Source organism: Spinacia oleracea, chromosome 6 (genome assembly GCF_020520425.1).
Source record: "Spinacia oleracea cultivar Varoflay chromosome 6, BTI_SOV_V1, whole genome shotgun sequence".
Classification (NCBI taxonomy): Eukaryota; Viridiplantae; Streptophyta; class Magnoliopsida; order Caryophyllales; family Amaranthaceae; genus Spinacia; species Spinacia oleracea.
In genome coordinates, this window is record NC_079492.1 from 72,909,082 (window position 1) to 72,981,170 (window position 72,089).

The following is a 72,089-nucleotide window of genomic DNA, read 5'->3' on the forward strand; positions in this document are numbered from 1 at the left end:
TTTAAATAGCATTAAGGGACCTAGCATGATAATCCAATTTCCCAAAAATATTATATTTGTTAGGCGTGATAGAACAATCAGATTTAATTAGTTTAACAGTTCATAAAAAGGGCGAGGAAAGCAATTAAATCATCGAAAAGGGACACATTACGACGCACCCTTGAGAGGTGCGTCACGGTTCTCAGAAAACTAACCACTTTGACTTTGCTGTTTCTCCTTTTTATTTAACGAATCTCAAATTATGGGACAGGATACGTTCTGTTCGATTTATGGATCGATTGCGACAGAACGCGTGAACAATTTCGCAGCGTGAGGCTCAGGCTAGGGGTTGGAGTCAATACTCAGAATATGAATTGTGTGTTCTTTTCACGTCGAATTTGGGGCTGTATTTATAGGGAAGAGTTCGTGGAAAGATAGAATTGCAGAGTTCTAATCCACAAAGAATTAGGAAAAAACACGTACCCAGGTAATTCCAGCGCCCAGGCTTGGGCGCCGAAGATTTCGGCGCCCAGAGCCAGGCGTTGAAAATAGGGTCTGGGCTGTTTTCTTAGTCAGATTCGGATTCCTGAAATCCGTAGTGTTTGAGACTTAATCGAGTCTTTTAGTGCGTATCAATTTCATGACGGAATGCGTCTGGGCCCGTTACGTACTCTAGGCTCGTTAGGATTTTAATTAATACGTGACTCTTACTTTCGAATCATATTAGGAATAGGATTCTCTCGCAGTTTCTATCTCATTTAGGATTTAGGTTGGAGTGCAACACCTAATTCTGACAGGTTTCTATCTTTTATGACTTGCCACTTTTAACAACTACCCATTACGGCAGTTACTATTTTTAGCAGGTTTCCATAAATAGCAGGTTTCGGGTGAAATGAAAAGGGGATTGAGTTTCGTTATTTATAGGAGATGCGTTGTCAAGTGGATATTTATTCTTTCATCATCAAACCTTTCCCTTTCGGGAATGGGGACAAAAGTAGGTGTCTACAGGGGGAGACTTACCGGAAAACTCGTTCTCCTACTAATGATATATACAAGACGTTGTTTCATTTAATTTATGCGCTGGAATTCCGTTGTTTCATTTATTATTTATTGTGGTGTTTGGTGGGCTCCCAACACCCTTCCTTTATGGAATATTCTTTTGGCCCATTCGAAGCTTATTCTAATTAAATTGTGAGTCAAGAGTCGAGTCAAGAGTCGAGTCTTGTACTCATGATTTGCTTGTTATTTATTAAATAGCTTTTGCATGTTGATTAGTACTTTAGCGAGTGATTCGTGTTTATAGTTTTATTTCACTCTAGCCTTGTCAGTACTCAGCTTTTGCTGACTACTCGCTTTGTGTCTCTTGGTCATGGCCTTTGCCTTAATGACCCTATGATGATTCATCATTTGCACTTGCATTGTTGAGGAGTAGATTAATTTAGCAGGTTGGTAGATCAAAGTACGATCGAAATCATGTAGCTTGGGATGGTTGAGAGAGTTGCATTCTTTTGTGTTTTGAAACTAATTTTAAAATTATACTTTATTCATTTTTTGGGTTGTTGGATTTTTAATACTTTGGTTTTGGGCCGTTATGGTTCCAACTTGTAGGAGGCCTCAATAATTATTATTTATGTTGGTTTGAAAGTTAGTTGACATTAATTTCCGTTGCGTAATTCTGGTACTAGCCTTAACCGTTATCACGGTGATACTTTAGTAATTCCTTTATTTTAAGTTGGATAATGGTTTTATAAAGGCAATGAATTATTAGGGTGTTACATCAAATAGCAACGGGATATCCATAGTTTTCCTTCCTCGACCGAGGGTGAGAAAAGGAGAACGCTTGAAAGCCCACAACTGTAAACAAACGGCGATGAGTAAAGATGGAATGAGATGGAATGAACAATCCACGTGTTAGCATTCCTAAAAATATTAAGGCATAATACCTTAACCAACTAAATAGCACCTATTATTCTAATGATCAAAGTACATTCTACTTAAATGGAGTCAAATAACTTTGTTCCCTAAGTACGAACGTGCTGCTAAGTTCAACATAGTATAACACTTCTACATGCAAAATTCGCCCAAACAACTCCGGAATTAAAATTCATACATTTTGTACCACTCATAGACTATGTATAACGCAAGAAACAAAGCCACAAGTACCTACATTGCGTCCCGAGTACCAATTTGAAGGTACACTTGAAGGCTAATGTGAGGGGGTCGAAAAAGCACGAGGCTATTGCGTGACCTCGTCCCTCGTGGGTGTGACGCTTCTTTTTGTCAAATCAAGTGTAATTGGATTTCCTGTGAGTTTACACCCAATTAACTAGTAATATAGGAGTCGCCATTCAGTTTTTAACGACAATGAGAAAAACTGACAAAACCCGGTTATCATGACATAAAGGGAGTGCAATTATGTTTGACCACGACGGCCGTAGGTTCCCTTGTGATCCCTGGTGGTGGGGATCGCTCAACGTACACCCGCAGGGTAGAGATTGAGGGTTCGGGGGACTGTAACTACCGAGAGGAGTACTCGCTCTTCGATAACTCCAGAGGCAGGATATCCTTACTAGCTCAGCATAAATCATTGAAGGGACATACGTTAACTATTAAACTAATCTGAGTTGATTTTATCAATATGCAACATATAGTACTAGATCGAACGCGATTATCTGATTTAGATTGTTTTAAGGGACCTAGCATGATAATACAATTTCCCAAAAATATCATATTTATTAAGCGTGATCGAACAATCAGATTTTAGTTAGTTTAACAGTTCATAAAAGGGCGAGGAAAGCAATTAAACCATGGAAAAGGGACACATTACGACGCACCCTTGAGAGGTGCGTCACGGTTCTCAGAAAACTAACCACTTTGACTTTGCTATTTCTCCTTTTATTTAACGAATCTCAAATTATGGGACGGGATACGTTCTGTTCGATTTATGGATCGATTGCGACAGAATGCGTGATCAGTTTTGCAGCGTGAGGCTTAGGCTTAGGGGTTTAGAGTCAATACTAAGAATATAATTGTGTGTTGTGTGTTCTTTTCACGTCGAACTTAAGGCCCTATTTATAGAAAAGGGTTCGTGGAAAGATAGAATTGCAGAACTCTAATCCACGAGGAATTAGGAAAAAACACGTACCAGGTATTTTCAGCGCCCAGGCCTGGGCGCCGAAGATTTCGGCGCCCAGAGCCAGGCGTTGAAAATAGGGTCTGGGCTGTTTTTCTTAGTCAGATTCGGATTCCTAGAATCCTGAGTATTTGAGATTTAATTCAGTCCTTTAGTGCGTATTAACCTTGTGAAGGGATGCGTCTGGGCCCGTTACGAACTCTAGGCTCGTTAGGATTTTAATTAATACGTGACTCTTACTTTCGAATCATATTAGGAATAGGATTCTCTCGCAGTTTCTATCTCATTTAGGATTTATGTTGGAGTGCAACACCTAATTCTGACAGGTTTCTATCTTTTATGACTTGCCACTTTTAACAACTACCCATTACGGCAGTTACTATTTTTAGCAGGTTTCTATAAATAGCAGGTTTCGGGTGAAATGAAAAGGGGTAATGAGATTCGTTATTTTATAGGAGATGCGTTGTCAAGTAGAGATTTACGTTTTCATCATCGAACCTTCCCTTTCGGGAATGGGGACAAAATTAGGTGTCTACAGCTAATTCAATCAAGACAAAAATCAAATGCAAATTGATGTACTTGCGAAAAATGACATGCACAAACACATGTTATAAATATCATATTCAAGCAACTAATTGCAAGAAAGTGGGCCAAAATTAAAGAGCCCCAAATCATTTGAGCATAAACTTCATACAAAATTTAACTAAAAATTAAGCCAAGAACTTAAGAAAATTTGGAGTTACTTGCATAAATTTGATTTGGAGTTGCTTGTGAGTAACTTTGGCTAAGAAAGATACAAAAGCAAATCTGAGCAGAAAATAAGCAAAGCATACCGGACGAAAACATCTGTGGAAATAACAAACATCTTGCACCCCAAAAATTTTCTAACAAATTCTTTTCGGGCCACATAGACTTCGCCCAACTGCAAATCAACCGTTATACTTTACGATTTCCCTCTCAAGGGAAAAGTAGCGGTTTTTTAAAATTATTATTTTTTCAAATATAATACTCCCTCCGTCCCTTAATACTCGACCCGGTTTGACTTTTTTCACTATTCACATAATTCACTTTGACCCTATTTTATTTATAGTATATGAAAACAAATATTAGTATATAATATATTGTTGGCTTTATCTTAATTTATATTTTCAAAATATTAATATTTTATAAGTTTTTATAATATGTAGTTAAAGAAATTATTGGTTAAAGTTGTGCATTGGCAACTGTGTCCGGTCAAAATAGGTTGAGTATTAAGGGACGGAAGGAGTAATAAGGATCGTTGGCCCATCGATAGGCCACGACCTTTCAAAGAATAAATCGTGATCCAATTAACCGATCACTATCTCAATTATTTCATAAGAATTTCTAATTTATAAAAAATAGCAAATTCCGAATTATTTTTCAAAAACAAAAAATATCAAAACAAATCAAATTTTCGTTTTATAAAAAAACGAGAGGAAATAATTACGATCCGCTGAATCGTCCGCGACCCAATCATTTTCATCAGATTTTTTTATTTCTAAAAAATAAGAATTCTCAAGAACATTTTCAAAATTAAAAGTCACCGCTTCTAAAAAAACGAAAGAAAGTTTATCAAAAATTGTCGTTTTCTAAAAACGAGAGAGTTCTCCGCCTTCATTTTCAAAAGGCGAGAGGTCAAAGCGCCCATTTCCAAATAACGAGAGACCGAATTTTTCCCACTTTCTTTTCAAAAAGTGGGGGTAAAAAGCGCCCGTTTTTTAAAAAAACAAGGGACCCAAGTTTTCCAAAGTTTTCCGCCTTCTTTTTCCAAAAGGCGAGAGGTCAAAGCGCCCGTTTCTAAAAAAATGAGGGACCCAAGTTTTGCGCTTTCTTTTCAAAAGTGGGGGTCAAAAGTGACTGTTTCTAAAAAACGAGGAACCCAAGTTTTCTGCCTTCTTTGTAAGGAGGTACAAGTTCATTCAGCAAAGTATCCAATGACTCGTGAGGAGAAATGTTGATATTTCTAGTGATAACCCTTAAGTCAAATGTCATCACTCGGGAGGAGAAATGTTGACATTCCTAGTGATGACCCTCGCATATGAATCAATTTCCAAAATATTAGGTTCACTAGACGCACTCCGTCTACCAATAATTTGATCCACGTCTTGATCAGACTCAATCAAAGTGGGGGGTAACTGTAGACGCCTACATTTGGTCTCCGGCTAAAAGCGATAAGTTCGATGATGAAACCAAACGATCACTTGGCAAACGCATTCCTAAACAACGGGTGTTCTAAGACTGACTGAATCTTTTAACAAAAACCCTAAGTTTCTATTTATAGTAACTGCTATTTATAGTAGCTTCCTTCTAAGTGCCTGCTAAAAATAGTAAGTCGTCCAAGATAGATTTGCGTCAACGGAATTTTAAATGCATTCTAATTAAAATTCTAGGACCTATAGGAATTTTAGTTGCATTCCCATTAAAATCCTAACAAAAGATTGAAAATCATTAAGGAATTCTAATCGCATCCCGATTAAATTCCTAGAATCCTAAAAATATAGAAAAAGGACTAAACAGAGTTTTAATAGAATAAAATTAGAAAAAGGACTATATGAGTTTAATATGGCAAAAAAACCGAATTTAAATCAGCTGATAGCTGAGAAAACGCATGAAAATTGATTTTGTGCGCAAGAAATGTCTTGCGCCCAGGGCCCATCGCAGCTAATCACTCGCGCCAAAGCTCATGCGCAAAAATATTCTCAAGCGACGATCCTAATTTATTCAAATTCAAATGTTGAACAAATCTGGCGCTAGCACCTGAACATGAGACATTTCTCAAGCCCAGGTGCCACGCGCGAAATGTTCTTTGCGCCTAAATGCTTTTCAGCGCATCTCAAATTCTAACAATTCTCATCTCAAACGATGCCTATTTCCTATAAATAGAGCATCAAAACGGCCGAGTAAGGGGCACCAAATCATATTCTCATACTACCCATAATCTCTAAGCCTAAGACAAAGGTCTCTATACGTCCTTATAATCGCCCTATACGTCCGGTAGTTCCGCCGTCTTAACTCTTGTTAAACGGAACATTGTCCATATAAGCGCCCAAATTAAGCCTGGATCCTGCCCAAGGGTCTAGTTAAATCGAGGAACGTTTGTCGAATAAAAGGAAAGCGAGTAAAGCCAAGTGATTAGTTCCCGAGAACCGCAATATAGCCAAAACTATATTATAATGTGCCAGATCTGTTTATCTCTTTAATCACCATTATAAATCTGTCAAACCTAATTTGATTATTTATCACGCCTTATAAGATAATCTTTGGACAATACATATTATTGTTAGCCGTAAATCTATCAAAATCACCCTTTGACGATCATTAGTTAACATTTGTGCATTAAAAGCAACTCAGATTAGTAATGTAGTCTAAACGCATGTCCCGTTCGTTACATTGAACTAGTATGGACCGCTTCATGGGCTAATATTGGGCACTCCCCGTATTAGCTGGCAAATCATCGATGACGAAGAAGGGCAGATCAATAAATTTGCCCCAGTCGAGAATAGTCGAGGCATAGGTATCACACTTTTTTGGAACAACACGGGACGACCAACCTACAAAACCATCAGAAACCCCATGGTAAAGAAAGGGTCGCAACCTAATGAATTATCTGACTAGCTTGAATGTCCTGCACCACGAAATTCAAGTGGCCCGCTGTTCTCAAATCCACCCATGTAAACTCTTCACAAGAATACGGGATCAAAGAAGCCAACCAAAGATGGTCAGAATCAGTAGTTCCATCCTTGACATTCACCAAAACCAAGATGAAGAATCCAAGAAAACTTTTTCAGATTCAGATATGGGGATCATACAGCCCATATCTGGCAGAAGTCCATTCTAGCCGAATCACCCTTCTCACTAGGGGGTAATTTGGATAAGTACGCTGCATGTGCTCTTTATCAAATTAGGGGGAAACTTTTTGTACACATTTTAAAACCTACCCTTAGTAAGGGTACATGATAGGTTAATGGCAATAGGAGCCCAACAACAAAGTCAATCCCAACAAAGTCACAAACCCAGAAAGAGGAAACAGAGCCGCCCAGTAAAGGTCAAGCCTAAGAGGAGCACGAGTCTAGGAAGCCCAAAACCCAACGCTAGTTGCGAAAGAGTTGGAAGCATGGAACAGGTCAAAGGCTGACGTGACCACAATCAGCCAATCCCTCTCTCCCGTTAAAGCAATTATGGGGAATAACTCTCACTCTCCTACAACCGACCTTCAACCACGTACCTCTTATCAAGGGGTATATGTAAAGCAGAGACCAGCAATTCGAGGGACATCATCAACACACAAACAAAGCATTTCATATTTTTCGTATCTTTCCATATAGCCTTGGCGCTTAATTTTGCGCTGAGCTTAGTAAGTAGTTTGTAGTTTTCTTTCATGTATTAAAGAACTTCAAGCGGTTAACGTCAATATAGTTTCCAAACATTTAATCATGGAGGTACATTTCTTCATGATTAAATGTTTGTCCAGTTTTTATTACATATCAATCAATGATATTTGTTTACCTTATGTGTTGTTATCTTAAGAATTTCATTTCGCATTAACTTTGTTAGAAAAGGGTTATAATTAGGTGATTTCTTACGGAATTACTCGCTCATGAGCTAGACCTTGCATAAAAAGGTCCTTATATATATGTTAAGCAGTAATCAATTTACATGAGTCGTAATGCCAATTCAATTAGGGAGAAAATCCTTTCATCCTCATTCGTAATCTTCAATAGTAGCCCATGGATATTTGAGAAACCCACCCTTAACCTCTGATGGATTCTCTGGTTTAGACCATGGATACTTCATAGTTGGGTCCCGTGGGAATTTCCTGAAGTTTAGAAATGGCGCCCACACCAAAATCCTGCACCACATTTATCCCACCATTACATGACATTCGGATTTAATTGTCCCATTCTGACTTCGTTTCATAACGATTACGGAAAATTATGGTTACTATTTGTATAAATTTTAAAATAAAAGAGGGAGAGTGTGTAAAAATAAGAGAAAATAAGTAAATAATTGTAAATATTGTTGAATAAGAGAGGGTAAAATAGCAAATTTTCATATCAAAAACACATAATAATGTACAACGTAATTAACATTATACAAAAGCTTTTGTGTAAGATTATTTTAAAATTTAAATAATACTCGTACTAAATTAAATTGCATTTTTTATACACGGCTTAGTTTATGCCTTAGTTACGTTTCTTTTTTGATACATTGATAAACTTAGAGATAAATATATACTCACCCTGGGAAAAATATGAACACAAACATGAATTGAAAATACATCTCAAGCAGATTTCTTCTGTACCATCTAATTCTTAGCCAGTTCATGATTATCGGCTGCCAAAAATATAAAAACAAACATGTCAAACATAAACTACTACGACGTATATGATAATATTGAAGTACATTTTTTTGTTTTTTTGAAAGGATATTGAAGTACATTATTGATCCTAGTCAGGAAATACTAGTAACGTTTTACGTATTCTATATTTCTATCATATGATGTCGAATAAAATTAATACTTATAATAATAAATCATTTTTCTGGCATAAACCTAAAAAATACGAGGTTCTAAAGATAATGTGACTGTTATTTTTGGACCAATAATATAAAAAAGAGGACGAATTTTCTTACTGGCATGATAAGGAAGTAACAAAAACCCACAACTCCAGCTTTAAGCAAAACCCAAATCAAATCTTCCTGATTATTTACTCCTGTAACTGCCAATGCTGGTTCTGCAACCTGTTAGATAATTTCCACATCAAAATGTATTAACAGCTTCTTCCTCGCTCACAATTAAAATCCATTAAATACTTCCTTTGTTTTTTCTAGTTGTACCGTGTACAGTTAGCGTGTTTGGATTAGTCAATACGGTACAACTAAAATTAACAGAGGTCGTATAAATATAGTTACTCTATGGGGTTAAAGATGAAGATCATACAGTGGTTGCCAAAAGTCCAAATTGAAACACCCAATTAGATTTAATATCATTGCTTAACTTCAAAGAAATATTGCTTCCATTATTCTTCTGTTGACAAATAAAGAAACACAGATTAAAATTGCCATAAAAAATGTAGGTATTATCAGGAAAGGATGAATTAGCTAGGAGCCTAGGATGGCCCTGTCAAATAGGTTAAGGCATACATACCGAAGGTTGTTTCTTGTGCGCACAAGTGATAACGGAGAAACCAGGTTTGCATTTAGGAGGGGAGAGGAAAGGCAGAGCTTTGACGGGGTGGAAGCTTATTGTACAACTCATTGTTGAGTTTATTGGATCACTTCCTTACCCCTTCTATTCAATCCCTTATCTCTTCATGGTACTCATGGTCTGTATCTGATGACAAAGTTTAGGACCCCACAAAATTTAGATTTTTGCTAACTTTTTTTTTATAATAAAATCAGTACTTTTTTTCAGTATACTTATAAAAACAACAAATTTCAACTGAATTATCAACTAAAGTGCAGACTACTAATTATATTTATAGCTGCACTTGGTTAACATACCTATAACTCAAAACAAAGCCACAGCAGCACCAATAATTTAAGCAACTGTGAGGTTGCTGCGAAAATCACTATACATTCGAAATGTTTGCTGTGAACCCAAATGCTATATTTTCTGTGAACCAAACTCACTTTTTATTCAAAATGTTTGTTGTGAATCCAAACGGTTCATTTTTTGTGAACCCAAACGGAGCCATGAGACACATGCTAGACACATGCTAGACACATGATTTAAAATAAACAATCATGTATTTGCAATTGTTTTGGCTGTGGAATTGGGGAATTGAATGATCTGGAAATGCCTTGTCCTGTCGAGCAGAGCAAACGTAAGCTAATCTTGTGAGTTTAAAGGAGGAAATCCCTTTCGATACTAAAAATTCTAAGATAGTCATAATATAAATGACCATGGTAGTGGAATTAATATGGACCACATAAATTAATTTTATCTTATCTTTTTCTATTTTCTTTTATCTTTAACATTTTTATCGAAAAATCAATTAAATGATTTTTGGGAAATATGAAAAATCAATTTTTTTATTTTTGTGAAAACCAATAAATAATTTCCAAAAAATAATTAGGAAAATAATTAACTTTTGAGTTTTGTTAATTTAAGGGTTTAGCTCAATTCTCTTTCCTCCCCCTCTCCTCTGCTCGTGCCTGAAAACTTACTGGCGAAACCAAATCGAAGCGCGTTGTCTCCATCTCCTGCCCCTGACATCCACTCCCCTTCTCAACTCTCTCAGTACATCATTCCATGATTTCCATCATCTTTAACTTCTGCTCATACTCCAGAAGAAAAAAAATTAACTACAACAAAATTGAATGACAATGGTTGTCAATGAGAGTTGCAACGTTTCCGAGCGCATGTTAATTTGATGATAAGGAGAAATGGTTGTCGAAGATTGAGAAATGTCGACACAATTCAATATTTGGTTTCTCAATTTTTTAGATCTAAGTGCTGCAAATTTATGTTTTAGTTCGTAATGTTATTTGGTTGAATTCACAGTTACATATTGACATTTTGGGGGCATGTAAGCTATTGGGGGTCCGAGGAAAAAGATGCTTAAAATTGCGTTTTGAGTTAGAAGGCAGAATACGATGAACAAAAGTTGAATTCAGAATTAATTTCTAGACGTGGCACTTACCAAACTTGAGTGACAAACCCTGATTATAGTATTGTGTACGAATATTTGTAGCCACTACCAATGCACAATGATGATTGAAAAACCAGTATGGTAGTTTAATATGCCATTACCAAATGCTTTTATGGACATTACCGAACACATAACATGAAGTTCAATAGTCTAGTAGCTGAGTGAAATTACCAACTAGGTATATTGACGTGACCAAATATATAAATACAGAAGTTAGGACACTTATCAACCGTCTAATATACCAAAGAAGTACATCATATATATTCAACGGATTCCGAATTAAAGAGATAACACACAAACAAAATTATATATTATTAGGGTAACGTAGAAAACCACAAAAATCACAAAATATAGAGGCAGAATATATAGCTCAACTTGGCAGCAAATAAATAATTAAAACAGGAATACATAAAACAAGAAACAAAACTACCAACACAAAAACAAGACATGAAACAGAGCTTGCACACTAGTAGAAAAAACCCTTATTGCAGCGGGCTTTTAGACCCCTGTTGCAGCGTACATCGTATGCTGCAACTGGGGGGCCTGCAACAAGTCTGAAAATGTCATTTTAGCCTAAATATGACCTACAACGACCTAATGAGCCTTAAAGGTGCATAAATAGATTGGAACGAGTCTTATAAAGTTATAATTATGCATATTAAACATGTATTAAGTTAAAAATGAGTGCTTATGTTCTTTATTTTAAAGTTATGAGCGAAAATGCCTCATTTTAGCCTAAATATGACCTATAACTATCAAACAAGCATTAAATGTGCATAAACAGATTAGAATAAGTCTTAGAAACTTAAAACTAAGCATATTTATCATATAATAAGTTTAAAATGAGTCATTAGGTTCTTAAGTTCAAATTTGTAGCGAAAATGTCATTTTAGCCTAAATATGACCTATAACGACACAATGAGCCTTAAATGTGCATAAATGGATTGGAATGAGTACTAGAAAGTTAAAAATAAGCATATAAAACATTTAGTAAGTTTAAAATGAGTCCTTAGGTTCTTTGGTTCATAGTTGGGAGCGAAAATGTCATTTTAGCCTAAATATGACCTACAACGACCTAATGAGCCTTAAAGGTGCATAAATAGATTGGAACGAGTCTTATAAAGTTATAATTATGCATATTAAACATGTATTAAGTTTAAAATGAGTGCTTAGGTTCTTTATTTTAAAGTTAGGAGCGAAAATGCCTCATTTTAGCCTAAATATGACCTATAACTATCAAACAAGCATTAAATGTGCATAAACAGATTAGAATAAGTCTTAGAAACTTAAAACTAAGCATATTAATCATATAATAAGTTTAAAATGAGTCATTAGGTTCTTAAGTTCAAAGTTGGGAGCGAAAATGGCACTTTAGCCTAAATATGACCTATAACTACACAATGAGCCTTAAATATGCATAAATGGATTGGAATGAGTTCTAGAAAGTCAAAACTAAGAATATAAAACATTTAGTAAGTTTAAAATGAGTCCTTAGGTTCTTTAGTTCAAAGTTTGGAGCGAAAATGTTATTTTAGCCTAAATATGTCCTATAACGACCAAACAAGCCTTAAATGTGTATAAGTAGTTAGAATAAGTCTTAGAAACTTAAAACTAAGCATATTAATCATGCAATAAGTTTAAAATGAGTCCTTAGGTTCTTTAGTTCAAAGTTAGGAGCGCAAATGCCTCATTTTAGCCTAAATATGACCTATAACGATAAAACAAACATTAAATGTGCATAAATAGATTAGAATAAGTCTTAGAAACTTAAAACTAAGCATATTAATCATGTAATAAGTTTAAAATGAGTCCTTAGGTTCTTTAGTTCAAAGTTAGGAGCGAAAATGCCTCATTTTAGCCTAAATATGACCTATAACTATCAAACAAGCATTAAATGTGCATAAACAAATTAGAATAAGTCTTAGAAACTTAAAACTAAGCATATTAATCATATAATAAGTTTAAAATGAGTCATTAGGTTCTTAAGTTCAAAGTTGGGAGCGAAAATGTCATTTTAGCCTAAATATGACCTACAACGACCTAATGAGCCTTAAAGGTGCATAAATAGATTGGAACGAGTCTTATAAAGTTAAAATTATGCATATTAAACATGTATTAAGTTTAAAATGAGTGCTTAGGTTCTTTATTTTAAAGTTAGGAGCGAAAATGCCTCATTTTAGCCTAAATATGACCTATAACTATCAAACAAGCATTAAATGTGCATAAACAGATTAGAATAAGTCTTAGAAACTTAAAACTAAACATATTAATCATATAATAAGTTTAAAATGAGTCATTAGGTTCTTAAGTTCAAAGTTGGGAGCGAAAATGGCACTTTAGCCTAAATATGACCTATAACGACACAATGAGCCTTAAATATGCATAAATGGATTGGAACGAGTCTTATAAAGTTAAAATTATGCATATTAAACATGTATTAAGTTTAAAATGAGTGCTTAGGTTCTTTATTTTAAAGTTAGGAGCGAAAATGCCTCATTTTAGCCTAAATATGACCTATAACTATCAAACAAGCATTAAATGTGCATAAACAGATTAGAATAAGTCTTAGAAACTTAAAACTAAGCATATTAATCATATAATAAGTTTAAAATGAGTCATTAGGTTCTTAAGTTCAAAGTTGGGAGCGAAAATGGCACTTTAGCCTAAATATGACCTATAACGACACAATGAGCCTTAAATATGCATAAATGGATTGGAACGAGTCTTATAAAGTTAAAATTATGCATATTAAACATGTATTAAGTTTAAAATGAGTGCTTAGGTTCTTTATTTTAAAGTTAGGAGCGAAAATGCCTCATTTTAGCCTAAATATGACCTATAACTATCAAACAAGCATTAAATGTTCATAAACAGATTAGAATAAGTCTTAGAAACTTAAAACTAAACATATTAATCATATAATAAGTTTAAAATGAGTCATTAGGTTCTTAAGTTCAAAGTTGGGAGCGAAAATGGCACTTTAGCCTAAATATGACCTATAACGACACAATGAGCCTTAAATATGCATAAATGGATTGGAATGAGTTCTAGAAAGTCAAAACTAAGCATATAAAACATTTAGTAAGTTTAAAATGAGTCTTTAGGTTCTTTAGTTCATAGTTTGGAGCGAAAATGTTATTTTAGCCTAAATATGTCCTATAACGACCAAACAAGCCTTAAATGTGTAAAAGTAGTTAGAATAAGTCTTAAAAACTTAAAACTAAGCATATTAAACATGTAATAAGTTTAAAATAAGTCCTTAGGTTCTTTATTTTAAAGTTGGGAGCGAAAATGCCTTATTTTATCCTAAATATGACCTACAACGATAAAACAAGTATTAAATGTGCATAAATAGATTAGAATAAGTCTTAGAAACTTAAAACTAAGCATATTAATCATGTAAAAGGTTTCAAATGAGTCATTAGATTCTTTAGTTCAATCTTAGGAGCGAAAATGTCTCATTTTAGCCTAAATATGACCTATAACGACCAAACAAGTCTCAAATGTGCATAATAGATCGGATTGAGTCTTGAAAAGTTAAAAATAATCATATGAATCATGTAATAATCATTTGGGGAAAACCGGGTTAGATGTCTTACAGCATGTAAAATCATTATTGAATTCATGTCACCTCTCATGTTGCAAATGTATAAAACATCAATACCAAAATACAAATATCCCTAGCATTATACTATAGTCTCTGCCAATTATTATGATCGAGCTACTAGATTAACTCAATGAAAGAACTGTAAACCGTACAGAACTACAGATAGTATACAACTGAACATAAAGCACCATAGTAGTATGATTATATTTAAACCCCTTCCTTTATGTTCAGTTATACATTGAAGCAAACCACAAATTAGAAGCAAAGCTATACATTGACAAGCCTTCATTAAAAAAAATAAGGCATTTTCTGTATAGAAATTGAAGAAAAAAATGTACTTTGCGTTGAACTTGACCCATATAATTCTTGTTATTCATAGAACTATAAGGAACACGTATATCTATCATTCTATCAGTACATCAATTTTTCAGGTTGGATAGTACTTCAATTGTGAGTTGACTAAAATCAGATTCAAGAGTCCCAAATCACGATATAGAGACTAGTTGATTATTCAAATACTAAATTGTGGTTGTCACTTGTCATCCCCTAGACTACATTCAACCCATGTTCTTCTAAGATCACTTGAGCTATGAGAACTAAGTTGACAATGCAACAAACTAAATACAAAAATCTCACAACTTTGCATTCAAATTCTTCCAAAAACAACAATCAACGAGCATACTAAACCTGAATACAAAATTAATAAGAATAAATTAAAAATAGCTGAAACAATAAACTAAAACCCTTCAATTAATCAACCCAAATCATCATTCTCAATGTAAATCAAAAACCCAATTGGCAAACTATCAATTTTTCACTAAAAACAAATTTCAGAATTCCCAAATTGATGAAATTTGACCTAAAAATCCAACATTTTACTCCAAAAAGAAAGAAACGAGATAAACAAACTCACACTGTGGATGCCGGAGGCGTTAAGGGCGGCAAAGAAGGCGGTAGCGGCGGCTCAAACGAAGAGAGAGGCGACCCCGAGTTCCCTGGCGGGCATAAAATTGGAATCTCCGACGAAGCCTTTCTTGCAAGATCTAATCCCCCACCCTAATTGGACGGCGCTAGCTAGTAGTCACCTAACAACCAGAACGGGCGGCGCAAGCAAGGGGGAAAAGAACATTGAATCGATTAGTTAGGGTTTTGGGATTTTAAATCAAGAACTTATTAAAACAATTGAGGGAAAAATTGAAATCAATTTACCAATTAGTTACAAATGATGTTGTGTTGGTAGGCCACCATTATTGGCGGCGACAAGCAGAGGAAAGCCGAGCACGGAGGCAGGACAACACCATCAACCACAACAACGCAATAACCATCGCAACCACCCAGCAGCGTCGGCATGAAGGAGGTGGTGGCCGGCGATGCAGAGGAACGAAGAGAAAGAGTGTTCGAAATTTGAGATGACGCAGGGAAAGGCACGCGAAGAAGAAAGGACCGGCTTAGGGTTTGTCTTTAGGAGACGACGTAGGGAAAGGCACGCGAAGAAGAAAGGACAGCGAGAAAAAATTTTGAGATGCGGCTTAAATTGTTTTGAAATTTTTTTATCCGGTTATTGCAGGGGGCTTTTAAATTGTACGCTGCAACAAAAAGGGTTGTTGCTGCGGGCTTTTATTTTGTACGCTGCAACAAACACATTTGCTGCGAACAACTAAAATGTACGCTGCGATAACCCTTTAAAGGGTTTGACCCGCGTTGACCGACTGGTTGTTGAAGCATATTTATACATGTACGCTGCAACAAGGGGGCTGCAACAGGGGTTTTTTCTACTAGTGGCATCATCATCCATGGAAGCACCACCAGCTTCACCACCATCATTGCATGGACGAGACGTTCAAACAAGATTGTACATATTGTTAAAATCGGCTGAAACTGCTTCATATGTCCTAATGCTCTCATGCACCGTCGTTTCCGCGTTGATTCCAACTATTGTTGTTATATTAGCAATCTGATAGCACAGATGAGCACCCCTAAACAGACGAGCATCGGTCCTCGTAGCTAGCCATGCATAAATCCTAGTCGAGGCTCCCATATTAGACAGGTAGTGTGTTCTACCATGTTGTGTCAGCTCATACTGTCTAGCCAACCGTGCAGCAGACTCAAAATATTCTTGGCGCCCCCCGCAATCAACGAAAGCATATCCTAAGAAACCAGACGATCACCTTGGTTACCCTGAACCCAAGGCCGATGAGTTCATCTTTAACCCAAGAAATCTCGTTGGCTTCCCTCCGATGTACTCTATCGACCAGTTTTTCATGACAATTGTGTAAGGATGAACGTATTAAACATTGGAAGCCATTTCTGATGAGTATAAGAGAGGAAAGGACGGAAAATATGGATGGTTGTTTGAATAAAGAAAGAAATGGAAGTGATGGATACTGGAAATAAAAAACTGACCTCTATTGATAAAAGTGTTATCCTGCATTGGATCTTGCTTTCTGGAAGTTACCTGGGTAATTTACCACTGTTTGCATGCATGCATGGTGTTAGGTTATGAATAATACGAACAATATAATTCATGCGAAAAAACTATGAAGCCAGGAATCCAAATTAATTGTCGATCACATAGTCAATTAGCATAATTTAGGTTACATAAAATGTGATGCGTGCCTTCCCTATCTGCTCCCGAACCGAACAAGAACAAGTCTTTAGAGCTCCAAATGACGCCCCTCCGTAGAAAGTCCACAACACGTTCGGATCCACCATAGGTTTAACCAACTAGGATTTTACTTAAGGTTTTATGCACTCGGGTTAGGCTATAAATTATGTTCTCCCTTGAACATAATCTAAGTAAAGAATATTATTTTGGTGTATTAAATTATGAGGGCTAGCCTCATATTTGTGCGGTAGGAAATAAGGAATTTGAGTCTCACTAGGAAAAGAATTACCAACCCTACTAGGATTGAAATTCTTAACCAATTAGAATCGTAGCAATAATTAAACTCTTAATTAATCCAATTCTAGTAGGACTAGGAAAACTAATACTTAATGCCAAAGTTACTTGGCAACTAAGTAATCGGACTTTGCTTGGAGCCCAAGATGAAGCAACCAACGCAGCCACAAGGGCCCAGCTGGCGCACGTACCTGCGTAGGCCCAAATGCAGCCGCTGCTGGCCCAAGGCCCAGCGCGCTATAGTTTGGCCTTGGCGGGCTGCTTGACACTACTAGAATTAGCATCTTTAACAACAAATTAATAACGACGAACTAAAATATATGTCGTTAAAACTATTATTTTCTCCTTATTAACAAGAAGCATACTGTAGGTCGTTAATGAATAAGCCTAAAACTATAAACATATTGTTTTTTAATTCCAACGTCGTCGTTAATGCGTTCAGCAAAAAATAAAATTTAATAAAAATATAACTTGTCATCATTATTCCTACAAACTGGGAAGCGGGATTTGATAGCGGGTGATTTTCACAAAAAACTCAAAAAAACTCGGAAGATACCAAAACTCAAAAAACCTCAGAAAGATACCAAAACTCAGAACCCTATTCGCAAGCGTCAATACCAAAACTCAGAAAAGTCGGACTATTTCTCCTTCTCTATTTCAATTCCTCCTAAAAATTGAATTGGGAAAACTGAATCTTCAATCCTTAACCATATCGATTGAAGATTTTACGATTATTGGATTCGAAGGTTGAAGAATTTTCTTGAATTCGATTGGTATGGTTTCCTTTTCTCTATTGTTTCTTGAGTATGTCTCCCTTTCCTTTTCGAAAATTCTGATTTCATTAATAATAAAGTTAATCTTTGTTTTAAATTTCAATTTTGGGTGATTTTTTTTGGCCATGAAATCCCCTTTTTCTAAATTTACGATTTCTTGATTTTTGGTTTTGTTATAGTTGATGACAATTCAATTCAAATAACGTGATTTTTTTTTGAATCGCATACTGTAATTTTCATTATCAGTTTGTTTGAGGATGATGATAATGTAAATTCAACTCTCCAGGTTACGCGTTTGGAATTTTGCTGCTCTTGTGTGCCTTCTGCCCGCGTGCCTTCTGGTTTTCTTCAGGTCAAAATTCTTGGCCTTTTACTATCCCAAAAGTAATTTTATTTCTTCTTTTATCTGCCTCTTACTACGTAGATGTTACCGGGAGGAGGCGGTCATGTACTGCCTCTGACGGTTAGAAGTTGGTCACTAAAATAAACAGCTTGCCGCTAACTGTCTGACTAGGAATATTTGTGCAGATAATTCATGAGGTGTTAGAGCTTTTTTGTTGATTGTTGTGCAATAAAACATTCATAACATTCTTGAATGATGAGAATGGGATACATGGTTTTGACAGTGATTATGAGATCTAGATAATGATTTTTTTTAATTCTTGGCCTTTTACTATCCCTCTGACTATATTTTTTATTTTTTCTGTATTAAGGTTTCTTGATCTTGTTCCTGATCTTGGCAGGTTGCTGTCTTTTCTGTGTTAAAAAGAATTCGTCGTTGTTCTGTTAGAAAGCTTACCTGACCAAATTGGATCTCTAATTCTTGGAATAGAGAAGGCATTACTTGTAAGTGTGTTATTCAATTCATTCTAAGCTGGTCTTTTTGTAAGTGCCTTATTCAATTCATTTTAAGGATACTGTTGGATCATTCATGTGTTTCTCTACTTCTTTCTAAATGGATATGTCTTTGCAATGTGTTCATCTATGTAGATTCTAGTAATAATGAATTAATTGCATTTTTGTCTCCTTAATTCTAAGCTGTGTACCAGTGTCTTACAGTATTTCATATCACCATATTTCACAAAGTAAATGAAACTTCACCTGTAATGTCAGATAAATATGCTCAACATTGTAGTCCAAAACCATACATCAGTTGGTTTGCAAGGTTCTGTTCACACGGCATTCGCTTTGTAGAATTTCACAAACAGCTGCAAACCATACATCTGAATTCTGAAGAAAGCATTTGCAAACAGCTGCAAAAAAATAGGTCTGACTTAAGCACCTTTACCTAAGAAACTAAGATGGGGAAATGAAAACAAAGCAATAGTATTAGTTTAGTGTGAAATTCCACTACTTCATCCATTAAGAATATGTAGGGTAAAAAAAATCCATACTATAGGCTTATATATACCGACTAAGAAAACCAAAGGGTGTAAGCAAGGGTGACTTAAGTTGAACTATTAACCGTAACTCCCAATAAAGACGACTCTTGAATCTTGATGCTAAATATATTTGTTAGATACATAGTACAAATGCCAAACTAAGTTAATTTTTCATGTACCATAATTTCTATATAAAGTGTTGAATAAAAGTACCGTTCGCGGCTCTATTTTAAATAGTGAAAAGCTAGTGAACCTGGAGCTTATATTTAAAACAAAATTAAATATTGCTTTACCATATTATAGATAATTACAAGCAGATACTTGTATATTGCTTTACCATGAGTTAATCAGACACTAATTGAGAACACTATACACAACTAGCTTATGCCGAAAATCTATTATTCATTTCCTAATGCCCACTATCATTTTCCCAAACCTTTCCATTATGTTGTTATTTCCTAAACTTATTAAGTCAAAAAATAGCAGATTGCCCAATAATTAGAAAGCTAGAACCAATATGTATGTCCTATAAGACGGAATCTGAATTAGAAAGCTTTATTTAGGCTAAGTGCATTATTGACTAACTAAAACTTAAGAACCTACATGTTCGATATTCCACTAAAAGCCCACTAACACAACTAAACAAATAAATTGACTTCCTAATAACTTGCCACTAACTAATGTAATTGACAACAAATATCTATCCCTGAACTTTAGAAACTTTGAATAATAAAAAGAATAATAAAAAGAAAAATATATGTCTAGATTAATGGTGCTTGAATTAACACTGGATAACTAGGCAGGATCTACGCCTATTTCTCGAGATATGATTGTTGAGGTTTATGTGATTAGACCTTTGTGTATAAAAGAGCATAGAGCTCTTTTCTTTTATCTCCTTAAGAACTTATTATCTCCTTGAAAATCAATGTTTAATTCATTGTCGTGTCCTAATTCTAGTTTCTCTCAGTATTTATGTTCAGTGTTCTTTGATCGGTTTTAAGTTAATAGTTTCTAAGTTGTTTCTTCTGTGTGAATAATGGGTAGTAGAGACTTGTGTGTTTTATAGTTTGTATTCTGGTGTCACTAATATTTTTTATGCCATTTGATATAGGTGTTTTATATAGATACTTATGGTTTATCCCCACTTAAGGTTTACTTAATTAGTATTTGGGTTCTTTTTTCTTCTTTGCAGCTGAGTTAGGTCCTTTATCTGTTTTCCTTCTTTTTTGTTTTCACTTTGGGAAAATGACTCCTAGTAAGGATTGGATGGCGATCGAAGATTACGTTAATGACCCATCATTTGAAGTGGGAGTTAATAGTCTTTTAGACTATGCGCGCATTTCAAAAGTTGGGAACCGATAATATTCGTTGTCCTTGATGCGAATGTGTGAATAGTAAGTTTGGGGACCGAGAAAAAGTGAGGCAACATCTTCTAGTTTATGGAGTAGTCAAAAGGTACACCTTTTGGTTTCATCACGGGGAAAGGTTGGAGCAAGAGCCTCAACTTGTGTGTGATGGGGATGATGATGGGGATGATAATATCGCGGAAGAAAATGGAAACGAGTTAGATGAAATGCTTGGTATTATTCGGGATTTATATCCCGAGTGCAATAATGTTGGTTCTTCCTCGAATGAAGTAATCTTGAGGAACCAAATGCAGATGCCAAAAGGTTTTATAACTTGTTGAAGGATTCTCAAGAACCGGTTTATGAAGGTTGCAAGAGTTCTAGAATGTCTGCCCTCTTAAAACTTCTTCATATTAAGACTTTGGGTCGTTAGACCAACGAATCATTTACCATAATCTTAGATTTCTTAAAGGAAGATCTTCTTCCCAAGGGACCAAATTTTCCAAAGTCTTATAATAAGTCTAAGAAGGTAATGAAAGACCTTGGTTTGTCATATCAAAAAATTGATGCATGTGTCAATGATTGCATGCTTTATTGGAAGGAGAATGAGAAGTTGAATGCCTGTGACATATGTGGTGCATCAAGATGGAAGAGTAAGAAACACAATGGGGAAGAGAAGTGTAAATCGAATGTAAGAGAATACCTCAGAAGACACTGCGGTACTTTCCATTAAAACCTAGGTTGCAAAGACTATTTATGTGCTCCAAGACTGCTTCTTTGATGACATGGCATCATGGGAAAAAGAAGAAAGATGGTACAATGAGACATCCAGTTGACGGAACGGCTTGGGAATCATTTGACACAGAGCATCCTAATTTTGCATCAGACCCTCGAAATGTCAGGCTCGGGCTTGCTAGTGATGGTTTTCAACCCTTTGCAAATTCAAAAACATCATATAGTATATGTCTTGTTATCCTTATTCCGTATAATGTGCCTCCCGAACTTTGTATGAAGCAGTCTAATATGATTTTGTCAATGCTTATTCCTGGTCCTAAAGGTCCTGGTGATGCAATTGATGTATATTTGCAGCCTCTAATTGAGGAATTAAAAGATCAGTGGGAAGTTGGTGTGGAGACCTTTGATGCAGCAACGCAACGTCATTTTCAGCTACGTGCAGCTTTAATGTGGACCATTAATGATTTTCCAGCCTATGCGATGTTATCTGGTTGGAGCACTAAGGGGTATCTAGCATGCCCTTGTTGTCTTAGGGATACTCGGTCAATGAGGCTACCCCACGGAGGTAAGGAATTCTATATGCGTCATCGCTGCTATTTGCCAATGAATCATAGATGGAGAAAGGATAAGAAATCATTTGATGGAACAGTCGAGCGTGAAGGACCTCCACAACCTATTTCAATAGATGATATTCTTAATAAACTGAAGGATCTCGAGAACATTATATTGTCTAAGGATCCAAGTGTGAAGACAAAAATATCTCATGAAGTTAGGGGGGACAATTGGAATAAGAAAAGTATTTTCTTTGAACTTCCATACTGGAAGACAAATCTCTTACGACACAATTTAGACGTGATGCACATTGAGAAGAACATATGTGATAGTGTTCTTGGGACAATAATGAATATTCAAGGGAAGACAAAAGACACTTTAAAATCACGTCATGACTTGAAAGATTTGGGGTTGCGGCCTACATTGCACCCTATCAATGTAGGGGACAAATGGAAGATGCCTACAGCTCCATATACTTTTTCCTCCTCCGAAAAACAAACATTCTGTAACTTTTTGAAAGAGCTAAAAGTCCCTGATGGTTTTTCATCAAATATATCTTATTGTGTAAACTCGAAGGAAGCTAAGATTTCGGGTTTGAAGAGCCACGATTGTCATGTAATACTTGAGCATATTCTTCCTTTAGTAATACGTGGTCTTCTCACTCCACTTGTACGTGAAGCATTAATTGAGTTGTCATTGTTCTTTACTTTATTATGTGCGAAAGTACTTAATGTGGATGATTTGAAGCAACTAGAGTCCCAAATTCCTATAACTCTCTGCAAATTGGAGAAGGTTTTTCCTCCTTCCTTCTTTGATGTGATGATGCATTTACCTATCCACCTAGCTAACGAAGCTATAATGGGAGGGGCAGTTCAGTTCAGATGGATGTATCCAATAGGACAATACATGTATAAGCTGAAGTCTTACATAAGGAATAGGGCTCATCCGGAGGCTTCGATTGCGGAAGGCTATGTAGTAGAAGAGTGCATGAATCGTTGCTCTAGGTATATGCAGAGTATAGAGACCCGATTTAATTGACTTGATCGAAATTATGAAAATAGCCAAGGTCATGATAATACCCTGCCTATTTTTAGTCATTCTAGTCGAAGCCTAGGGGCTGCAAGTGTTAGAGATCTTGAGAAGGGGGAATTGGATGACGCTCACATTTATATTTTGAAGAATTGTGATGAGGTTCAGCCTTTTCTTAGGTAAGAGAACGAGTTTTATTAAGTTAATTTCACTTTTCTTAATAACATCCTTTCCATTTTTTTATAAAGTTTGTCACTTCAAATGAATTTTTATTAATATATTCACAGAGAGTATTCTGAAATACAAGCATTGACGAATCCTGGAATCTCTGAAGAGGAATGGTGCAAAAACTTTAAAAGTTGGTTCAAGACGGAAGTAAGTACTGAACTGTTCAAGAACTGAACTGTTCTGATCTGATCAGAACTGTTCAGAATAGAACATAACATTTCTGATTAGTTCTGATCTGGTCAGAATAGAACTGATAAGTTCTGAACGAACAGAACTGAACTAATCAAGAACTAAACTGTTCTGATCTGATCAGAACTGTTCAGAACAGACAAAACAGTTCTGATTAGTTCTGATCTGATTAGAACAGAACTGATCAGTTCTGAACGAACAAAACTAAACTGTCTTTATAAATTAATAAATTAATTCTTAAATATTTCTTTTTGGTAGGTTGCGCGGTTATATGAGAATAATAAAAGCATGGAAATGGAAAATTTGCTTGCATTATCACGTGGGCCAACACGATATGTTACTTCTGTTACTGGTTATGTTGTTAATGGATATAGGTTTCACATAGAAAGTCGTGAAATGTCTTTGAGAACACAAAACAGTGGGGTGGTTGTTATAGGAAACACAGGGGATGGAGATGAGAACATTGATTATTATAGAGTAGTAACAGATATAATAGAGATCCAGTATCTTGGGCGAAACCGAGTTGTGTTATTCCGTTGCAAATGGTGGGACTTTTATGATAAGGTAAAGGGAGTAAAAGTTGATGAATATGGAGTTGTTAGTGTTAATTGCAATAAGCAATTAAAAACTAATGAACCATTTATTTTGGCTAGTCAAGCCAGGCAAGCTTTCTATGCCGTTGACAACCTAAATAAGGTTGGAAGCTCGTTTCAAAGACTCAACCGCGCAACTATGATGAAAATGATGATAATGAGGAAGGTAATGCGTATCAGCACGGTGAATTATTCAAACCTACATATGTAGCATCCTCTTTGACAAGCGCTAGTGCTGAAGTTTGTAGTAGCAGGGATGGCGTGGATCCAATTATTGTGACAGATGATATAATAAGTGGAGAGCAAGGACCCATGAAGAGGCTGAGTAAACCGATGAGAAGTGGGAGATTACTTTCTTCAACAATAGAGCTGTTGGAACAAATCATAAAGTATTTGCACGACATTTGGGGATCATAGTGCGAGATACAAACATCTACCCGGTGAGAGTGTGCAAATGGGATGATATTGGAGATAAAGAAAAGGAACACATGTGGATTGCCGTCACAGTAAGAATTTAATTAGATATGTAACTTTCAGTTTGGGCCTGCTTATAAATCATGTGAATTACTGTTCTTAACTTGTCGGCCTAGAGTGGTGTCAAATCTTTTGTTAGCGACTGAGAGTATTTATATCACTTGGTTCTTATATTAGATATTCCTATTCAGGTTTGAGATCAGACTTTGTTTTCTTCATTTGAAATAAGGTGTTCTGGTTTAAATTAAGGGTTTTGATGCTGTGTGTAATGTAGTCCAAGTGAAATTCTGAATCCAGTCTTCTCTTCAAGCATTCTTCATCTCCATTCCCACAAATCTCCAATCCCATCAATTCCTAATATGCATTCAAAAAGAATAACATGAATCAGTTTTTTGTTTTTTGTTTTTTCCTGACAGAAATATATGTTTCAAAGCTGTAAACTATATGAAATTAAAAAATAAAAATGGCTTATATTAGAAGCTTACATCCATGGAGGTGTAACTTTGGTATCGGTTTTTGGTCATCTGTTGGTTTGTGTATAAAGACTTATAAGATAATGATATGGCATCTTGTCCCGCCCGGTGATTCGCATCTCAAGGTCTTTAAGGGACTCTCTGCTTTTTCAAACATCCCTATCTTGATATAAACAGAAGCTACAGTGCTGAAACTAGTCCAATTAGGAACAATTGTTGGTTCCAACTTCATTTCTTCAAAAACTTTCTCCATATTTTCAGCAGAACCGTAAGAGCCTCGTGCAGATAGCCAAATATTGTAGGAGTATAAATCAAGCCGGATTCTTTTCTGCTTCATTTCAGAAACTAGCTTCTCAACTTGGTTAGGTAAATATTCGGTTGTCTTTAAGTGTGTCAGGTAACCTCACAAAATAATCTTCCGCACTCAAACCTCCATGAACTTTGGCTATTAGGTCTAGTTGGATAGTTGTGTCACTGCTGGTTATTTTGAACCTCTCTATTTTGTTACTCATCCATTCATAGACAAGATACCAAAAATTTATTTAGTTACAGTTAGCCTGTCAAAGTTTCTAAACATTTGAATAAAGTTTATAATTTTTCAATTACAGTACTTGTTGAAGGACATTTGTTGAAACTTCATTCTTGCTTCATCTTTTAGCTGGGGTTTTCCATTATTCATAGAGTTCAGTGTTTGTTACAAGATGCACTCAAATATGAACTAAATGAGTAATTATATGGAGATACAGTAGGAGAAAATTTTCTAGTTACTGCTAACTGAACTCTTATTTCTAAACTACCCATCTACTATAGGTTGGCCGCATTAGAAAATGTAGACAAATATTAATCTTCTTCCTAATTAGCTTCTACGCAAATCACATTATACCAAGCTAACAACTTACTTCTGTATACTCGACCTATTACTCTGGTGATGTGGAATAAGCTAACTGACTAAGTTTCTGTGGAAGCTGACAGTGATGAGCTGAGTGCAGTGACTTAACAGTTATCAAGATTGTTATTTCAAATTGTTTATACTTTATACTGAACTGAACTTATTTTTGCTAAACTAACTTAATTTCTGATAAATTAGAGCTTATTTTTCGTGAAACCTACCCTTTGGAGTATGCCAAGGTTCAAATAAGAAATTGGAAAGAAAAAGATTTTTTTTTCATACTTTAGAATGTCCATTTCTGATGGAGACAAAGATTCATTTGTTCTTCTTCTTGTTCTTTTGTTTCTTTACTGATGATGATGATGATGAAACTTCTTTTACATTAGGATGTCTTCACTAATGAAAGCATGGACATTTATAAGCAACATGTCCTTGGCCATATGAGAGAGTTATGGACAAACTGGAGATCTGACTTGTTAAGGAATAATGTCACTAAAAAGGGTATCACCTTAGAAGCTGCATACAAAGGTGAGCCACCTAGTGGACTTGGCGATAAGGATTGGAAGTGGCTTATAAAGGAGGTTTATTCTGACGAAAAGTTTAAGGTAAATTCACTTAACTACATGATATGCTTTTTTTCTTATATATGCAATGATGATAATATTTAAATAAATTACAGGAAAGGAGTGCAAGGAACTCTGAAAATAGGCGCAGTTATGCAAAAGAGCTAATGCATCGAATAGGGAGCAAGCCTACTAGACAAGTCATTTGGGATGAATTGGTGAGAAAGATAATTAAAGTTTTATTTTGTGTTTTTTGAGATATATGTGGATAAAGTATATTTGACTATTGGTGCTTTGTTGTTTTATGGAAGGGAGCAAATAAGGGGAAAAAACCAACTTTGGTAGATGTATTCCACGCAACTCGCAAGAAAGGCACTAACCTCCCAAATACAGAAACGACACAAAAATACGTATGTCTTTTCTCACCTATGTTAGCTTTATGGTGAAATAAACTACGTTTTCATTAGAATAAACTTTGCAAACTGCTAATAGCTAGATATAATGTGATTATTGATTTCCAAGCTTTGCAAACTGCTAATAGTTAGATATATTCCGTAGACTGGTTAGTGGATTACATGCTACAACATTATAACTGAAAATTTTGTATCAAAATAGCATGAGATAAATGGAATGAGTAGTTATGAAAGCCTTAAGATATATATTCACTGACGATGCTTTAAAGGTATTCCTGATCAATATTGAATGTGGTTTAGATAAAACTGTTATTATAGTGGGTTAGAAATCATTTATATACTATTGTTGGAGTATAATATTGAATAAGGTACTGTATTTCTTGAAGAGAATTGTAATTATCTAATAATGCTGCCTTCTTTCTTTCTGGTTGGTATTCAAAGTTTCATTCAGTTGTTTATTATCTTTCTCATCATTCATGTTATACTAAACCGGTAAACGAGTTGATTTTTTAACCTACAGTTCAGTAACAGTTAGCTTACAGATATGAATACATGAGCAAAATGAAATTAGTCGGGCGCTAGAGTTGCATTGACCTGAAAGAATAAACCCAGTTCTTGACAATGTACATAGCTCACTACCACTAATCCCCTTATCTAAATACTGGAATTACAGTCAGCTTACAACAGGCATTTACACAACGAAAACAATTGAGTAGAAGTTAGTAAAAGCAGGATTAGACCTATTATCTGCTCATGTATTTCCCAGTATTGGCTTCTGTTATCGACTTTGCAATAAAGAAACCTTAATAGGTCTAATCATCCCAACTGCAACATATCAGTTATTGCTTAATAGGTCTAATAGAGACTTCTGTTCAGATATTAAGTGTTGAATTTCTAATTTAGCCTCTACCAATTCTTTTTCCTTCACTTCCAGAAGATTGTTGTTTTCTTCAAATTCACTGTTCTTTATATTTAGCTCCTCTCGAAGAGTAGACACTTCACTGGTTACTTTTTGCAAAGAACACTTCTCCTCATCCAATTCCCCCCGTAGATTCTGCAATAGACCCCTCTTCAATGATAGATCAAGCTCAAATTCCTTATTCAGAGCCTCAGCAACTCTGAGCTTTCCTCTTTCACTTTCTATTTATAGTTGGGCACTTTTCAGACTACTCATGTAAGACACAATTGTTTCGTGTTGATCATCCAGTTCCCGCTGTTGCTTCTCAAGAACCAGCTCTTGCTCCTCCATTTTCTGTTTTGAGGTAACCCATGACTTTTGGGATGAGACCAACTCAGATCTTACATTAGCAAGAAGCCTTTTAACTCTCCAAAAATCTTTCATAGTTTCCTTGCTCTCATCTACGTGCTTGGATGCCTCCTCACCAAGCTTTTTGAGGTCTTCCTGTGCTTGCAACCACTCCATTGTCTGTTTCTCCAACTTAGTCTCTGCAGCCTTTAACTTCTCTCCTTTAAGTTGTTGCGTACATAACAATTCTTCCATCTCTTGTTGTTTTCCGTGGAGGACATTTCCAAGTTCCTAAATTTTAATATCTTGCTTTTTCCCAACGTCGTTGGCTTCGTCCAAGAGCTGAGCCTTGGATATAAGCTGCATTGCATTCTTGGCAGCTTCTTCATTCTTTCGTGTCAATTCACAAAATCCATTTCATCTTGTTTCAACAGCAATACGGACTGTGATGCAGCAATATCCTATTCTCTTTCCTTCAATAGCAATTTCATATCTTCTACATGTCTTGCCTGTGAAATCAACTTCAAATTATCCTATCTTAACTACTCCTCCAATTTCTCCTGCTTGGAAGAAGCTGCTAAAATTTCCTTCTCTCGACGCTCTAATTCCTCCTTTGCTTGATTCAATTCAGCATGTCCCAACATCACCATTCTTTCTGCTTCTTGTAGATCCTCCTCCTTCTTCCTCAAGGCTGTTAGAGCAGCCTCAATACCAGACTCGAGATTTTCAAGGGTAAAGTCTAGATCAACATCTTGAAAAAAATGAGAATTCCCATTCAAGTGTTCTTCCAACTTCTGTGTCTGTGCAAACAACCGCTCCAGGAGAGCCGTTGCAGGTTTAGGTGTCCCATTGTTGTTGATGCTGGATATCCTATCTCCCAAGATCAAATTGATGCCATGAAGACCACAGCACTTTGTCGTTGTTACAAATGATAATGACCTGTGACTTTCACGGACCCTAAGAGAGCAAAACTGCAGAGATGAATAAAAAACAAACGATTTAGGAGAACGACATGAGTTTATTCCACAAATGTCAAAGCACAAACTTAGCGAGAAAATTAGACGGATCGGAATCATATATATATTCAGTGGTGTAGCCCAGTAAATTTTTGTTTTGTTATACAACGAGACAACTTATAAGAACAGGTTGGTAAATAATGACCCTAAAATTTTGTCACTCAGACTCATCAAAAGTAATGAACTAAATTAAAAGAATATTGTTGGATCTTGAAATTTAACTAGTAGATTAGAACTTTGACAATTGGCCTTTAATTAGAGCCACCCGTGTATGATACTATTTGAGATGGTTACATATGTTGTAGGAGGAAATTCAGAAAATAATGGAAGAAGAACCAACACTTTCCCATGTACAGGTACTTTTTCTTCATTTATATGTTTTTTGGTTTTATTTTTACTTTCCCATGCCATGATATTTAACTTTTTTGCTTCTTAAAATAGTTAGCACAAAAGGTGTTTAAGTCGAAGTCTCGTGATCGGGTTTTGGGTTTTGGAGGAGGAATAACACTTAAAGAATTATCAGGACCACAACCTAGTAGGGCGGAACTTCAATCTAAGTTGAATGAGGCAAACAAACAAAATCATGTTCTTACCAATCGCGTGGATACGGTACAGGAAGAAAACAATGCACTTAAGATTCGCATGAGTTCAGTTGAAGAAGAGCTTAATGCACTTAAAGAAGTGTTCTTACAACACTTTTCAAAAGATGACACTCCAAGACAGAATACTTCAACTAGTTAGATTTTTATTTTGGTCTTTTAGATTGAACAAGAATTACTTATCTTTATTAGAATTTAAAGACAAGGGATGTGATTTTTTATTTAACATAACTTGAAATTCTATTGTCAAAAATATTTTGAGTAATGAAATTTTAATTTTTTTTAATTGATTTATAGTTATCTATATTGTTGGACAGGAAAAATGTAAGTGCTTTGAAAAGCGCAAATAATATTATTATGATTGCAATATTAACGACAGAATAGTTGGTCGTTATTGCCAAAATTCAAATTTTTGGCCCGTTGGAAAGGACATTTTACAAGGGATATGTTGGTCGTTATTGCTTAATTGATCATAGTGAATAAGCATTTAACGAAGAAATACAGTTTCGTTGTTAAGTATTAACGACGGATTATTGTTTCGTCGTTAACTTTTAACGATGAAGTTTTAACTTTGTCATTAATTATTAACAACGAATTATGATTTCATCGTTAAAAGTTAACGACGAAACAATAATCCGTCGTTAATTGTTAACGACGAACCGATAATCCGTCATTAATACTTAACGATGAAACGGTAATTCATCGCTAAGAAACATTAATTATTAACGACGAACATCGTCGTTAAAGCCAATAACGGCGGAACCTGTTACAACGAACATCATGTCCGTCGTTAAAGGTTTTAACGATGAAAATTAAGGCTTTTAACGACGAAATTGTTCGTCGTTAAATGTCGTTTTTATAGTAGTATGACATGGCTTGCTGCGTGCTCGCGGCCCACATCGCTCTAGGCCCATCGCCTAAGGCTGGGCGCTAGCGCTGGGCTTCATGCTCAGTGTTGTGCGCTCGGCGTCGTACTTGTTGAGCGATGGGCCGGCTCGCTTGCCGGCTTATCGCTCGTCGAGCTTCTGATTCGTTTTCCAATTCAGGAATCTATTTCCATTTCGAACAAATATTTACGTTTCCGTTAATATTTCCGATTCCGAAAATAATTTCCTATTCCGACAGTATTTTCGATTCCGGTAATATTTCGATTTCCGGCAATGTTTCCGATTCCGGCAATATTTCTTGTTGTGGGATCTTTTGTGGTGATGACGTGTCACGCGTTCCTCGGAGGTATCAAGTATGCGTCGGCACGATCTTCCTGCAACCTGCAAAACAAGAATATTCCCGTAGGAATATTCCATCCGATGCCTAAGTAAGTTTTGGCTAGAGAGAAAAGTAATTTGTAGAGAGAAGGTAGAGCAAAGATAGTTTAAGGTAGGTGGGAATGAATTGAATGCCCCTTTTACCTTGGGATCTGAACTATTTACAGGGCTAGGGTTTCTTGGAAATTGATCTCATAACCCTAGCTGCATGATTGGGTGTTCCCGGGAATTGGGACTCGTGTCCATAAGTGGGGGTTTTGATTAGAACCTGATGGACTCTTTAGACTTGGGCCTGGTCATGGATAACTCGGGCCTTTATCAAGGGACTGGTCCTCCAAGGCTTAAATGACGAGGTTTGGGCCAGCATATGAGCTCTGGGCCCATATATATTTGGGGGTGGGCTTGAGTCAGATCACACACATCTCTGGGCCTATTGTGGTGATACACCAAGCCCACATCATTTGCCCCTCAAGAGGAGTGAAAACTGTCGTTTGTTTTTACTGCTCTTGGTTTCTCCTCTGCCGTAGTGACATGTGGCAGTGGTCATCATTTCTTACCCCTCTATAAATAAGTGGCCATTTCAAGTGGATTTCCCCCTCATTTCTAAATATCTCTAGAGAGCAGCAGAAGGAGGGCGATTTACGGCGTCATTCAACCACCAGCAAGTGATTTAGGACCACCTCGCCTTCATCTCTTTGTTCTTGGAGTTCTTCATCTTTTGGAATTCAATTTTCTTTGGAGTTCCTTCTTTGATCTAACAGGTAACATTTCTTATTTTGGAAACTTGTTTGTTGATTTTCTTATTTTATCTTTCTTCCCTGTTAATGGTACGTCGGCCCAGTCGAATTTGAGGACGGCGACCAGTTACTTGACGTCTTCTCGACAAGGGTTTATGTCCCCGTCGTGAGCCAATTCTTCAGCGTGTGCAGGACAACATGGTGCTGATAAGTGAAAATCCGGGTTTTGAAGGGGAGTCTTCTTCTCCCATGGAGGAAGACGTCCCCGAATCAGGACGTGTAGAGGGTGCGATGGCGGGCCCGTTTAGGAGTGAAGAAGGACACCTTCACCCCTGTGAGATCTTCCCTCTTCAGACGTGGCTAAATTATCTGAATAAGCAAGGGGTTGACTATGATGCGTCTCTAAATCTGGGCCCCGAATACAAGTTAAAAATGCCTGGAGGCATGGACTACACTAGCTTTGGCCTGGTTAAAGGGGAGTTTGGCGTGTATATGGCCGTCTTGAAGCTGGGTATGAGGTTTCCTCCACACTCGTTAGTGGTGGAGTTGTTGGACGGTTTCAACAGAGGGATGAACCAGATGTCCCCTAACTCTTGAGCCGGCGTGTTTGGATACATCGCCAGGTGTGAGCTCGAAGGCATTACTCCCTCTTTTCCAGCGTTTCCGCGAATAGCATCGCTGTCTAAAGTCCCTCAGGCCACTGACGGCTGGCTGGCTCTGAGTTACAAAGGGGCATATAGGACGGTTGTTGGTAAGGCGTCTAAGTGGCATCATTGGCGGAAGAAGTGGGTAATCATTAAGACCACTGATGCGGTGATGTGCGACCGAATTAGACGGTGGACACTTCAACCCAATTTTGTTGGGACAAGCGGTTCCTTTCCCCCTATTTCTGCTAACTTGTGGAAACATATATCTTCTCTTTTCAAGGCAAAGCCGATTATCGTGGGGACGAAGACGGCTTGGATACCAGAGGGGTGGTTACCCCATCTAGATCAATTGGATGACGCTACCTTCCTCTCGGCTGTGGGCTTGTGTCCGTATATGCCGAGAGGTAATATCTCGTAACTTGGTTTTCTGTTGCTTAATTCTTCTTATGCTTTTTCTAACGTCTTCATTCTTTTTCAGACGAGGCTATGGAGAAGCTAGACGACGCTTCCAAGGGCCGAGGGGATATGCCGACTTGGCTTGTTGTGGTGTGATATGCATGTTTTATATAGTATTTTTACCCCCGTCCCTTAGTGCTTTTATGTGTCAAACGTGCTCTTAGGAGCCGTTTCTAGTACTAATGTGTGTTATTGAGTGTGCCTTGAGTTTCAGGTTTGATTATGAGAAATTGGTCGTTTTAGACCCGTTTCATTGATGATCTAGGCCACTATATGAGTCCGAGAAGTTCGGGACCTCCATCGTCGACTTTCGGGAGCCTTGGATGCTTATGGTTGAGCCCCGGGAGTTAGACTCAGTGATATGGGCGAGCTACATTGAAGATTGCAAATCGCCCTGGAAGCTGTGGGCGAAATGCAACCATCGAGCGGATTTATAAGTAATATGGAATCATCAACGCGCGCCCGATCGGGCGCATCTCGCCCGATCCGGATCGGGCGGTCAATCTAGAGGCTGTATGGAGAATTCAAAAACCGCCCGATCGGGCGGATTTTGGCCCGATCGGGCCGACTATCGAGTGGATCGCCCGATCGGGCGAAGCGACGCCCGATAGGGCGACGCCAACCCCCAGCACTAATGCGCGAGTTTTCTTTCTGTTTTTTGGGCTTTATTTTGGGCAAACTATATAAGCAAGCCTTAATTGTTTTTAGAGACCACCTTATTTCTAGTATTGAACCTTAGTTTATTTTCTTAGCTTATTATTCTCTCAAATTGGTTCCAACACTTAGTTTTATTTTCAATCAAAAATTCCAGCTTTCATTATTCATTGTTCTTCAATTAGGTATTGCTTCTTGTTCTAATTCAGTTTATTTCTTTAATCATGTTTTCTATTATGTTAATTGCTTTGTTATTTATTATCATGAGTGAGTAGTTTAATTTCTAGGGTTTAGGGGATCCATGAATGCATTATTGGGATTATACGTGGACATGATATTTGGTTGATTGATTATAATTTCTATACCTTATTATTATTGCTCGTCAATTCTGTTCGGCCGGACTATTTTGATTTGAGTTTGATTAACCTTAGATTATGCGCCGAGAGGTATAAATCTGATGTTTTTGGTCTGTGGCTATTAGATAGGAATTATTTCTAGTACGTAGCGAGAGCCCGCTAGTTGTTCTATCCTAAGGAATTCATAAGATTCGAGAGATGCATGATTTCCTAGTTATGATTGTTAATTGATTGTTATTGTCTGTTGTCCAATCCCGGTCTGTGTTTATGGTGAACCGCTGCCCTAGATTCCCTTAATATTGTAATATTCTAGTTTGATTATTTGCCTTAGTTTAATATACAAACCAATCCAACTCTTTGTTACCAGTAGTCTAGATTAGTTAATTAATAGTAGAAAGAACACTGTTTCCCTGTGGATACGATCCCTGCTTCCCTTACTATATTTTTAGTTGGTGAACGTTAGGTTTATCTTTGATAGGAGTGCGATTTAGCCTGTCAAATTTTGGCGCCGTTGCCGGGGAAACGGTTTTATTTTCTGTTGTTGATTTCTTATCCTAGATTATTGTTTGTTACTACTCAAGGAACTCACGTTCCTTGAGACCAGATCTCACATTGTTTTGTAGTCTTTGTCTATGCCCAGGGCCGTAGGTACTAGTAATCTTACTCCATTCGATCCTGAGCCCGATAGAACCTTTCGTAGACGAAGAACTTTCATTGCACAGTGTGGGAATTACTCTGATTCTGATCATAATATTGGCGATCTTTTTTCTTCAGATACAGATTCAGTTTCAGAGATAGAGATGGGTGACGAAAATCTGATACCGCCACCTACCCCACGGCTTACGGACTATTCTAAGCCAAGTCTGTCCGTGCTACCAAAGGCGATCATGCCTTCTATTGCAGCTGAGACCTTCAAGATTGAGCCTGCATTGATTAACATGATCGAGAGACGCCAGTACGGTGGGGAACCAGGTGAAGATCCGAATCTTCACATTCAGTCCTTTATCCAATATTGCTCCACCATCAAGCAAAAGGGATTGACTCCGGAGCAGACTATGGAGATACTTTTCCCGTTCTCTTTGAGTGGGAAAGCTAAACTGTGGATTAATGGGTTGAATCGGGCGGCTTTGAAAATCAATAATTGGGAATCCTTGGCTCTTGCTTTTTATGTTAAATATTTTCCACCTGAGAAAACGGCTCGTCTAAGGGGTCAGATATTAGGTATCTCGCAACAAGCGGATGAGAGTTTGTTCGAGGTTTGGGAGAGATTCAAGGATTTGCAAAGAGAATGCCCGCACCATGGTTTGGAAGATTGGTTCTTGATTCAGCAGTTTTATAATGGTCTGGGAAATGAGTCTAGATGTTTGTTGGATTCAGCTGCCAGTGGAAGGTTCATGCAACTTGAGGTGCCTAGAGCTATAGAGGTGATTGAGGAGATAGCCATTCACAATGCCCAGTATGGAAATCCTAGAGGTCTATCTAACAGGGGTGGTAAGCATGATTTAAATTCTATTGAACAATTAACTGCCCAATTGACTGCTTTACATTATAAGTTCGATAATATGCAAGCGGCCAATGCTCAATCTGCCCAACCTGTTAGTGTAGCTGCTATGAGTGCCCAACCTACTACTATTTGTGAAAGTTGTGGAATGTCTGGTCATTATGCACAGGAATGTAGAAGCTCTATTGAACAATGTAATGCATTTCAATCCTACAAACAAAACAACCCATTCTCCAACTCTTACAATGAGGGCTACAAAAATAACCCTCTGCTTTCCTACAGGAGCAACAATATCCAAAACCCTCACCAAGTTCAACATCCACCACCACAACCATATCAACCCCCACACCAACAATCTTACCAACCCCGAAACAACTACAACCAACAGTCTAGTGGGCCACCTGGGTTCTCTAGACAACACACATCACCCCCACAACCACAACCTCAAGCCACACAGCCTGACCCTATGCTAGTAGAGATGAGAAACATGATGCTACAAATGCAAAAATCTCTAAGTGAAAAGGATGCAAAAATCGATGCTCTTACTGCTCATAACAAGATCATTGATACACAGTTGGCACAGATGGCTACTACTATTGCAGGGAGGCCACCAGGCCAACTTCCTTCACAGCCCGAAAATAGGGAGACTGCTAATGCAATTACATTGAGGAGTGGTAGGGATTATGATGGTCCTTCTATGCCGGTTGAGGTTGATTCCGGGGTGTCTGCTAGTGATCTGGTCAGTGAGGAAATCCCGAAGATAGTTATGGGTGAAAAGGAACCAGCTGAAAAGGTAGTCAATGAGAATGAGGCTACAACTGCGGTTAAGAAGGGGGCGGATATACAAGTACCACCTATTGCACTCCCCTTCCCAAACCGACAACTCAAGAATAAGCTAGACAAGAAGTTTGGCAGATTCTTGGAAGTGGTCAAAAATTTGCAGGTAACGGTTCCTTTTACTGAATTAATTTTACAAGTTCCTGCTTATGCTAAATTCATGAAAGATATTTTGACCAGAAAACGTGCTTTTTGTGAGGTAGAGACTGTAGCTTTCACTGAGGAATGTAGTGCTTATTTGCAAAACAAGTCTCCACCTAAACTTAAGGACCCCGGGAGTTTTTCCATCCCATGTAACATTGGCACCGTATTTATTGATAAAGCTTTATGTGATCTAGGTGCTAGTGTGTCTGTCATGCCTTTGTCTGTCTGTACTAAACTGAATATGGGTGAGCTTAAGGTTACCAATATCACTCTACAAATGGCCGACCGTTCTGTCAAATACCCCTTAGGTGTTTTAGAGGACGTCCCTGTTAGAGTTGGTAAATTCTATATACCTGTGGACTTTGTAGTATTAGACATGCAGGAGGATTCTCAAATTCCCATAATCTTAGGTAGACCCATCCTTCATACGGCGGGGGCGGTAATTGATGTTAAAAGTGGGAAATTGACATTGTCTGTTGGGGATGATAAGGTGACTTTTAATCTGAATAGTGCCTTAAAAAGTCCCATGCTAGAGGAGTAACAATGCTATCGCATAGATGTAGTCGATTTTATTACTCGTGATAACGTCTCCCAAGTTCTCGAAAGAGACCCTTTGGAGGCAGTGCTTTGTTGTGAGTCTTCTGCAGGTGATAGCAGTTCTTGGAGTGCAGAAGTGGATGCTCTGGAGTTGGCTCTTAATGGTGGAGAATCTGAGCCGGAGAGCACCAAATTGAAGAGGTTAGTTCGGCCGGTTTGTTCTGTTAAAGAGGTAAAGAAACCCGAACTTAAGCCTCTTCCTGCTAACCTTAAGTATGCGTTTTTAGATAATGAACAACTTTGCCCTGTGATCGTCAGTACTGCACTTGATGCAGGCCAGTTATCCCAACTTCTTATTGTGTTGAAAAGGCACAAAAAGGCCATTGGGTACAGTATTGATGATTTAAAGGGTATTAGCCCTGACTTTTGTATGCATAGGATACATCTAGATGAAAATCATAAACCATGCATTCAACCCAGCGTCGTTTGAACCCTGTCATGCAAGATGTTGTAAAAGCTGAAGTTATGAAATTGCTTGATGCGGGTATAGTGTATGCTGTGTCTGATTCTAAGTGGGTGAGTCCCGTTCAGGTAGTGCCTAAGAAAGGGGGGGCAACTGTGGTGAGAAATGAAAAAAATGAGTTGATACCAACTAGGGTAGTCACAGGTTGGCGCATGTGCATTGATTATAGGCGTCTTAATGTTGCTACTAAAAAGGACCATTTTCCCCTTCCCTTCATTGATCAAATGTTAGAAAGGCTAGCCTGTCACAAGTTTTTCTGTTATCTGGATGGTTATTCTGGTTTCTTTCAAATTCCCATACATCCAGACGACCAGAAAAAGACCACCTTCACCTGCCCCTATGGTACCTTTGCATATCGTAGGATGCCTTTTGGTCTGTGTAATGCACCTGCTACTTTCCAACGTTGCATGATGAGTATCTTTTCTGATTTTATTGAGTCTATCATGGAAGTGTTTATGGATGATTTTAGCGTCTATGGTACTTCTTTTGATTCTTGCTTGCTAAATCTGACTAAAGTTTTGAAAAGATGTGAAGAGTGCAATTTAGTCTTGAACTGGGAAAAGTGTCATTTCATGGTTACTGAAGGGGTGGTTTTGGGACATTTGATATCTGATAAGGGCATTCAGGTGGATCGAGCTAAGGTCCAAGTGATTGAACAATTACCCCCTCCAGTTAATGTGAAGGGTGTTAGAAGTTCTCTTGGTCATGCGGGGTTTTATCGCCGCTTTATCAAGGATTTCTCTAAAATTGTTAAACCACTTACCCAGCTCCTTCTCAAGGATGCCTCGTTTGTGTTTACTGATGCTTGTCTTGAAGCCTTTGACAGGATTAAACAGGCACTGATTTCGGCTCCCATCATCCGTTCTCCCGAATGGGATATTCCGTTTGAGATAATGTGTGATGCAAGTGATTATGCAGTTGGGGCAGTGCTGGGTCAGAGAAAGGAGAAGGTTTTACATGCCATCTATTATGCAAGTAAGACCTTGGATGAAGCTCAAGTTAATTATGGAACTACTGAGAAGGAGCTTCTAGCCTATTATGCAAGTCTATGCCTTGGATAAATTCCGCACCTATCTGATTGGATCCAAGGTGATAGTCTATACTGACCATGCGGCCCTTAAGTATCTGCTCTCTAAGAAGGAAGCCAAGCCTAGGCTTATTCGATGGATACTACTGCTACAGGAGTTCGATCTAGAGATCCGCGACAAGAAAGGGGCTGAGAATGTGGTTGCAGATCACTTGTCTAGATTGAGGTATGACGATGGTAAGGGATCTACACCGATTGATGATTCATTTCCGGATGATCATTTACTTGCACTTGCCAGTCAGTCACCATGGTTCGCAGATTTTGCTAACTACATTGTAGGTAGAATTCTTCCGGCTGATCTTTCATATCAACAGAAGAAGAAATTCCTACATGATGTCCGGTTCTACTTTTGGGACGACCCTTATTTGTTTCGTGAGACTGCTGAAGGGTTATACAAGCGTTGTATTCCAGAATAGGAAGTTCAAGGTGTTATCAGTAGGTGTCATTCTTCACCTTATGGTGGTCACCATGGACCGTCTAAAACAAACGCTAAGCTGTCACAATGTGGTTTTTACTGGCCTACTATGTTCAAGGATGCACAGGATTTTATTATGGCTTGTGATGCGTGCCAGAGGGCCGGCACTATTTCGAGGAGGTATGAGATGCCACAGAATGGGATCCTTGAGGTTGAGATTTTTGATGTGTGGGGAATTGATTATATGGGACCATTCCCATCGTCCAAGGGTAACTTGTATATCCTTGTTGCTGTAGATTATGTGTCAAAGTGGGTGGAAGCCGTTGCCTCACCTACTAACGATGCTAAGACGGTCATCTCCCTGTTCAAGAAGATCATTTTTCCTAGATTTGGGGTTCCGCGCGCTTTGATCAGTGATGGAGGGTCACACTTCCATGAGAAGCATCTGGATGCGCTCCTGCGCAAGTATGGAGTTTATCACCGCACAGGACTAGCCTACCACCCTCAGACGAGTGGTCAAGTTGAGGTCTCCAACCGAGAGATCAAATCTATCCTTGAGAAAGTGGTGGCAAAGTCTAGGAAGGATTGGAGCGATAAGCTAGATGATACTCTATGGGCATACAGAACCGCCTTTAAGACACCTATTGGTACCTCCCCGTATCGGTTGGTGTATGGCAAGGCGTGTCACTTACCAGTAGAAATGGAGTACAAGGCTTATTGGGCAATCAAACAGCTCAACATGGATGCAAAGCTAGCCGGTGAGAAGCGGTTACTTCAATTAGGTGAGCTCGATGAATTCCGACTACAAGCCTATGATAGTGCCCGGATTTACAAGGAAAAGACCAAGAAGTGGCACGACAATCACATTTTGCATAGAGAGTTCGCGGTGGGCGACAAGGTTCTACTTTTTAACTCTAGGCTTAAGTTATTTCCTGGAAAACTTAAGTCTAGGTGGTCTGGGCCGTTCACTGTGACTATGGTAAGCAAGTTTAGGTCTGTTGAAGTAGAGAATGAGAATGGTGAACGATTCAAGGTCAACGGGCAACGTCTGAAGTTGTACCATGATGGGGCTACTGTAGGAGTGGTTGAGGTCCATCACCTCAATCCCTCCGCCTCATAAACTGCATATTCAAGGTAACAAGGTCGAGCGGGACCTTGAAATAAACCAGCGCTTTGCGGGAGGCAACCCGTATTTTATCGCTTTAAGTAGTATAAGTTTGATTTTTTTTCATTCTATTTTTGTATGTTTAGTTAGTATTTCCATACCTAAGTGTGTTTAAGTATTGTTTTTGGTGTTAGTGAGGCGAGAAGAGGGCATTACGCTGTTTGGGTGTTTAATAATGTGCAGGCCTAAAGCTCCAAGTTCGAGAAAGTGAAATTACGCACAATGCCAAGCACGCTGCAAACCGCCCGATACGTATCGGGTGAGGTGCGCCCGATCGGGCGCGCACGGATGAGTTTCTTGCAGTTTATTTCCGCCCGATCGGGCGAAGCATGCCCGATCGGGCTGTCCGGCGAGTGGAATGCTCGATCGGGCGAAATTATTTCGCCCGATCGGGCGGTTTGGCGAGTGGAACGCCCGAGTCGGGCGTTTGTTTGCCCGATCGAGCGCAGAAGACGAGTGGAAGGCCCGATCGGGCGAAATTATTTTGCCCGATCGGGCGGTTGATGAAATTTTCGAGGAAAAGTCAAGGATGATTCTGGGCAGGAAAAAGTCAAGAAAATGAGCATTCGCAAATCGCCCGATCCGGATCGGGCGAGGTGCGCCCGATCGGGCGCGCACGGATGTAAAGAAAAGGATCGCATTCCGCCCGATCGGGCGGAACGTCGCCCGATCGGGCGCGACGCGATTTCAGCAATAAACCAACGATTCTACCCTTTCTTTCTTCACTTCCTCTTCATCTTCAACCTAAATTTCTCTCACTTCCTCCATTAAACCCCAACTTCCAAAAACTTCAAACCACCATATCTCCCTCAAATCTCCACCAAATTCAACAAATCTTTCATCAAAATCATCCTCTCATCATCCTCTACAACCTACACCTAACCGATTTAAGTTTTCTCTCATCCCCACAAAATCCCCAAATTCACCCAAAAAGCTCAAAAAACTCAAAAATTCAGATTTTTCATCAATGGCAAATAGACCACAAAGAAAATGCACGAGGGTACCAAGAAATCAACATGAGGCTTCCACAAGCCGAGCTCGGGAACCGACACCACCACCTCCACCACCGCAATTCGAGCCCGACACGGATTTTCCGGATGTCATCTTTATTACGGAGGAGCAACGAGCACGATTCATGCACCTCAAATTGAGGGAGGTAATCCCTACTCGCTTTATATGTCAAAAATCCTTGCATGAAATGGGAATTGAGCGTGATGTAAAACGTGTTTTTGTTGGTGTTGGTATGAGTAGCATGTATAGTATGCTCTGTCTCACATTTAGACGGTTGACTCTAGAATTCTTGAGTAGTTTTAATGTGCGTAGGGATGGCTATCGAACCGTGTCATCGGTTCAATTTCGTGTGATGAATAGAACCTACACCATGAGCTTATCTGATTTTGGTAGGATTTTTGGATTATCTACCACATATAGTAGGAAACCTAAGAAGACCCATAACAACTGCACCATGTGGGGAAAGCTTACGGGCAATGATAATCCCGGGAGTATGCAACATTTGCATGCTTCCAAGATACAACACCCGGTACCCATTGTCTTTTACAGGTTCCTAGGATTTACAATCTTTGGTAGGGATGAGACCCAGAACATTAGGAGTACGGAGCTAGAGATCCTAGGTGGCTACGTTTCCGAAGGAGAGGAGAGCTACAAAATGAACCTTGCACATCACATGGCCTCTCAATTTTACTCCATAGCCACCTCCACACATACTACCAAAATTACCATTGGTGGGTTGATCACCCACATAGCCATGGCCACGGCCAACTTTACTGAGGCTAACCAGATTCCAGTTCTGGGTAGCAACTTGCTTGATTTGGCTTATTTTGCTGGACTCCGTAGGCTACAGGGGGAGCATGGGTTATTTAGGCCGGGAGCCATGTACTGGATGTTCGAGGGAAACCGGCTTTTCACCTTGCCTGACCCTCAGGGCCGCACTAGTTTCAGACCCGGTCAGGCTCATTATCTATTTGTTGGATTTGAGCAAGAGCCTCAGCCTGACCCCCAGCCTCAGCCTGACCCTCAGCCAGAGCCCCATCAGTACCAGCCAGAGCCTCGCACCTACTTCAGGAGGGGGCGTCGAGACACGGGGAGGCCCCAGAGTGGCCCGGTAGTTCATGAGGATCAGGGGTCCATTGATGAGAGGTTGAGCAGACTTGAGCTCGGGTTCCGGGAGTTCGCAGCTGATCACCAGAGGACCATGTTCCCATTTTATGATCAGTATGCCAGGAAGGGCTATATTTCCCCAGATTACGAGCACCCTACCTGGTATACCTATCCCGCGGAGGGATATGGAGCTCCGGGTTCTATGGGCACCTTCACACCCACCCAGTACGGAGGGTGGGGAGCGGGTCCTAGTGGGCATGGTGGCCGAGATGATGGTGATGATGATGATGATGGCGGCAATGGTCGTCAATGATGGAGATGAGATCGAGTTGGTTCGATACCCTTGAGCCAATGAGGACATTGTCTGATTTGGTTTGGGGGGGGTTTCACATTACTTGTACATTGTAGGTATGTTTTTCTTTTCTTTTCGCATTTCTTTATTTTGGTGTGTTTAATGCTTTCTAGATTAGTTTATTGCTTTAAAAAAAATACAAAAATACGTTCCGATGAATGCAAAATCATGCTTCCCTGTGCCCCTTTGATTGAAAATTGTTTTGATTCTTGGTGTTTGATGATGGGCAATGTAGATGTGTTAGCCATGATTTGATGTTCGACTGTTTTGATGCCTAAACATGAGTCAACTCCGACTAACTACTTGTGGACTTGGTGCTTGACTAGTTGACTTGGTTAGGATGTGTGATAGCTTCCTGGTGTGCCATTGATTTTGAGTATTGGTTTGCAACTATTAGTAATGTTTTATGACTCATATACATGCACATTGTGGAGGACGAAGGCATTTTTCTATTTAGGTAGCCTTCAGATGAAATTAGATACGTTTTTTCCCTCTTTTTCTACCCATGTTGTGCTTGTGCCATTTATTCGGTGACTAACCACATTACAAGCCCGTAAATTCCCCATTGGTTACTAGTCCCAAGCCTAGCTTGGGGAAGCTAATAGTAGTGAGGTGAGGGAGTTGTAGTGTGGTACATTTTGAGCATATTGAGTATTGAAAAGGGAAGTTCTTCTTATCATGATTGTAGTTGAAAAAAATGAAATGAAAAATGAATGAGATGAGGAGAATAGAAAAAAATCGTGTGAAGGTTCCAAAAGAAAAAAAAATGAGATTGAGCAAGAAAAAAAAAATAAGAAGGAAAAATCGTTATTCTCAAGAAAATTCAAAGCATTGTTTCACTCAAGTATTGTAATTTCTTATCTTTATGAGTGATTGATTTTAATTGTGAAAGAAAGGCAAGAAAATATAGTGTGGTTTGTTTGTTGTTTCATCATGTGTTGAGTGGGAAGTTGTGGTTGTGGTCATCATTTGTGGTTGACCATGGTTTTGCTAGGATTTATGCTCCCCAAAGCCAAGGCTTTAAGCTCACGTTTTACCCAAATTTACCGCACCTCTACCTAAGCCTAACATTACAAGCTTTGAAGACCTTCCGACCTTTGTGCATAGAGTCATATTAATGTGAAAGTAGTTGTTTATCAATGCAAGTTATGACATGACACATTCCGAGTCGACTACTAGGTTGAGTGCATGTTTTTCTAGACACACGAGTGTTGTGAGTTTGGGAGGGCATTGTACACATATATGTTGGAAGGAGAGCGAACGGGTACATTTTTTATCCGCCACATAAATGAGTGACGAGTGTGTGAGCACTAGTCTTGAATTCCATTGTACACTTGTGGTTCGCTTTGCGTGACGATTGTTGAGGTGGATTGGCGGTTGAATGAATTTGATTGGTTAACATTGATGCATGCTTGTTGGATTTTGCCTCGAATTATGTTTTTCATTTTGAATTATGTCGGGAGTGAAGTTGGTTTTGTGTTCATCGATGATTTCCTTGCTTAGGGACAAGCAAGGATCTACCTTGGGGAGGTTTGATATGCATGTTTTATATAGTATTTTTACCCCCGTCCCTTAGTGCTTTTATGTGTCAAACGTGCTCTTAGGAGCCGTTTCTAGTACTAATGTGTGTTATTGAGTGTGCCTTGAGTTTCAGGTTTGATTATGAGAAATTGGTCGTTTTAGACCCGTTTCATTGATGATCTAGGCCACTATATGAGTCCGAGAAGTTCGGGACCTCCATCGTCGACTTTTGGGAGCCTTGGATGCTTATGGTTGAGCCCCGGGAGTTAGACTCAGTGATATGGGCGAGCTACATTGAAGATTGCAAATCGCCCTGGAAGCTGTGGGCGAAATGCAACCATCGGGCGGATTTATAAGTAATATGGAATCATCAACGCGAGCCCGATCGGGCGCATCTCGCCCGATCCGGATCGGGCGGTCAATCTAGAGGCAGTATGGAGAATTCAAAAACCGCCCGATCGGGCGGATTTTGGCCCGATCGGGCCGACTATCGAGTGGATCGCCCGATCGGGCGAAGCGACGCCCGATCGGGCGACGCCAACCCCCAGCACTTATGCGCGAGTTTTCTTTCCGTTTTTTGGGCTTTATTTTGGGCAAACTATATAAGCAAGCCTTAATTGTTTTTAGAGACCACCTTATTTTCTAGTATTGAACCTTAGTTTATTTTCTTAGCTTATTATTCTCTCAAATTGGTTCCAACACTTAGTTTTATTTTCAATCAAAAATTCCAGCTTTCATTATTCATTGTTCTTCAATTAGGTATTGCTTCTTGTTCTAATTCAGTTTATTTCTTTAATCATGTTTTCTATTATGTTAATTGCTTTGTTATTTATTATCATGAGTGAGTAGTTAATTTCTAGGGTTTAGGGGATCCATGAATGCATTATTGGGATTATACGTGGACATGATATTTGGTTGATTGATTATAATTTCTATAGCTTATTATTATTGCTCGTCAATTCTGTTCGGCCGGACTATTTTGATTTGAGTTTGATTAACCTTAGATTATGCGCCGAGAGGTATAAATCTGATGTTTTTGGTCTGTGGCTATTAGATAGGAATTATTTCTAGTACGTAGCGAGAGCCCGCTAGTTGTTCTATCCTAAGGAATTCATAAGATTCGAGAGATGCATGATTTCCTAGTTATGATTGTTAATTGATTGTTATTGTCTGTTGTCCAATCCCGGTATGTGTTTATGGTGAACCGCTGCCCTAGATTCCCTTAATATTGTAATATTCTAGTTTGATTATTTGCCTTAGTTTAATATACAAACCAATCCAACTCTTTGTTACCAGTAGTCTAGATTAGTTAATTAATAGTAGAAAGAACACTGTTTCCCTGTGGATACGATCCCTGCTTCCCTTACTATATTTTTAGTTGGTGAACGTTAGGTTTATCTTTGAGAGTGCGATTTAGCCTGTCATGGTGCTTGAGGCAAGCACCCTCAAGGCTATGCAACGCCACGGCGCTGAGAAGGTATATCCGTCGCTTGATCCTCTTGCGGAGAATAAGAAGGTAATTTGTTTTAAGGCTACCCTTTAATATAGTTCCCTCAACGTATCTGATTGGATTCGTCTGGTCTTGCCAGGGATCGATGAAGACTGCCACCACCAAGGCGCCGTCTTCTAAGCGCAAAGCCGGAGGGACAGGTAAGCCCTGCTTCAAGCCTGTCCGGGGTTCTGGGGGGGCGTCTTCGACGGTGAAGGCGTCTCCGAAGCGCCAAAGAGTGCTTCAGAAGGATACTCCGGCGGCTACGGAGTTTGGCTCTTCTGGTCCACAAAGGGCTGATCCCCTTGGGGGAATTCCTGAAGACAGCGGAGAGAGCTAGGAACTCGGGTGGTAAGTTTTATTCCAACATCGTAAGCACTTGTCGTTCTTCGTCTGGCAGTTCTATAGTCTCTCCCAGGGATTCTAAGGCTGTTGTTTTTCCAGTAGAGATACTTGATCCTCAGAAAGCCATAAATGCTGAGTTGGATCAGATCCCTGCCTCAGGCCGCTTCTCTTCCCGGGATCGGGTCAAGGTAATGAAGCTTATGCGCAGTGCTATTCCTTCAGAGTATGCTGAGACTCTTCCTGAGGCGGCTGAAACCCAACTTGCCGCTATGCAATCCACGGTATTAGATGTAAGTTTTCTTTAATGACTTAATTTTTATCTTCTTCGTGTTTCAGAATTACACTTTTGCCCTTTTTGCAGATGTTTATACTGTTGGATTCGCTGAAAAAGTGGCGCACTTCTCTGGTGCTAGAAGAGACTAGAGCTCGCACCCTTGCTAGTCAGTGTGGTGATCAGCATTTTGCTGAGCAGGAGGAGCTTCGTCTTACCAGGAAGGAGACGGTTGACGACCAGGCCACGTCCTTGGCTTCCCTTCGTGCTGAGAACAAGAAACGCCTTCAACAGATAGACAAGAACTTCCAGGAGATGAAGGATCTTTCTGAGATGTGTAAGCAGAAGGAGGACGAGCTGTCTCAACTTGACGCCAAGTTTACTCAACTGGAGTCACAACTGGAGGAGGCTCGTAGGGAAGTGGCCAAGTCCAAGGACGTGCGTAGCCAGTCCGTCGTGCTGGGTGAAAGGTCGATTAGGGGAGGCATTGAGCTTGCCTGGAATTTGGAGTTTGAAGATATGCGCCACTTCAGCTGGTTTGAGAGGATCATCGATCATCACGTGGAGGTGGAGAAGGCCTTGAAGGAAGGACGTCGTCCTCTTGTGTTTGTGAAGGAAATGATGCCCTTGGTCCAAGTATGCATTTAATGCTAAAGTCTAATAAATGCGATTCAGTATTAATTATACAAGTTAATAATTCAGTGAGATCAAGTGAACTGTATGCCTAGCTAGAGGCCGCTTCAGTTCAAGTGGAATTAATAATATTAATCCACATCTTACTCTTGACTGAACCCGTAGGGTCACAAAAATAGTACGTGAACGGATCAAGTGTTTAAAGGAACTAAATACTCCATTTATGGATATTCGGAATCGACGAATCTCGGTTCCAGTGGGAGCTAAAATCGTCAAAGGCAAATTAGGAAACGATGATATTGCCGGAAACGGAAATATGGATTGGCATTAAATACTCCATCTATGGATATTCGGAATCAACGGATCTTGGTTTCAGTGGGAGCTAAGATCGTCAAAGGCAAGTAAATGAATACTCCGGAAACGATGATATTGCCGGAAACGGAAATATGGATCGTATCGGAAATATAAATATTATCCAAGTCGTAGATGTTGCCGGAAAGGGAAACATGGTACGTATCGGAAAATATTATCGGAAATGGAAATATTACCGGAATCGGAAATATTGCCCGAAACGGAAATATTGTCAGAATCGGAAATATTATCGGAATCGGAAAATAATTCTGGAAACGGAAATATTAAATATTTGTTCGAAACGGAAATTAATTCCGGAATCGGAAATGTTAAATATTGTTCGTAACGGAAATGAATTCCGGAATCGGGAATTTAATCAGAAAGCGCATCGTACGAATTAGCATCGGACGAGACTTGCTAGACGAAGGCCCAGCACGAAGCCAGGCCCGCGCCCAGCAAGCCAAGAGCCCAACAAACACGCCAAAGCCTCGCCTAACCCAGCGCAAGGCCAGGTCCAGCAAGGCATGGCGCGCGCGCGAGCTATGTGGGCTGCGAGCAAATGGGCTGCGAGCTGTGCAGCTCGCGTGGGCCGCTAGGCTTGCGCGGGCTGTGCGGTGCTCGTGCTCGTGTGCGGTTGTGTGAGATACGAATCCTAAAGCTATTGGAATTCGTTCTATGATTAAATCCTAATCCTAGTAGATAGAATTTATTTAATAGAGTTCTAAAGGGATTCTAATTAAACTAATTGGTATTCTAATAGGATTCTAAATCCTTTTCCATGACTCTATGATCGGGGTAAAAACTAGGTCGTTACTAATCTCTCCTAATCAAACAAATTACCTAAACTAACCACTAAACACAAGTAAAGCGGCAAGTAAGGGTCGAAATCCACAAGGACTAAGGTGCGCTAATTTATGCTAATCGAACAACAAGCTAGGTCGAAACGAGTTGGAAAGTCAACTAACCAACTAAAACTAAATGAACTAAACTAAGAAACCAAAAGTAAACGAGATTAGGGAATGGGTCAAAGCACAACAAATCACGGGATGGACATAAGACAATTGAAAACGGGGAAGATTCACAAGCACTACATGAATAAGCGTTGAATTCACAAATAGTTCCAACCACCTCCCGATGCGCGAACAATTTCCCTAAGCATCAAGGACGAACTCCCGTTCTACCCTATCACACCCGGGGTAAATCACAATCCTAATTCAACAACATAGCCAAGCTTAGGTCTTTAATCCCTTTCCAACCCAACTAGACTACTCCAAGCAATCATGGAACACTTAATTGATCAAGTTAAATGCAACATGTATTGGAAATGCCTAAACATGTAATAATTTAATCATGAAAATCCCTAATTTCCAATCACAAACACCCAAACCAATCAATGTTGAGTTTTCACCAAACCCTAATCAATAAACTACTCCATAATCCTAAAAATATGAAATTTAACGAAATTAACAACTAAAAACATGATTCTAAACAATAATAACAACTAATCTAAACATGAATCATTAAACTAAGCAAAAATAATTAAACTAATTAAAACAATAAATAAAGTAGGCAAAAATGAAGAAATAAATGAAGAGAGAGAGATAGAAATGCTAATTGATTGATGGTGGAAGTCTCCAATACAAATTGCCATACTTGATGTTTAACCAAAATCCTCCATTTTTCATTCATAATTTGTCACTTTTATCTCTCTCCTAAAACTAACCTTAAACCCTAAACCCTAAACCCTAAGAGAAAGAAGAACTAAGACTAATTATTTACATGGGTAATGAATTTGGTCCTCCTTAAGTATTTATACTCCAACCTAATAAAAAGAAATAAAAGAGAAAACAAAAAAATAAAAGAAAAGGAAAAAGGAAGTAAATGAAAAAAAGAAAATAAAAAGGGAAAAGAAAATAAAATCAAAATCAAAACTCCCAAAAACTATCAGCTACCCCCCGTAGCTTTAGACATTTCAACTTCTTTCGTCTTTTTCTTCCTTCCAAAACCAAAACACCAGACCTTCTTTTCTTCGTCCATTTCGCTGCGAAGCTCCAAGCCACCATCAATCATCATCGTCCATCATCATCTATCATCCATCGGTCATCATTCATCCTCCACCATCAACTAATCACCAGCGTTCATCAATCGTTCATCATCAACCATCATCATATCGCACGGTTCAAGAACGAGGCTTCTCTTTAATCAAATCACAACCGCCCGATTTCATTAATTCCGTACAAGAATTCAGCGCTCAAATGTTCGGTCGAACCTGAAAAAGGTCCGGTCGAACTTAATTGTGGTTTGGACGAACTTCATTCGGGTTTGACCGAACCTCATACGATCAGGAACTCTAAATTTTCGGTTCGGTCGAACCTCGTTACGGGTTCGGTCGAACTCAATTCCTCTGTTTTTGCTCTGTTTTTCTGGTGTGATTTTGTGCGTTTTGTTGCGTAGCTGGTGTTGTTTGGTGATAGATAAGACAAGAGTGGGGGTGTAGGCTAAGCTGTGCAATGTTGCATCATTCTTGGCAGCAGTTTGGCCCAAGTTTTGAGGCCCAAAAACCACATAGTCCATAATCCAATTCTTTAGTTCCTTGACAAGTCCACCAATTGGGCTCGATTATTGAACTCGTGCCCGATCTTAAAATACCCAACCACCTACACACATAAAAATAAATACGAGGGGAGAAACATGGAATAAAAATAAAATAAAAATAAATAAATAAATAAATAATAATGATAATAATAATAATAATAATATTATCTCAAATGGGGGCGATTAGGGTTCGATCGGGGCTTCATTAGGGCTCGTTTTCCGGCAGCGTTCCAACGACAGTGGGTCCGGCGAAGGCTTCACGTCGCAGGTGGGGTTGCAGGGTATATCAGGTGTTATTTCCGGCGTGGTTTTAGGCGTTTTAAGGGTTCATTAACGGAGCAGCTTTAGGCGTTATTGATTTGGTATTGATTCGTTATTCGGTGCAGTTCTGGTTCGTTAACGGAGCAGTTTGGTACGTTGGTATCGGGAGGTTTACAGGTAAGTATCAGGCGGCTATAAGGGTGGTTTTCAAGCGAGTTTCAGGCGGCTTTAAGGGTGGTTTTCGGTGTCCAATTTGGGTCTTTTTGTGGTGTGCAACTTCGATCGTGGTCCAGGTGTTTTGCGGGTTTCCTTTGGCGCAGCTTCCTCGGGTTATGGCGACGTGGGGTTTGTTCGCGTTTGGTGTGTTTGTTGCTGGCAGTGGTCGGTTCCGTCAGGGGTTGTTTCCGGCAGTGTGGTGTTCGTTGTGTTTGATTCCGGCAGGGTCCGTGTGTATTCGTGGCATTGGTGTTGCCGTGTTGGTGTTGCGAATTGTTGTGGTACAGTGTTATTTTTGTTGGAAAATGTTTTGTCTTCTTCCCTGTTTTGTCCTTTTATGTTGAGGTGTTATGCTTCTTGTTGATTTGTGATTGTGGGTTGCCTGGTTCATTGGAATAAAGGGATTATATATTTTGAGTGGCAATTTTTCTTTATTACTGCATGCAACAGTAAGTTTGTTGTTGGTGCATAATTGTTGCTCTGTGATCGTTTACTCTGGTTGTGCTACCGCGGGCTACTCTAATGTCTACTGGTGTGGTGCGTTTTTATTGTCCGTTTGTGGGTCTTAGTGGGTGTCAAGACGGCGGTGGAAATGGGCTTACTAAGAGCTCTTTGATCACTCATCTTCGTGATCGTCATTTTAAGGATGATGCTCAAGTGATCACGCGACACTCTCTAACCACTGACTTCGCTATTTATTCTGAGGCTGAGTTGACTTTCCGCCGTATGGAGATTTGGCTTTGTGGGGATTGTTTTAAGATGCATGCTCTTCGTGCTAAATGTCGTCATGGTTCTGATTTTGTGGCCCCGCCTGTTGTTGAGGATGGTGTTGTTCTGTTTGTGCTCTATGGATTTTCTAAACCGTCTCTTGCTTCTGATGTTCAAATTGATACTGCGGTGCAAGAACGGGATTGTGGTTTTACCGTCACTCTTCTTGACAGATTGTTTTCTAGACGGCTTTGCACAGTGAAATCCATCCCTCCTAAATGTCGTTTGGGTTTTTCTCGAATTTTGAGAGGCGCGCTTGATAGGGTTATTTGCAGGCCTGAGGACGTTTCTTATTGGGTTAAACTTCTCGTGTTACCTCTATGTATCCTTAAGACCTTTAGTTCGAGAAGTAATCGTGAGTGCACATCTGCCATAAGGCGGCAGCGGCAGGAGGAGAGCATTGTTAATGCTATTCGTACTTGGAGTGAGACGGGTGGTGATATGCTTCTTTTGCGGGAAGCTTTGGCAGCTGGATCCCCTACTTTGTTGGATGCTGATGAGGGTCTTGATTTAGCAGAGCGTAATATCAAGCAGTGTCGTAGGAAGATTGGTGATGGCCATTACACTGCTGCAGTCCGTGTTCTTTCTTCTTCTGGCGTTGCGCCTTATAATGAGGCCACTCTTGCGGATTTGCAGTCGAAACACCCTACGTTTCCAGCTCCGTCCTTGCCTGATATTCATGTTGATGACCATCATCTCATGGCTACTTCTGCTGTTGTTTTGGACCGGATTAGGAGTTTTCCCCGTGGCACATCTTGTGGGAGGGACGGTTTACGAGCTCAGCACCTTATGGATTGCTTGACTGGGGCTGCTGTGGCTGTTTCTGAAGAGTTGGTTGACTCCATTTCTGGGGTGGTGAATCTTTTTCTAGCTGGGAAATGCCCCAGGGGTTTGGGTGAGTATGTTGCTAGTGCTCCCCTCACCCCTCTTGTCAAGCCCGGTGGTGGTATTCGTCCTATTGCTGTTGGTACTATTTGGCGACGTCTGGTTTCGAAGGTTGGTGCTGTTATGGTTGGTCCGTCTTTGGGAAGTTATTTTGATGGTCTTCAATTTGGTGTCGGGTTATCTGCGGGTGGTGAGGCCATTCTTCATGCTGTGAACAGGTTGATTGAAGATCGGGGTTCTGATGTGGGTCTTTCAATGTTGTTGGTGGATTTTCAAAATGCCTTCAATTTAGTTGATCGAGCGGCCATGTTGCGTGAAGTTCGTCTTCGTTGTCCGGGCATTTCGCGATGGGTTGAATTCTGCTACTCTTCTCCGGCCAAATTGTATTATGGGGAACATACATTATGTTCGTCTCAGGGTGTGCAGCAGGGTGATCCCCTTGGTCCTCTACTCTTTGCTTTGGTTTTACAACCCTGGTTTGTAAAATTAGGGACGCGTTTGATGTATGTCTACAGGCATGGTATTTGGATGACGGCACTATTATTGGTGATACCTTGGTTGTAGGGAAGGTTCTGCAGTTGATTATGGAGGACGGGCCTTGCCTCGGATTACATCTTAATGTGGAGAAGACCGAGGTTTTCTGGCCTATAGAGGACCCTCGTAGCAGGCTTGTGGGCGTCTTTCCCCCTGATATTTCTCGTCTGTTGCACGGTGTTAAGTTGCTTGGTGGTCCCGCTAGTTCCAATCCAGTTTTTAGTGGTGAGCTTGTGATGCAGAGGGTAATCAAGACCATTGGGCTTATGGATAAGGTTGCTCATCTTGATGATCCTCAGTGTGAGTTGTTGTTACTTAGGGCATGTACTGGAGTTTCTAAACTCTACTTTGCTTTGCGTACTTGTCCTCCTAATATTTTTGAGGCTGCTCAGCGCACTTTCGATGAGGCTCTTCGATCTTCTTTGGAGCGTATTGCTACTGCTTCGGGGCCTGGCTTTGGTGATTGGCAGTGGCGACTTGCTACCTTACCTTTTTCCTTTGGCGGACTCGGTGTCTATTCCGCAGGTGATGTTCGTCATTATGCTTTTCTTGCTTCTCGTTTGCAGTCTTCTGGTTTGCAGTCACAGCTTCTACGGCATGTTGGTATTGTTGGTCCTGGTCGATCATTTGAGGATGCGTTGAGTCTATATAATAGAACGGTGGAGTATGACATCCTGAGTAACCCTAGTGAGGTCGCTGCCCCTAAACTCATGAAGAAACTGGCAGATATATACTTCACAAAGGTTACTGCATCTGCAGAATCCACCTTCTCTTTATCTTCTCGACAGTTGGCGTTGTGGAAATCGCAGCAGGGAGATCACACCTCTGCTTGGCTTCGTGCGGTCCCCATATCAGGTTTGGGACAGACGATGAATGCTAAGGCTTACCGATGTGTGTTGTGTTATCGGTTGGGGGTTCCTTTGTTCTCTGTTACGGCGCCATGTTCTGCTTGTTCCAGGGTCTTTGCGGGAGACATCTTTGGTGATCATGCGGTATCATGTGCCGGCATCGTGGGTATTAAACATCGGCATAATGTGGTTCGGGATACCCTTGTTGACGTTTGTTATCGTTCTGGGATTTCGGCGCGGAAAGAGGTCGATGTTGGTCTATCTGGAGGGAACGATGGGGCACTCCGACCAGCAGACGTGTTGCTCTACTCTTGGGATCGTGGCTGTGATGTGTGTGTTGACTTGACGGGATCATCCCCTTTGACACAGTCTGGGTTGGCTGGATTTGTCCCGGGCCGGGTTGTGGCTGATGCGGCTATTCGGAAACGAGCCAAGTACGAAGCACGTTGTAGGGCCATTGGTTATGGCTTTCTTCCGTTCTCTTTCTCTTCTTTGGGGGAGCTGGATAAGGATGCTGTAGCGTTGCTGAAGCGGATCCAGAAGTTTTCTAGGACTCAGGACATTGGGGCTCGTGCTGCTGCTCATATTTTCACCAGGATAGGCTTTGCTATAGCCAGAGGAGTGGGGGCCCAGATTGTATCTCGGCTTCCCACTAACTATTTGTAAATTTTTTGAATTTGTTGGCATTTGATTTATAATAATAATAATAATAATAATAATAATAATAATAATAATAATAATAACAATAATAATAATAATAATAACTAGAAGTAGAAAATTAATAACTAAACTAGAAATAGAAAATTAATAACTAAACTAAACTAAGTAATCTATAAAAGTTTAAAAACAAAGAAAACAAATAAATGATCAAATTAAGTCCTAAAATCTAATAAAAACCGATATAACATTATGAAATAATAAAAAAGGAAATAAATGCTAAAAAGGGATAATAATGGATTAAAATATAAGAAAATAACCTAGAAAAATATCTAAAAACTACCCCTAGGAGTGACATAAATGTCACTCATCAAACTCCCCCAAGTTAAGCTTTTGCTTGTCCTCAAGCAAAACAAGATGAAAAACGGGGAGAGAATGAGAATTATTCAAACGTAACGAAAATAAAGAAAATCAAGGATGAGAATATACACTAACTCACTGTCGTAGGAATCACGATTGCACATGCAACAAGCTCTTTAAACCCCTAAATCGCTCTAGAGGGCGAGTGAGATCTCGCAAGGGTTTCCCACAAGATTAACCCATAACTCTTATTAAGCACAATCAAGACATTTCTCCCAAAGTCATCTCATCAAGCACGGTTCACCAAACATGGTCAATTCAAACAAACTTTCAAAGCATAACCATCGTCAAGATGCATCCATGAATTAGGAATATAGGGGATAGACTAATCTAAGGTGCAAGAGAATCACAATCAAAGCATCGAATCATCAATTATGCTCACTAAGGCATCGAAAAGTAAAAAATTGTTCTCAAATGGATAAATATGATCACGACCACCTAAATTGCACATTGACTCCCCCAAACTTGACTTTTGCTAAGAGAATCTTGGATTGTAAGATTAAGGAACTTGAGTAATGGGTATGGAGTCTCGATTCTTGAGCCGCAATGACATTCATCATCACTAGGGAATACTTTACTTAATAAATCTTCAAGCTCCCACTCAATCATCCAAACTAACCCACTTTCTCAAGGACTTGTGGTATTTACCACTTATTGACTCTTTTTTTTTCTTTTTGTAAACTTTAATAGGCTTATTAAGCCTTGTGGGCTCATTGGCGCCACTTATTGGACTCGAAACATGAATCACAATCTTTTTTTCTCTACAATCCAATTAACTCTTAGCATTGGTCTTACCTAAGGGAACGAAGTGTGCACCAAAGGGAATTAAGGTAGCAAAGAACATCCAAAAAAGAACAAAATAAACTCTTTTCAAACCAAAGCTCACCATTTAGAATTAACGAAAACTTTTTCAAGTAGAGACTCAAGCAACAAAGATTAAGCTATCCCTAATCACCCTAACTCACACATGCAAAAATCCGACGTATATACATCTACTCAATTATCCAAATGACAAGCGAGGGAATCCACATTAAAAATCACCAAGATTCTTCCTTTGGATGAACAAATCATTTTTAGTGCTTTTATTCAATAACTTGAGACTTTTTTTTGGATTTTCTAAACTTTTTTTCAATTTTTTTGATTTTTTTTCAAAAGTTTGAAAGAAAAGATGAATAAAAAGAAATAAATAAATAAAATATTTTTGGATTTTGAATTTTATTAAAGAGAAGAAAATAAAGAAACGAAAAGAAGGAATCCTCCCACAAGCTAGCGAAAAGCTATCCCCCCAAGCTAGAATTAAGCATTGTCCTCAATGCTTGAAACAAAGACTCAAGGGAAGGGAGGGGGGGAAAGAAAGCACGCATTCAAACAATATACATGGTTCCGTAAATCACAACACATTAGAGAAAGAGAAATGGAGGCAACTGAATCAACATTTTTAACCATCCAACCTCATGCCTCATCAATTCATATGCCCAATCAATCCATGGAGTAATAAAAAGAGGGAGAGGAAGGACACTACCGGATAGTAGGTGGGTGTAAATACCCACAAATGATCCAATTTCTCCATTTGTAGTCAACTTTCTCCAACATCGTGCTTTGCTTTCCATATGATATCGCAAATGTATCTTTATTCCAATTAGGTACCTAATTAAAGATTAAGAAAAATGGAAAATAAGTAAAAATAATGAAAGAAAATAAAAGCAATTAAACACGGGTTACTTCCCGAGAAAGGCTTATTTAAGGTCCTAAGCATGACCTTTCTAGTAAATAACAAGCTAATGATCGCAAGAGTTTATCATATGCACTAGCACACATTTCATTAGATAGATCATACGCAATGACAAGACGCAATGCATGCATAGAGTATGATAGAACTCGATGCCAATGAGGAGAAGGATGCCTAAAAGAAGAAGGATCAAAAGAAAAAACAAGAAAATAGGAAAAAGAAGGATCGAAATAAGGAAATGAAAAAGGAATAGACAAACTCTCCTCAAGAAAATATTTTTGGTTGGCAAATTTACTCTCGCCCTCAATTAGAATCGATTTGAGCACTTGAAAACAAAATGGAGCAAAAAGCTCTTCATCACCATCATCGATGCACTCATTCAAGGAGAAATGAGTAGGATTATAATCCCCAATACTCAATTGCTCAATGTCATGCATCATAGGTGGCAAATTAGCCTCAAATTCATCTCTTCTACATGAAGCATCCCGAATGGATTCATTTAGAAGGCTAGAAACATCTCCCATGCCTTTTGCAAAAGTTTGGGAAGCAATCTCAAATTCCTTAATAAACGAATCCCTTTTAAAATCTTCTTGACAATCCAAATGAGTTATAAAAAGACGAAACTCGGACAATGAAATGACCGACTCGGATTGCAAAGCATTAAGGAACTCATTATGGAGAAGCTCATGGTGGAGAGACGTGAAATCACCAAGTTTACACGATTCATCATTTTGAGGGATACGGGTAGTTGCCATTTTTTAAGGAAATTTCAAAAAGAAAAAGAACAAACCAAAACAAAAACTATGCACAAAGATCTAGACTCATCTAACTAACACAAACTAATGCAAACCGTAATCCCCGGCAACGGCTCCATTTTGATCAAGGGGAAAACTAGGTCTTACTAGTCTCTCCTAATCAAACAAATTACCTAAACTAACCACTAAACACAAGTAAAGCGGTAAGCAAGGGTCGGAATCCACAAGGACTAAGGTGCGCTAATTTATGCTAATCGAACAACAAGCTAGGTCGAAACGGGTTGGAAAGTCAACTAACCAACTAAAACTAAATGAACTAAACTAAGAAATCAAAAGTAAACGAGATTAGGGAATGGGTCAAACAACAACAAATCACGGGATGGACATAAGACAATTGAAAACGGGAAAGATTCACAAGCACTACATGAATAAGCGTTGAATTCACAAATAGTTCCAACCACCTCCCGATGCGCGAACAATTTCCCTAAGCATCAAGGACGAACTCCCGTTCTACCCTATCACACCCGGGGTAAATCACAATCCCAATTCAACAACATAGCCAAGCTTAGGTCTTTAATCCCTTTCTAACCCAACTAGACTACTCCAAGCAATCATGGAACACTTAATTGATCAAGTTAAATGCAACATGTATTGGAAATTCCTAAACATGTAATAATTTAATCATGAAAATCCCTAATTTCCAATCACAAACACCCAAACTAATCAATGTTGAGTTTTCACCAAACCCTAATCAATAAACTACTCCATAATCCTAAAAATATGAAATTTAACGAAATTAACAACTAAAAACATGATTCTAAACAATAATAACAACTAATCTAAACATGAATCATTAAACTAAGCAAAAATAATTAAACTAATTAAAACAATAAATAAAGTAGGCAAAAATGAAGAAATAAATGAAGAGAGAGAGATAGAAATGTGAAGGAAATAATGCCCTTGGTCCAAGTATGCATTCTATGTTAAGTCTAATAAGTGCGGTTCAGTATTAATTAACAAGTTAATAATTCAGTGAGATCAAGTGAGCTGAATGCCTAGCGAGAGGCCGCTTCAGTTCAAGTGGAATTAATGATATTAATCCACAGCTTACTCTTGACTGAACCCGTAGGGTCATACAAATAGTACGTAAACGGATCAAGTATTTAATGGCATTAAATACTCCATCTGTGGATATTCGGAATCGACGGATCTTGGTTTCAGTGGGAGCTGAGATTGTCACAGGCAAGAAAAGAATGCTCCGGAAACGATGATATTACCGGAAACGGAAATATGGATCGTATCGGAAATGTAAATATTATCCAAGTCGTAGATGTTGCCGGAAACGGAAACATGGTACGTATCGGAAAATATTATCGGAAATGGAAATATTGCCAGAATCGGAAATATTGCCGGAAACGGAAATATTGTCAGAATCGGAAATATTATCGGAATCGGAAAATAATTCCGGAAACGGAAATATTAAATATTTGTTCGAAACGGAAATTAATTCCGGAATCGGAAATATTAAATATTGTTCGTATCGGAAATAAATTCCGGAATCGGGAATTTAATCGGAAGCGCGTCGTACGAATTACCATCGGACGAGACTTGCTAGACGAAGGCCCAACACGAAGCCAGGCCTACGCTCAGCAAACCCAAGCGCCCAAAAACACGCTGCCAAGCCACGCCCGGTCCAGCGCAAGGCCAGGCCCAGCAATGGCCTTGGCGCGCGCGCGGGGCTGCGACGAGTGGGCTGGCGCTGTGCGTGGGCCGCAAGGCCTGCGTGCGGTGCTAGCATATCACTCGAAGTGTGTTACTCGAATCCTAAGGCTACCGGGATTTGTCATATGATTAAATCTAATCCTAAAAGATTTAGTTTGTTTAATTAGAGTCCTAGTAGGATTATAATTAAATAAATTAGTATCCTAATAGGATTCCAAATCCTTTTCCATAACTCTATAAATAGGTGCCTAGGGTCACATATTTACATAGAGTATTCAAGTATTCAAAGTGATTTTTGAGAGCAAAAATTCAGTCATACAATTGCCTAACAAGTGCCCAAAATTCTAAGTACCTTAAGGGCGATCCTAGTTGGTCAAGCTTAAGGCGGATCCGGACGTGCTGTGGACTATCTACGGAGGGACGACACTTGGAGTCCTAAAGACTTGTTCTTGTTCGGTTCGGGCGCAGCTAGGGAAGACACGCAACAAAAAGTATGCATCTAAACTATGCTAAATGATTATGTGTAAATAATATGCTTTCTTGGTTTTATGGTTTTTCCGCATGATTTATGAATTGTCATATGTATCATAACCTAACAGTGGTATCACGAGCCTCTTATTATTTTCATAATCTAAATTGCATGAACATGGTTAAATATTACAAATTTGCAAGAATTAAAAGGGGTGATTAATTTTCGTAATTGTTAATTAATTGCAAATTGCGTTTATTTAATTATACGTACGCAGTTTTTCGGCAGTTTCTTCGTTACTCATCCAAATCGAGTGATTTTTGTGTCAATTCCGCATGTAAAAGGCATTCTAAAATGTTGACAAAAATACTAATTTTCGGCCGAACCCAGAATTCTCAAATTCGAAGCCTAACTATGACTTTTCGGAGGTTTTAGTTTTTCGAATGCAAAATTTCGTAAATTTAAGATGTTAAATTAAATATTTGCGATTCTTGTTGATAAATCTTGAATTTTTGATTGACCTACTGTATATGTTTAACAAGTTTGAATGCCTAGCCTTGTTAATTATGCAATCTAATTTGTAATTATGATTAATTTGTTGAAAATTGGAATAATTTAGAATTAATTTGATTTTCATAATTAGTTATAATTTAATTAGATACCTATGATTAAAAACCACCATAAAAATTGTAAATTTATGTTAAATTTTAAATTTTTATGACCTAGACTTGAATCCATGTTAATCGGAAATCAATTAAATAATAAATTTTCGATTTTTCGCCCTAAAATTATGAAATTAATATTATTTATTAATTTGTCATTAATTTTGAAAATAAATTTTAAATTTTTATGCGATTCGCTCATATAACTTGCACGCACAAAGCAATGGACGCTACGTGTTACCCTTAAGGGGTGTTGTATAATGCGGGCATGTGACGACGAGCAAGGGAGCTCGTCGCCCATGCGGTACGAATGCAATGAGCAAGGCCATGGTGCACGAGCGCAAGGCAGCAGCCCTGCCTTGTGTCGTGGGCTGTGTGCGATGGGCGAATGGGCGAGGGCGAGAGCAAGGCACGAGCAGTCGCGTGTGGGCAGCAAGCGAGCTGCGCCACAGCGCGCACTGCCTCTCGCAAGCGTGCGGAGCCTCGCGCGCAGCGAGCGCAAGCTCGCGTGCCACGAGTGCTACGCCCCAAGCATCGATCGCTCGCGCGCAGCGAGCGCTGTTGTGCGTGCAACGAGCGCTGCGCCCAGCGATGGCGTGCGAGTGCTTATTGTGCGTGCGACGAGCGCTGCGCCCAGCGATGGCGTGCGAGTGCTTGTTGCGACGTGCGACGAGCGCTGCGCCCAGCGATGGCGTGCGAGTGCTTGTTGCGACATGCGACGAGCGCTGCGCCCAGCGATGGCGTGCGAGTGCTTGTTGTGCGTGCGACGAGCGCTGCACCCAGCGATGGCGTGCGAGTTCTTGTTGCAACGTGCGACGAGCGCTGCGCCCAGCGATGGCAAGCAGCTCGCTATTGCGACGTGCGACGAGCGCTGCGCCCAGCGATGGGCTGCGGCAGCATGCTTGTTACGTCGAGCGCTGGCGCGCGCAGCGAGCATCAGCTCGCGTGATGCCTTGCGATGGTGAGCAGCAGCGATGCGACGCAGCGCATGGGTTGCGCGCACATGGCCAGCGATGGCTGTGTGCGTGTGGCCCATGGGCGTGCGTTGCGTGGGATTGTTGCGTTGCGATTAGATCATTTTGAAATTTTAATTTGAAAATTTCAGTTTACGTAATTTTAATTAATTTTAAAATTAATAATTTAAATTATTTTCTTGGATTTTAATTTTGAATATTGTAATTATAAAAAATTTTATTTATTCTAATTATTTTACTAAAATTAAAATCATGAATTAATTTAAATACGACTGAAATTAAATTAAACTTTTTGGATTTAATTATAAATTTATATGAGCTTTAATTTTTAATTAAATTTGTATGTTTCCGGTTAGACTAGAAATACATTTTTATGTTTAAAATTAGTAAAGCATATGAATTTATTGGTTTAAGTGGGAGCCCTTTTTAGTCATAAACTCTTGATTAGGTCTACAAATCCTTAAGGGTAAAACAACTTGATTAGAATTAATAAGGACTGAATAATTTGTAGATTATTGGTGCCCTTGATTAATTACTGCAAATGTTTATGTGATGCATAATGTGTTTTACTAACCAGCTATGTGGGCCATTCATGATAATGAATCGGTGAATGGTATATATTGTATATGTACTGTTTTGCAGGTTATGAAGTGACTAGTATGGCCCAAATAGGATAGAAAATATGGTCTGCGTACCATTAATTTGAATTTAATTGGTCTAAAGTACCAAAGTTTTTCATTTCAAATATGGTCTGCGTACCATCAAATAGTTGTAATTAGTTTTAATTATAGCTTATCCTATTTGAAGAAAATGGTGCCTCCCACGGAGATTTTCAAGAGGGACTTTGAAGTTAAAGCTTCAAGATGAAGTCGGGCCATACTAGATCACATTTATCTTATGCATGTTTTAAGTTATTTATTACTTTTAAATATGTCTTAAAATGCATGAGATCAAAAGCTTGATTATGTTGCATGATTAAGGATTTTAGTTCACTTAAAATCTAACCAAAATAGTAAGAGCCTTAAGTTCCAAACTTAAAAAATTGAGTTAAAAGGTGCCATGCCAAAATATACACTTGCTTGGATATCCTTTACATCAATCTAGTAATAGTTTTCGCTCAGCGAGGTGTTACTTATTGGTCCTAAAGGGGCAAGGTACACAAATAATTGTGAGTACATGTTAGTTTTGGTGAAACTCAACGATATAAGTAAGGAGTCCTTTTATGTCGTGGCAAAATCGATAGGTTTACCTAATAAGTTCTTAGACGTACCTATCAACCAAGAATAGTTTCTAGACTATTAGCAAAAGGCTTTTGCTTACCTAAGATGTTTTAGGATTAAGTCGACAAACTGTGCTTAGTTCTTCAATGATTTTAGGATCTTGGAATCATTTTATTCACACCTGCCGGAACACATAAACTGAATAAAATGCTTAATGAACATTGAATTATGCATGTATGCTAGAATTTAAGTTTATTAAGAGAAACTGTGAATGGTTATTTATTTGTTTATTCTTTTCAATTGTAGTTTTAAATATGGCAAACAACAATTCATTCAACATTCGATCAATTCTCGAAAAGGAGAAGTTGAACGGGAAAAACTTCCTTGACTGGCAAAGGAACTTGCAAATAGTTCTTATGCAGGAAGAAAAGGAGTATGTCCTAGAAGAGGCGATGCCCGAAGCCGCAGGCGACGGGGTCACTCAGGCAGCCCTCAATCGTTGGATTGATGCCAACAAGGATGTGAAATGTCTAATGCTCGCCACCATGAGTGCAGATCTGCAGAAAACGTTCATCAACTCAGATGCTTTCACAATCATCAGTGAGTTGAAGAACATGTTCCAAGATCTGGCTCGAGTAGAAAGATTCGAGACTCATAGGCAAATTCTTGAGACCAAGCTTAAGAAAGGCGAGCCCGTAAGTCTACATGTTCTCAAAATGATTGGACTCATTGAGAATATGAGTCGGCTGGATCAGAAATTTTCTCAGGAAATGGCTATAGACACCATCCTCCATTCTCTTCATAGCGGGTATGATCAGTTCAAACTGAACTACAGTATGAATAGTCTGGACAAAACGCTCACTGAGCTTCACGGTATGCTGAAGACCGCTGAAAAGACGCTCAAAAGTGATAAGCAGGATGTGCTTATGGTGCGTGGGGGCAAGTTCAAGAAATCTGGAAAGAAGAGGAATGCTAAGAAAGGTGGCAACAAGGCAAGCCCAACTAAGCAAACTGGCGCCAAATCTGTAAAGAGGAAGGTCAGTCAACCCACTTCTGAATCCGAATGCTTCTACTGCAAGAAGAAGGGGCATTGGAAGAGAGATTGCTTGAAGCTAAAGGAAGATCAGAAGAACGGAACAGTCGTTCTATCTTCAGGTATTTTCGTTATAGACTGTATACTTGCTAATTCAACTTCTTGGGTATTAGATACAGGTTGTGGCTCACACTTATGTTCCAATCCACAGGGACTAAGAAGAAGTAGAAAGTTAAGCAAGGGTGAAGTCGACCTACGAGTGGGAAATGGAGCACGGATTGCTGCATTAGCTGTAGGAACTTATTATTTGTCGTTGCCCTCCGGGCTAGTTTTGGAACTGGAAGAGTGTTTCCATGTTCCAAGTCTTACTAAAAACATCATTTCAGTTTCTTGCTTAGATGCTAAGGGATTTTCCTTTTTAATAAAAGACAATAGTTGTTCGTTTTATTTTAAAGAGATGTTTTATGGATCTGCTAGATTAGTCAATGGACTTTATTTATTAGATCACGAAAAACAAGTATATAACATAAATACCAAAAAGGCCAAAAACGATGATTCAGATCTCACCTATCTGTGGCATTGTCGATTAGGCCATATAAACTTGAAACGCTTAGAAAGACTTCAAAAGGAAGGAATTCTAGAACCATTTGACTTAGAGGATTATGGTAAATGTGAATCATGTTTACTTGGCAAAATGACAAAGCAACCTTTCTCTAAAGTTGGAGAAAGAGCAAATGAACTATTGGGTTTAATCCATACAGATGTATGTGGACCAATGAGTACAAATGCTAGAGGTGGTTTCAGCTACTTTATCACTTTCACTGATGACTTCAGTAGATATGGTTATGTCTACCTAATGAAGCATAAGTCTGAATCCTTTGACAAATTCAAGGAATTTCAGAGTGAAGTAGAGAATCAATTAGGAAAGAAGATTAAGGCACTGCGGTCTGATAGAGGCGGTGAATATCTGAGCTATGAATTTGATGACCATCTGAAAGAATGTGGAATTCTATCAGAATTGACTCCTCTTGGAACACCACAATGGAACGGTGTGTCGGAATGGAGGAACAGAACCTTGCTAGACATGGTCAGGTCAATGATGGGTCAGGCCAAACTTCCATTAGAATTTTGGGGACATGCACTAAATACAGCTGCACTCACTATAAATAGAGCTCCGTCTAAAGCTGTCGAAAAGACTCCATATGAATTATGGTTTGGAAAGCCTCCAAATGTGTCTTTTCTTAAGATTCTGGGATGTGAAGTATACGTCAAACGATTAATTTCAGACAAACTTCATCCAAAATCTGACAAATGTATCCTTGTGGGCTACCCAAAGGAAACAAAGGGGTATTACTTCTACAATACATCTGAGAACAAGGTGTTTGTTGCTCGAGATGGTGTCTTTTTGGAGAAAGATCACATTTCCAAAATGACAAGTGGGAGAAAAGTAGACCTCAAAGAAATTCGAGTCGAACAACAAACTCTAGAGAATGCTCAAGATGACATTCAGGATGAAACTCAGAGATCTTTAGAAGAATCTGGTGAGAATCATGGTCAATCTAGAAATGTTACCCCGCGTAGATCGCAAAGATATAGATCTCAACCGGAAAGGTACTTAGGTATTTTGACGAACGAGAGCTATGACGTTCTATTACTTGAAAGTGATGAACCTGCGACTTACAAACAAGCTATGACGAGCCCTAGCTCCAAGCAATGGCAAGAAGCCATGCAATCTGAATTAGACTCCATGTCTGAAAACCAAGTATGGGATTTGGTCGATTTGCCAGATGGCTACCAAGCCATTGGAAGCAAATGGGTTTTCAAACTGAAAAAGGACAAGGATGGGAAACTTGAAGATTTCAAAGCTAGATTGGTTGCAAAAGGTTACAGGCAAGTCCACGGTGTGGATTACGATGAAACCTTTTCACCAGTTGCAATGCTAAAGTCTATTCGGATAATGTTAGCAATCGCTGCATATTACGATTACGAAATATGGCAGATGGATGTCAAAACTGCTTTCTTAAACGGCGTTTTAACAGAAACTGTGTTTATGACACAGCCTGAAGGTTTTGAGGATCCAAAGAATTCTAAAAAGGTATGCAAGCTAAAGAAGTCAATCTACGGATTGAAGCAGGCATCCAGGAGCTGGAATATACGTTTTGATGAAGCAGTCAGTGACTTTGGTTTCATCAATAACGCAGACGAATCTTGTGTATACAAGAAGGTCAGTGGGAGCAAGATTTCTTTCCTAGTATTATATGTCGACGACATATTACTTATCGGAAATGACATTCCTATGTTGAACTCTGTCAAGATTTGGCTTGGGAAATGTTTTTCGATGAAAGATCTAGGAGAAGCACAGTACATATTGGGCATCAAGATTTACAGAGATAGATCTAAAAGGATGATTGGACTTAGTCAAAGCACTTATATCAATAAGGTGCGTGATAGGTTCAAGATGGCAGACTCCAAGCGAGGCTACCTACCCATGTCTCATGGAATAACTCTAAGCAAGACTCAGTGCCCAAAAACACTTGATGAGCGTAGACGAATGAATGGGATTCCATATGCATCATTGATTGGTTCAATAATGTATGCTATGATATGTACACGCCCGGATGTTACGTACGCACTCAGTGCTACGAGCAGATACCAGTCAGACCCAGGAGAGGCGCATTGGGCTGCTGCCAAGAATATTCTGAAGTACCTGAAAAGGCACAAAGATGACTTCCTGGTCTATGGTGGAGATGATGTATTAATTGTTAAAGGCTATACGGACGCAAGTTTCCAAACCGACAAAGATGATTTTAGATCACAGTCTGGGTTTGTCTTCTGCCTCAACGGAGGTGCAGTAAGCTGGAAAAGTGCTAAGCAAAGCACCATTGCGGATTCTACAACTGAAGCGGAGTACATTGCTGCACATGAAGCAGCAAAGGAAGCTATATGGCTAAGGAAGTTCATAGGTGAACTTGGTGTAGTCCCCTCCATTAAAGGACCAATAGCCCTGTATTGTGATAATAACGGAGCTATTGCACAGGCAAAGGAGCCTAGACACCACCAGAGAGTCAAGCATGTACTTCGTAGATTTCACCTTCTACGAGAGTTCGTTGAAAGAAAAGAAGTCGAGATAAACAAGATTGGAACTGATGACAACATATCAGATCCATTAACTAAACCTCTGCCGCAGGCGAAGCACAACTCGCACACTGCAGCTATGGGAATCAAGCATATTGGAGAATGGCTTTGATATCCCTGTTTAATGTTTTAAAGTTTTAGAGTTTAAATCTTTGTAAAACATTATTGGTTAATCATTCACAATAAATGAAGAGAATTCATTTTTCCATTTAATTTGTGGTTTATTAAATGATGAGTCCCTTCAATTTGACGATGTATTCAAGATAGACTGTCATAATCATTTGCATAGATACTTACTTTGTGAAGACTAGTATCGGACAAGACCTATGAAACTTTACTGTAAGAGATGAAAATCTCTCATAAGTAAATTTCATTAAAATTATTAGACACTAAATCCTCAATACCTGAGTGATTTGAGATTACTTGTTTGAGAACTGGTTGCTTTGACGTTGACCAACCGTCGCACCGTAAAAGGAGGCTATAAAGGCAACGCTCAGGTAATCACCTATCAAACGAAGTCTAATCTCAAGATCGCAAGATTGGGATTGTCCTCCCATAAATCGGGATGAGATGCTTAAAAGTTGTACAAGGCCACTCGGAGAGCTAGAAACTGTGAAATGCATGGCCGTGCTCGGATGAATCATAAGCTATGATTATCTGTTTATTTGATCAGTTGAACTCTGAAACCGAGGAACACCTCTGGACATAATAAGGATGACAACTCTTACCTTATGTTCAAGAGCAAGCATCGAGCGACAAAGGAATTAGGAAATGCACACTTGTCCCTAAGGACAAGTGGGAGACTGAAGGAAATAATGCCCTTCGTCCAAGTATGCATTCTATGTTAAGTCTAATAAGTGCGGTTCAGTATTAATTAACAAGTTAATAATTCAGTGAGATCAAGTGAGCTGAATGCCTAGCTAGAGGCCGCTTCAGTTCAAGTGGAATTAATGATATTAATCCACAGCTTACTCTTGACTGAACCCGTAGGGTCACACAAATAGTACGTAAACGGATCAAGTATTTAATGGCATTAAATACTCCATCTATGGATATTCGGAATCGACGGATCTTGGTTTCAGTGGGAGCTGAGATCGTCACAGGCAAGAAAAGAATGCTCCGGAAACGATGATATTACCGGAAACGGAAATATGGATCGTATCGGAAATGTAAATATTATCCAAGTCGTAGATGTTGCCGGAAACGGAAACATGGTACGTATCGGAAAATATTATCGAAAATGGAAATATTGCCAGAATCGGAAATATTGCCGGAAACGGAAATATTGTCAGAATCGGAAATATTATCGGAATCGGAAAATAATTCCGGAAACGGAAATATTAAATATTTGTTCGAAACGGAAATTAATTCCGGAATCGGAAATATTAAATATTGTTCGTATCGGAAATAAATTCCGAAATCGGGAATTTAATCGGAAGCGCGTCGTACGAATTAGCATCGGACGAGACTTGCTAGACGAAGGCCCAGCACGAAGCCAGGCCTACGGTCAGCAAGCCCAAGCGCCCAAAAACACGCTGCCAAGCCACGCCCGGTCCAGCGCAAGGCCAGGCCCAGCAATGGCCTTGGCGCGCGCGCGGGGCTGGGACGAGTGGGCTGGCGCTGTGCGTGGGCCGCAAGGCCTGCGTGCGGTGCTAGCGTATCACTCGAAGTGTGTTACTCGAATCCTAAGGCTACCGGGATTTGTCATATGATTAAATCTAATCCTAAAAGATTTAGTTTGTTTAATTAGAGTCCTAGTAGGATTATAATTAAATAAATTAGTATCCTAATAGGATTCCAAATCCTTTTCCATAACTCTATAAATAGGTGCCTAGGGTCACATATTTACATAGAGTATTCAAGTATTCAAAGTGATTTTTGAGAGCAAAAATTCAGTCATACAATTGCCTAACAAGTGCCGAAAATTCTAAGTACCTTAAGGGCGATCCTAGTTGGTCAAGCTTAAGGCGGATCCGGACGTGCTGTGGACTATCTACGGAGGGACGACACTTGGAGTCCTAAAGACTTGTTCTTGTTCGGTTCGGGCGCAGCTAGGGAAGGCACGCAACAAAGTGTATGCATCCGAGACTAATTATATGATTATGTGCAATTAATATGTATCCTGGCATCTAGGTTTTTCCGCATGATTTATGTTGTTCATATGTATCATAACCTAACAGTGGTATCACGAGCCCCTTATTAATTGCATGATCTATAATTGCTTAAACATGGTTAAATTTTACAAATTTGCAAAGAATTAAAAAGGGGTGATTAATTTTCGTAATTGTTAATTAATTGCAAATTGCGTTTATTTAATTATATGTACGCAGTTTTTCGGCAGTTTCTTCGTTACTCAACCAAATCGAGTGATTTTTGTGTCAATTCCGCATGTAAAAGGCATTCAAAAATTTTGACAAAAGTACTTTATTTCGGCCAAACCCAGAATTCCCAAATTCGAAGCCTAACTATGACTTTTCGGAGGTTTTAGTTTTTCGAACGCAAAAGTTTGGTAATTTAAGATGTTAAATTGAATATTTGCGATTCTTGTTGATAAATCTTGAATTTTTGATTGACCTACTGTATATGTTTAACAAATTTGAATGCCTAGACTTGTTAATTATACAACCTAATTTGTAATTATTATTAATTTGTTGAAATTCGAATAATTTAGAATTGATTTGATTTTCATAATTAATTAATGATTTAATTAGGTATCCATGATTAAAAACCACCATAAAAATTGTTAATTTGTGATAAATTTTAATTTTTTATGACCTAGATTTGAATCCATGTTAATCGGAAATTAATTGATTAATAAATTTTCGATTTTTTGCCCTAAAATTATGAAATTAATATGATTTATTAATTTGTCATAAATTTTGAATTAAAAAATTTTAAATTTTTATAAAAAACGCTCATAAATGTTGCACGCACAAAGCAAAGGACGCTACGTGTTACCCTTAAGGGGTGTTGTATAGTGCGAGCACGCGACGACGAGCAAGGGAGCTCGTCGCCCGTGCGGTACGAATGCAGCGAGAAACAAGGTGCGCGCGCGAGGCTATGGTGCTGGCCGTGTGTGCTATGCGATGGGCGATGAGCGATGGGCGACAGGCAAGGCACTGCGAGCAGTCGCGTGTGGGCAGCAAGCGTGTTGCGCCACAACGCGCATTGCCTCGCGCCAGCGAGCGCTGGCTCGCGCAGCGAGCGGTGGCTCGCGAGGGGAGCTGCTACAATGCGATGCGGACGAGCAGGCTGCGCGCACGCGTGGCTTGGCTTGCTGCGTTTGCGCGTGGCTGCTACTACTCGTGCCTTGTGTAACGGTCAGTCGAGGGGCGATGCGGCCTCGTGGCTCGATGGGGCTTGGGCGCAAGCCCAAGTGCCTCGTGTTGCGTCAATTGATACGTTTTGTTTTTAATTTTAGATTTTCAGTTCGGAAATAATTTTAATTAATTTTAAAATTAATAATTTAAATTGTTTTCTCGGATTTTCATTTTGAATATTATAATTATTATAAATTTTAATTTATACTAATTATTTTACTAAAATTGAAAAAAGCTTGAATTAATTTAAATTCATTTAATTCAACTGAAAATAAGTTAAATAAATGGATTCGATTATAATTTTATATGAGCTTTAAATTTTAATTAAACTTGTATGTTTCCGGTTAGACTAGAAATACATTTTTATGTTTAAAATTAGTAAAGCATATAAAGTTATTGGTTTAAGTGGGAGCATTTTTAGTCATAAACTCTTGATTAGGTCTACAATCCTTTAAGGTTAAAACAACTTGATTAGAATTAATAAGGACTGAATAATTGGTAGATTATTAGTGCCCTTGATTAATTGCTGCAAATATTTATGTGATGCATAACAATGTGTTTTACTAACCAGCTATGTGGGCCATTCATGATAATGAATGGGTGAATGGTATATATTGTATATATATGTACTGTTTTGCAGGTTATGAAGTGACTAGTATGGCCCAAATAGGATAGAAAATATGGTCTCAAGAGGAAGAGGACTGCCTAGAACAACGGAGTCTGTGTCCGTGTAGTAGCAGTCTTCTCTTGAAATGAAAGCACCACAGAGAGCTCGACAGTTATTGAATAGCTTCAATCTTTTGAGTTGGGGAATTACATCCCAATCCCTTGCGTACCATTAATTTGAATGTAATTAGTTTGTTTTTTCAATTCAAATATGGTATGCGTGAAGGAAATAATGCCCTTGGTCCAAGTATGCATTCAATGTTAAGTCTAATAAATGCGGTTCAGTATTAATTAACAAGTTAATAATTCAGTGAGATCAAGTGAGCTGAATGCCTAGCTAGAGGCCGCTTCAGTTCAAGTGGAATTAATGATATTAATCCACAGCTTACTCTTGACTGAACCCGTAGGGTCACACAAATAGTACGTAAACGGATCAAGTATTTAATGGCATTAAATACTCCATCTATGGATATTCGGAATCGACGGATCTTGGTTTCAGTGGGAGCTGAGATCGTCACAGGCAAGAAATGAATACTCCGGAAACGATGATATTGCCGGAAACGGAAATATGGATCGTATCGGAAATATAAATATTATCCAAGTCGTAGATGTTGCCGGAAACGGAAACATGGTACGTATCGGAAAATATTATCGGAAATAGAAATATTGCCGGAATCGGAAATATTGCCGGAAACGGAAATATTGTCTGAATCGGAAATATTATCGGAATCGGAAAATAATTCCGGAAACGGAAATATTAAATATTTGTTCGAAACGGAAATTAATTCCGGAATCGGAAATGTTAAATATTGTTCGTATCGGAAATGAATTCCGGAATCGGAAAATTAATCGGAAGCGCGTCGTACGAATTAGCATCGGACGAGCTTGCTAGACGAAGGCCCAGCACGAAGCCAGGCCCACGTCCAGCAAGGGAAACACGCGCCACAACACGCCAGCCCAAGGCTGCGCCAGGCCCACCGCAAGGCAGGCCCAGCGCGCGCCCAAGGCTGCGGCAGTCGTGGGCTGCGTTGCTCGGGCTGTGCGCGCGCGCGCATGGGGCCCCTCGTGGGCTGCTGTGCGTGCGTGTGTGTTTGTGTTCCCATACGAAACCTAAAACGTACAGGACTCGTTTAATGATTAAATTCCTAAACCTATTTGATAAATTAATTAAATAAGAGTTTCATTAGGATTCTAATTTAATTAATTCGTATCCTAATAGGATTCCAATTCTCTTTCCATACCCCTATAAATATGTGGCCTGGGTTCACAATTTATAACAAGTTTTCAAGTATTCAAAGTGAGTTTTTGAGAGAAAAATTCAGTCACATATCTTGCCTAAAAGTGCCGAAAATTATTAGTACCTTAAGGGCGATTCTAGTTGGTCAATCTTAAGGCGGATCCGGACGTGCTGTGGACTATCTACGGAGGGACGACACTTGGAGTCCTAAAGACTTGTTCTTGTTCGGTTCGGGCGCAGCTAGGGAAGGCACGCAACAAAGAGTATGCATCTAAACTATGCTAAATGATTATGTGTAAATAATATGTATTCCTGGCTAAATGGTTTTTCCGCATGATTTATGAATTGTCATATGTATCATAACCTAACAGTGGTATCATGAGCCTCTTATTATTTTCATAATCTAAATTGCATGAACATGGTTAAATATTACAAATTTGCAAGAATTAAAAGGGGTGATTAATTTTCGTAATTGTTAATTAATTGCAAATTGCGTTTATTTAATTATACGTACGCAGTTTTTCGGCAGTTTCTTCGTTACTCATCCAAATCGAGTGATTTTTGTGTCAATTCCGCATGTAAAAGGCATTCTAAAATTTTGACAAAAATATTCTTTTTCTGCCGAACCCAGAATTCTCAAATTCGAAGCCTAACTATGACTTTTCGAAAGTTTTAGTTTTTCGAATGCAAAATTTCGTAAATTTAAGATGTTAAATTAAATATTTGCGATTCTTGTTGATAAATCTTGAATTTTTGATTGACCTACTGTATATGTTTAACAAGTTTGA

General features: G+C 39.0%; 1 protein-coding gene and 2 pseudogenes across 2 annotated transcripts; 1 reads left to right on the forward strand and 2 right to left on the reverse strand.

Annotated features, from left to right (window-relative positions):
• Positions 1 to 7,742: 7,742 nt before the first annotated feature.
• LOC110805169 (NAD(P)H-quinone oxidoreductase subunit L, chloroplastic) lies at positions 7,743 to 9,459 on the reverse strand. Of its 2 annotated transcripts, none has more exons than XM_056833467.1 (5): positions 9,279 to 9,459; positions 9,072 to 9,155; positions 8,765 to 8,872; positions 8,373 to 8,467; positions 7,743 to 7,982 (listed from the first exon to the last, which is right to left on the reverse strand). In XM_056833467.1, exons 1-5 carry the CDS (start codon positions 9,387 to 9,389, stop codon positions 7,835 to 7,837), a joined length of 546 nt encoding a protein of 181 aa, XP_056689445.1. In that variant the 5' UTR covers positions 9,390 to 9,459; the 3' UTR covers positions 7,743 to 7,834. The 2 variants fall into 2 exon arrangements, with proteins under 2 accessions (XP_056689445.1, XP_021866464.1); XM_022010772.2 differs by having other exon boundaries at positions 9,072 to 9,158; positions 9,279 to 9,447.
• Positions 9,460 to 35,112: 25,653 nt separating this feature from the next.
• LOC130464498 (uncharacterized) lies at positions 35,113 to 35,212 on the reverse strand (annotated as a pseudogene).
• A 1,924-nt stretch (positions 35,213 to 37,136) lies between these two features.
• Positions 37,137 to 50,666, forward strand: LOC130463262 (uncharacterized; annotated as a pseudogene).
• Positions 50,667 to 72,089: the final 21,423 nt, after the last annotated feature.

Coding starts and splice junctions, on each gene's coding strand:
- LOC110805169 (XM_022010772.2), bottom strand. CDS start 9,389: ATGAGTTGTACAATAAGCTTCCACCCCGTCAAAGCTCTGCCTTTCCTC. Junction 8,873..9,071: donor TTGGACTTTTGGCAACCACT/GTATGATCTTCA, acceptor ATTATCTAACAG/GTTGCAGAACCAGCATTGGC. Junction 8,468..8,764: donor GTTACTTCCTTATCATGCCA/GTAAGAAAATTC, acceptor TATTTTTGGCAG/CCGATAATCATGAACTGGCT.